This window comes from Stegostoma tigrinum, unplaced genomic scaffold (genome assembly GCF_030684315.1).
Source record: "Stegostoma tigrinum isolate sSteTig4 unplaced genomic scaffold, sSteTig4.hap1 scaffold_252, whole genome shotgun sequence".
NCBI classification, from domain to species: Eukaryota; Metazoa; Chordata; class Chondrichthyes; order Orectolobiformes; family Stegostomatidae; genus Stegostoma; species Stegostoma tigrinum.
Genome location: NW_026728185.1, coordinates 226976 through 299064, shown reverse-complemented (window position 1 = coordinate 299064; position 72089 = coordinate 226976).

The following is a 72089-nucleotide window of genomic DNA, read 5'->3' as shown; positions in this document are numbered from 1 at the left end:
CTTGCTCCTTCTCTGTTCCTCGCTCCCTCCCCGTCAAAAGCTTCTTCTTCACTTCTGCCTTGCTTCCTCCCTCGCTCCGTTCTCACTCTGTCCCTCACTCACTCCGTTTCCCTAGATCCATCCCCATGCCTCACTCCCTCCGTCGCTCCTCCTCTGTTCCTCACTCCCTCCTTTTCTCCCACCCCGTCACTCGCTCCTTCCCTCCCTGTCCATCCCTCCCTCCCTCCCCATCACTCCCTCACTCCCTTCCCCATTTCTTTTTCCCTACCTCGCCATCACCCACATCCCTTTCTCCCTCCCTCCCCATCTCTCATTCCCTCGCTCGCTCCCTCCCTGTCCCTCATTCCCTCCTTGTCCCATGCTCGGTCCATCAATCGGTCCATCGCTCCCTACTTGCCCCCTCCTTTCTCCCCTTTTGCTCCCTCCTTACTCCATCCCTGCCCATCCCTCTCTCCATCCTCGCTCCGTCCACATTCCCTCCCACCCCGTCCTTCAGTCCCTCCCTCCCTCCTACCCTCCCCGTCCCTTCCTCGCTCCTTCCCCTCTCCCTCACTCACTGCCCTTTCCCGTCCTTTCCTCTCAACCCCCTCCCTGTTCCTCCCTCACTCCCTCCACATCCTGTGCTCCCCCCTCCCGTCCCTCCCTCCCTCGCTCTGCCCCCTTCTCCCTTCCCGTCCTCACTTGATCCCTCCCAGTCACTTCCTCATCCCTTGCTCACTGCCACCCCGTCCTTCGCTCCCACCTTCCCTTCCCCATGTCGCCGTACCTCACCTCCCTCACTCCCTCCCTTGCTCCCTCCCTAACCAGGTCCTTGGTTCCCTTCATCCCCATCCCTCACTGCCTCGCTGCCCGTCTCTCCCTCACTCCCACCCCTACCACTATCCTCCCTCTCATCCCCTCTCCATCCCTCTCACCCTCTCCCCTCCCTCGCTCCCTCCAAATTCCTCCCTCGCTCCCTCCCCATTCCTTGCTCCCTACTCACATCCCTTGCTCCCTTCGTCTCCGTCCCTCACTCGATCACTCCCTGTCCCTCGCTCCCCGTCTCTCCCTCCCCATCCCTCACTCCCTCCCTTGATCCCTCTCCATCTCTCACTCCCAACATTACCACGTCCCTTGCTCCCTGCCTCCTCACTGTCCCTCATTCCCTCCCCTCCCCATCCCTCGCGCCCTCCCCGTCAATGCCTTGTCCCTCGCTTCCTAACTCCAAATCCTTTGCTCCCTCCCTACCCACATCCCTCACTGCCTGTCCCTCACTCCCCGTCCATCGATTCCTTGCGACCCGTCTCTCACTCCTCATCCCTCACTCCCTCCCTTGACCCCTCTCTGTCACTCACTCCCACCCTTACCATGCCCCTTGCTCTCTCCCTCCTCCCTGTCCCTCCCCATCACTCCCACATCCCTGTCCCTCCCTCCATCGCTCCCTCCCCATCGCTCCAATCCTCATCCCTCAAACTCTGCCACCCCGTTCCTTGCTCCCACACTCTCTCCCTCTTCCACGTTCCTCACTCCCTCCATCCCTGTCCCTCACATGCTCCCTCACTCGCTCCCTCCCCCGGTCCCTCGGTCTCTCGCACCCGTCCTTGGATCTTCGCCCTCAGTCCCTCAATCCTGGTCTCTCACTCACTCGATCCCGGTCCCCCACTCCCTCGATCCCCGTCACTCCCTCCCCCACTCCTCATCCCTCCCCTGCAACCCTCACTCCTTCCCTCCCCATCCTTTTGCTCCCTTTGCGTCCCTCGGCCCCAATTTCCACATCCCTTACTCCCTTGCTCCCTCCCTTCCTGCCCCTTGCTCACTCCCTGTCACATTCTCCCTCCACATCCCTCACTCCCTCCCTACCCCGTCTCTTGCAACCTTCCTCCACAGCCTCGCTCCCTGTCCACTGATCCCTGTCCTTTGCTCCCTCACTTGTTCCCTCCCTCCCAGTGGTGCCCCCTCACTCCTGCTCTCCCCCTCCCTCCCTCACTCCCTCACCACTCCCTCGCTCCCTCCCACTCACCTTCCTTCTCTTGCTCCCTCCTCTCCTGCCCCTGCCTTGCTCCCTGCCCATCCCTCCCTCACTCCCTGCCCATCCCTCCTCACTGATCTAAATATTATATTTGCTTATGAGTCATTGGCATTACTGTATGCCCAAGTTTATTGTCCATCGCTAACTGCCCTGGAGAGGATGGAGCTAGCTATGGTCCATGTATTGTTGCTAGATCCACAGTGCTATTGAGGGAGACTTCCAGGAATGTGACCAAGCGACACAGAAGGAACATGATATATTCCCAGGCCAAAGTCAGATGACACATAACACCAGGTTCAAGTCCAACAGGTTTATTTAAAATCATAACCTTTCGGGGTGTTCCACCTTTGACAGATGAAGCGCCACTTTATTACTTTATTACACATCCTGAGAAAGTGACAAAGTTGGGTGCAGCGTTCAGAAAGCTTGTGATTTCAAATAAACCTGTTGATCTATAAGCTGGTGTCATCTACTCCTGACTTTGTCCATCCCAATCCCACAACAGCATCTCCACGTTATATTTCAGATCAGCACAGTATGTGGCCTAGAGGGGATCCAGCAGGCGGTAGCTTTCCCATGTGGCTGCTGCCCCTGTCCTTCTGGATGGTAAAGACTGCAGATTCAGAAGGCGCTGTTGGAGGAGCCTTGCTGAGTCACTGTAGTGCATCTTTTAGATGGTACAGACTGCTGCCACTTTGCATCAGTGGTGATCTCCTTCTGAAGCGTCCTCCAACTGCCCTTACACTCCTCTCAGGATTCACCCGATCCCTGTGTAAATCTCGACCCCCGGTGGGGTCTCTCGGTTCCCTGATCAGTCAATGAACACTCACAGTCGGTCTGGCTGTTTAAGACTTTACGCTTTATTTCATCATACGGCCGGGTACAGATCATCCGTAAAACGCAGAAGTTGAAGACTTCCGTATTCCTCGGAGGAGCTGCAACCCACAGGCTAATACAAAGACATTTCTATACTTCTCTCAAAGCAGGGTACATGGAGTGATCGCACAGTGTATTCAAACAATAAATACATGATATTGCTTCATTGACAGTTACATAATCCTATAACATTAACTGGTCAACAACTTACATCACAACACATAGGTTACTTTTTATCTCACCACATAGCGCCACAACATTTGCAACTGAAGGGCAGCTAGAATGGTTAGTACTGCGTTATCTTATCATTCCTGCATTATTTATGTAGCTCTCGCAGAACTCACAGTTCCCAGGCGAAAAGAGCAGCTCCAGCAGAATTTACAGTTCCCAGGCTAGAAGCCATTTTGTTGCTAACTGACACCAGCAGCATCTTGTGCCTGTGTCCAAATCTCACGTTCTCAGGAGTACAGGGATGTCGTTTGGGTGTAAATCAAGAGGGCTGTTTTGTGTTTGATTGGATTCAACCTGATGGAAGGCTTTCGAAATAAAAAAAACATTGTCACAGGAAAATATCCACAAAGTGAAATATTGGTTTTTGACAGTTACTTCTGGATCAAACAAGTGGAAGGAAGGTAGTCAGGTTGGGAAATGATATCAAAGTGGGAATAAAAGGCATGTCCTGGAGACAACATAATGTGAGAAACAGTCCCTGCTCACAAATTCAGCCTGAGACAAAGCCTTGGAAACAAAACCTTTTTTTTCTGTACGATCTTGCAAGAAAGGGTGTCTGCTAGACAGGCACACGCTACAAAGCATGTTAAACATTCTTATACAGTTTACAAGTTGCGGAATCACGCCTCCCTGCTCCCATTGGTCTAATCCGATCATTCCCCGTCCTGTCGGACAGCCCTTGTTTATTGTTCCCTTTACTGCCAGCCGAAGGCCCCATTCCCGTTTTTTAACTGCAATCCTTAGCTGGCTATCCTAAAGAGCACGAGACATGCTGTATGTGCGAAACGTCAGGTTTGCAGAAATAAGCATCTGCTACAACACCCTTATCTCTACCATGTCCTTGTCTGCAGAAAGAATGTTTCTGGTCGTGCTAACTGCCATCTTTGCAGAACCTAATCTCTGGTTAATGATAAACTTCTGCTACAAAATCTTGTGACTATAATGTTCTCCTTTTGCAAGACCCCACCATTCATCCTTATGTGCAGAAACAACATTTCTAATCTCTCACACCTTCAAGTTACTCACCTTCCTGACTTGGAAATATATCACCGTATCTTCACTGTCGCTGGGTCAAAATCCTGGAATTCCCTCCCTAACAGCATCGCGGGTCACCACTCAGCAGGAGGACTGCAGCAGTTCAAGAAGGCAGGTCACCACCAGCATCTCAAGGTCAAATACTGATGGGCAAGAAATGCTGGCCCAGCCAGGGCCTCCCACATCCCACACATTAGTTAAAAAATACTGTGTGAACAGTCACAACAGGAGGATCCTGGAGTCTCATTCCCCTGGAACAAAAACAAAGTTGCTGGAATAGCTCAGCAGGTCTGGAAGCATCTGTGACCTTCCTCCTTCCCCTGGGATTTACCAAACCTGTTTATTATTTCCACTTCCTCTTTCATTCTGACTCTTTAATTTCTCAATTTCAGTCCACGTGCCATTTGAGCTCTTTAACAACTCCATTTGGGAAAATGAGAGAAAGCTGGAATTAACGCAGGGAACTGGGAAGTGGGCGGAAGAATGAGGAGAGGCCACATCAAAGAAAGCTCCCATTCCAACAACAGAGCTTCTCAAAACACAAAGGCAGCATGAAAGCTTGAGCTGAATGAACATGGTGATGTGTGGCCTGTCATGAGGAAAGTGTGACCATGATCACAAATGGTTAAGATCACTGGATCCCGACAGTGCAGAAAGAGGTCATCCAGTCTGGACTAGCTCCCTATCCCACCCTACTCCCATAAACCCCACATTTCCCGCACCTAACCCAACCACGTAAGCTGCACATTCGGGGATAATTTAGTGTGGCCAATCCACCTAACTTGCATTTTTGGACTGTGGGAGGATCACAGTTTAGCTCTGAAGAGGCGAGATTGTGGATTAAGGCTCAAAAAACCTCAACTCTGAAACAATTTCATGGTTTTTGTTTCCAAAATTAAAATCTGGGGAAAGCTGCAGCCACAGTGATTTCAGTTTCTCTCTGGAGGAAGCAAATTTAAAACTCTGACCCGGGGACACAGTGAGCTGACAGAGGCCTGGGACCAGAAATGTAACAAATTCTGAGCAAGGTGGGGGAGACAAGGGAAAAAGGCAGATGTCACAGGGGGAAGGCAGGAGAGATGAAATTGCAGAAATTTTATTAGTCCCTCAAGCCTGCAGGGAATGGAGTTAGGGCTGGAAAAGAAACAAATAAACAAAAGATGTGCCTGGAGCCAGGTGTGCAGTGGACCCAGACACAAATTGAAACAAGAAATGTAAACAAATTGAGGCAGAGTTCACAGTCTGAAATTGTTAATCTCAATGATGAGGCCAGAAAGCTGTAAAGCCTGGCTCGTTCTATTCCAGCCAACACACACATGATGGGCCAAGGGTGAATGCTGCTGGCCAGCCTACAATATGCACATCACACAAATGTATAAAAAAGGCCTTGCTCTGCTCTGTAATTTTCTGCTACTTTAGTTCTGACATTTGCAGTTTGTTTCCGATGACGGCTGTAACCCTAAAATTAAACTAGAGTTTAGTGCACTAGAGAAATGTAAAATAAATCAGCTTTGCTTCAAACACATCACTGTAGATTGTTATATTTGTCCTGAGGGTTGAACAGCACCTGGAGCTCAGAAAGGACAATCTCAGGGTCGGGGGTAGGGGCAATCGTGCACAGCAACAGAGCTTCAGTCGGGGCAAATCCTTCAGGGTCACACTGAGGGGGTCAGATGGCACTTTACACTTTCACGTCTCTCTTCATTGACAGCCAAGCCACAGTGTGGGTTAATCCTGCTGTGTGTAGGAAATGTGTCCCAGCTACTGTCTTCCATGGGTCACAGCTCCTTGACACGGAACAGAATCTCATTTCCAACTAGGTATAGAGTCAGAGGAAGTACAACGGTGAATGTTGGAAATGTGCTTCAAATCAGAGATTAGTGTAAATCAATGATCTGTTCCTGACTGGAAGTGAACCCTCAGGCTCAGGTTTAGGTTTCTTCTACATTGGTAAATATAAAACAGTATTTTGTAGCTGTACAACACTGAGGCCCAGAGCAGTGGGAGCAGGGGTATGAGCATCCTGTCCCTGCCTCTGCTGTAACCACACAGAATGCACCAGGGTGAAGTGAGAGAAGGGTCTGGGTTAGAAATTATATTTCACCAACAATGATGACATGGGGAGGGTTGATAAAATGTTAATTTTCATTTTCAATTACTGCACATAATATGCATATATTGGTCAGGAAAGGATGAAGAGGGGTTCGTGCTGGCAGTGGGAAGAAGTTTTTCTGAAGGAGTCTTGTGTGAGACTTTATCATTTTCTTACTGTGAGAGTTGAAACATGTTGTTTCTGCAGGTAAGGATGAATGGAGGGATCTTGCAAAAGCAGAAATTTACAAGATTTTGTCGCAGAAGTTTATCATTAACCAGAGATTAGGTTCTGCAAAGATGGCAGTTAGCACGACCAGAAACATTCTTTCTGCAAAGACGTGGTAGAGAAAAGGGTGTTGTAGCAGAGGCTTATTTCTGCAAACCTGACGATTCTCACGTACAGCATGTCTAGCGCTCTTTAGGATAGCCAGCTGAGGATTGCAGTTAAAAAACGGGAATGGGGCCTTCGGCTGGCAGTAAAGGGAACAATAAACAAGGGCTGTCCGACAGGACGGAGAATGATAGGATAAGACCAATGGGAGCAGGGAGGCGTGATTCCGCAACTTGTAAACTGTATAAGAATGTTTAACATGCTTTGTAGTGTGTGCCTGTCTAGCAGACACCCTTTCTTGCAAGATCGTACAGAATAAAATTGTTTTGTTTCCAAGGCTTTGTCTCAGGCTGAATTTGTGAGCAGGGACTGTTTCTCAAAATTGGGGCTTCATCCGGGATCCGACACTCCGACCGTTTGACACTCGTGGGACGACAGGGAAGGCGCGCCTCTCCGATTTTGGCGATCTCCAAGTCCCTTGTTTGTCGTTTGTGGTTTGGGCGAGTTCGATCCGGACTGGGAGAACCTGGAAACAAGACGGGCAGACGCGGCGGGTCCGGTCGGGTAACTCTTGTGCACAAGATCCGGGTCAGGAAAGGTCTTAAAGATCTGTCCGGGCGACCGGGGCAGCAGCGGTATTTGCTGCAGGTATTGCCACAGGGACGTACGGGAAGTACGGGGAAGAGTTGTAAAGACCAGGTAACTCCGTGCATGGACCAAGGTAAGAAAACTGACATTTAAGTATTGCCTTGGTGGTCGGGACGTACAGACAGTACGGGGAATTGGCGAAATATAAAAAGTATATAATTGGCCTGATTAATCAGACGAGTAAGGTGTCTGCCTGATTTAAGCACCCAGCCTTAGGCCAGTTGTTATGAGGGGAAATCCCCCACGCGAAGGTCAGGACCCTGAAGCGGGTGTGGAGGAAGGTGCCACTGGATCTCGATAAGATTAATTAAATTAGCAACAATGGGAGGCAAGGGGAGTTGCCTGAGTAGCGATCAATCTGCAAATAACGTCAAAGTGGAATATATTCCACCCGACAGCCCTTTGGGGAGAATGTTGGGCAGTTCAGAATACGCCTCCGGACACGGGAGAAAGACAGGACTACAATGATAAATTATTGTTGTTTTGTTTGTTTTAGAGAAAGCATTAAGTTACCTGATTGTTTTTGGCCCAAATATGGATCCGACAAAGATTGGCTGTGATATACATCAATCAGACAGAGCCATTCAGTCAGAAAGAGTCAGAATATGCGGCTTGTTGGATAGGCAATACGAAGGTAGGACTATATCCTATGAGTGCAGAAGGATCGGGGGAGGACAGGAAAAGGACGAACAAGAAAAACCACAATGGGATCCCCTAACATGTTTGCCGCCTCCATATCCCCCTCCTCCCCACTGACGGCCGTGAGTAGCCTCCACAACCAGCCCACGGCCCCAGAACTAACCCCAAACACCTGAAAAAGAGACGAACTCAGAGGTAAAAGACGCGGAACCTAGAGGGCCCAGAATTACATGATCTACCACACGTAAAGGAGGGGCAGAAACAAAGGAAAAGGGAAAATTATACCCTTTAAGGGAGGTCCCGATTGGGGATGGTGACATTGGGTATGTGAACGCTCCCTTAACCAGTAGTGAAGTTAGGATCTTTAAGAAAGAATTGAAAAGTTTAATGGAGGATCCGGTCGGACTGGCTGAACAGTTAGATCAATTCCTAGGACCCAATTTATATACCTGGGGAGAACTGATGGCAATTCTAGGAACCCTATTTTCGGGGGAAGAACAAGGTATGATTAGGAGGGCGGCCTTATAGGAATGGGAAAAAAGGCACCCAGCGGGACGAAATGTAGCCGCGGCAGATCAGAAATTCCCGAATGCCGATCCTCATTGGGACAATAATGATAGATACGAAAGAGCATCAATGCGGGATTTGAGGGAAATGGTCATATTGGGAATTAAAGACGCAGCACCCAGATCGCAGAATTTTGCAAAAGCCTTCGAAGTACGACAGGAGATGGATGAAACTCCTTCTACATTTCTTCAAAGGCGCAAGGAGGCCACAAGAAAGTATTTGGGGATGGATCCCAATGATCCGGTAGCTGATGGACTCTTAAAGGTCCAGTTTGTAACTACATCGTGGCCGGACATACAAAAGAAATTACAGAAAATAGATGGATGGAGTGAGAGACAGATATAGGAATTACTACGAGAGGCGCAGAAGGTGTATGTAAAAAGGGAGAATGAGAAGCAGAAGCAAAAAGCAAAAATGATGGTCGCCGCCATTAAAGTAGTGACAAAGAAAGAGAGAGAGGCAAAGAGAAAAGGCAGATACTAGACACGGGAGACAACAGGCAGGATGTTACCATTATGGAACAGTGGGACATTTTAAGCGGGAATGCCCAGAGTTAACACGGGAAAGGGAAACGGTCTCCCTAATGGCCCTCGATTAGGATTAGGGGAGTCAGGGGTTCCTTCCTCCTAAGGCCCACCGGGAACCCTTGATAAACTTAAAGGTGGGGCCTGAAGGGGAGGAGGCAGTATTCTTGGTTGACACCAGAGTGGCACGGTCATCCCTAAGTTTTATACCTCCTAGTGTTAAATTGACGAACGAGTATCTCAGGGTTTCCGGAGTAAAAGGCGAAGGATTCCCAGTGCCTATTTTTGAGCCAACCCTAATTAGAAACAATGATAAGGAAGTAACAGGGCAGTTACTATACATTCCCGACATTGGGAGTAATTTACTGGGTAAGGATTTGATTATATTGCTGGGCTTAAAAATTGGGGTAGAGAATAGTGCGGTAGCTGTAACAATGGCTATGTTAACGCCGCGGGAAGAACAACAAATCAGTCCTGATGTGTGGGCGAGAGCTGATAACGCAGGGCACCTAACTATTACCCCGTTGGTAATCACACTGACTCGAAAAGATGAGATGGTTCGTGTTTGACAATACCCTCTATCCTCTCTCCTTATGAAATGATGTTTGGATTACCTTTCTTGGGTGGAAAAGGGGAATTACCAACTGTAGAGTTCAATGTTAAGTTTTTCAATGAACTGTATTGTGGTGCTCGGTTCTTCTTTGTCTGTCCTTAGGAAGAAGGGTCTGTTGACCCAGACACCTCCACTATAGTTCGCAGTACATGGGATACGACCGGGTGATTGGGTCCTGATCAAAACCTGGGAAGATACCAAACTGCACCCAAGCTGGGAGGGACCGTTCCTAACCCTCCTGACTACTGAAACAGACGTCCATACTGCTGAAAAAGGGTGGAGTCATCACACTCGTGTTAAGGGTCCGGTCGACGCTCCTTCCCCTCTGGCAGAGTGGCAATTTCATCCTACAGACACCCCTCTGAAAGTCAAACTGAGCAGAAAGAATGAACTGAACTGATATGAAAGACTATCAAGTAATGGTTAGAAATTTTGTATTGTCAGTGTTGCACGAACCCACCCCTTCGGGTATTTAAAGGGTTAGAGAATAGACAGATAGGGGTTGGGAAGCTGAAATGGGCAGTCAGCTTTATGTTGTTACGATAATATTGGCACGAGTTTCCCAGGGGGTTGGGAAGAATCATTTCACCGCGCTATGTCACAATTATGCTAGAGTAACGGGGCGTACCGACTGTTGGGTATGCGCTGCGATCCCACACCATGGACAATCTGGAATCCCTCTCACGGTAGTACCATTTACCAATAGAGAGGTGTACAAGGCACAACAATTTGACTTGGGCTCAAATTTACAAAATGGAGATCTGAAAGGGGTGATTACAAATTCGCGGGATGGTTCTCACAACCGGCTCCGAAAACCCTGGGTGCTATCGACGGCCTTAGGGTTTTCCCACCGAAAGGAGTAGTCAATACCACCTGTTTCTGCAATCAGAATGACAGCACGCCCTTCCATTTAGGAAACTCATCTTGTGTCGCCACCAGCCAAGCTGCTGGCACAAATGTACCCCACATATTGAACGGAACATATTGTATATGTGACCTAGAGGCCTATCCCTTTATCCCGGGGGAAGGGTACATTCGGGTGACCAAATGCATAGGAAGCGTAGAAATGCATGAATGTTATGATCTTGATCTAACACTGCCTCAAAGTCAGAAAGGCTGGAGTGGCTGCTGCTACCTCGCCTATGTAATTCCCCATCTGAGGCTGTTAGATAAAACCCCAGAAATAACTCAGAATGGGCAGGGAGGGAAGCGGAGACCCCGAGAAGTAATCGAAGGGGAGCGCTTCCTCTGGGCTTTGATACCTATGTATCAGACTGCCCGAGCAGGAAGAGAAATACAAAAGTTGACGCCTTCCCTGGAGGAGTTGGCCAACAATACTGCCGATGCGTTGGCCAAGACCCAATCCAAAGAGGCGGCCATAACGACCGAAATGATTGCCACCAGGCTAACGACTCTTCAGAATAGGATGGCTCTCGATTGTATTCTGGCAGAGAAAGGTGGTACCTGTGCACTAGTTGGGGAAGAATGTTGTACATACATACCTGAGGTTTCCCATAACATTCTGGGAATGGGGGAGTTGGGAATACCTATTTGGGGAGAGTGGTTGGTTAATTTGGCCATCTATGGATTATTGATATTAGTGGGTCTGGTGGTGGGGTTTAATGTCCTCAAATGGATCCTGAACCGATTAATGACGTCCCTAGGGGAACGAACCCTAATACATCACCAGATGCTTTTACAATCAGCAGATGGTATGCAACAAAGAGAAAGTCAAAGAATGCTTCTCGAGTTCGAAAAACGAACATCACAAGGAGTGATTTAAGGGTTAATCGTGTACAAGATTGTGAACCTCAATCCCAGCAAGAGAATGGGAAAATGAATTTTTAAAAAAGGGGCTTAATTAGTGCAGAAACAACAGTTTGAGAAAAAGCAAAAGGGGGAATTGTGAGAGATTAAACGTGCTGTTTCTGCAGGTAGGGATGAATAGTGGGATCTTGCAGAAGCAGAAATTCACAAAGTTTTGTAGCAGAAGTATATCATTAACCAGAGATTAGGTTCTGCAAAGATGGCAGTTAGCACGACCAGAAACATCCTTTCTGCAGACAAGGACATGGTAGAAATAAGGGTGTTGTAGCAGAGGCTTATTTCTGCAACCCTGACGATTCGCACGTGCAGCATGTCTGGTGCTCTTTAGGATAGCAAATAAGGATTGCAGTAAACAAGGGAATGGGGCCTTCGGCCGGCAGAAAAGGGAACAATAAACAAGGACTGTCCGACTGGACAGGGAATGATAGGATAAGACCAATGGGAGCATGGAGGCGTGATTCTGCAACTTTTAAATTGTATAAGAATGTTTAACTTTATTTGTGCGTGTGTGTGTGTGTGTGTGTGTGTGTGTGTGTGTGTGTGTGTGTGTGTGTGTGTGTGTGTGTGTGTGTGTGTGTGTGTGTGTGTGTGCCTGTCTATCAGAAACCCTTTCTTGCAAGATCGTACAGAATAAAATTGTTTTGTTTCCAAGGTTTTATCTCAGGCTGAATTTGTGAGCAGGGGCTGTTTCTCACAAGGGCATCATCAACCCTCACTGTGCACCAGCAAATACACACTGGGGAGAGGTCATTCACCTACTCTGTGTGTGGGAGAATATTCACTCAGTCATACAGCTTGATGAAACACCAGTGGGTTCACAAGTAACTGCAGTAATTGGATTTTTCTTTTATTTATTCGTGGGATCATGGCATCAGAAGCTCAGCAAGCTTTTATCATCCGTTCTAACTGCCCAGAGGATGGTTCAGAATCAAACTAATGATGATAGCATGGAGTCACATGGAGGTCAGAATAACAATGGTTCCCAGACCCAATGGCACTGAGTTGATTTTCTGGTCTCTTGTCCTGTTTCTGAAGCAATAGTGAATAAATTGTTGCAGTTGATTAAAAAGTGAAAGACTAAAATGGGTTTTATTCTGATTCAGCATGCCCTGCTGTTTTCTCAGTTGTTATTGACAACCTCATGGCCCCCACACCATCACCTGTTCCAGAGACTGTTGCAGGAAAGGGGGAATGGTTAACCGCATCTGGTCACTCAAAGTGTCTATTGTCCCAAAAGGGTAACTCTGATTTCTTTCAGAGATGCCGCCAGGCCTGCTTAGTTTTACAGCAATTTCTGTTTAGTTTCTGATTTCCCTGCATTTGCAGTTTTCTTGAAATTTTTTTTCAATATTCACCTTGTCTGTTTCAGAGGAGCCTCATTGATAGGTTTGGTGGGTTTTGGAAATTGAAAGTTAGGCCACAGATCAGGCAATGGTCTCATTGAATGACAGATCAGGCTTGAGGGGCTGAATGGTCTCCTCCTGTTCCTATAAAAAGTATTCCAGCTGCAGCTTGTGGCATTATTATCCCTCAGTACTCACTTCACATCCGTGACGCTTACACTATATGCTATCACTGGCTGAACAAATCTCCTGTGTTTGAACTAATTCTGTTATTATTCAGCGTTCCATCTTCGCCTGCCGGGTGTGACTCTCGTCAGAGAATGTTGTCTCTCCTGCAGAAATTCACCAAATATCCTCAGGCAGCACCTTCCAAACCCATGACCACTTCCATCTGGAAGAACGAGGGCAGCAGATATATGGGAAGATCATCACCTCCACATTCCCCTCCAAGTGACTCAACATCCTGGCTTGGAAATATATCACTGTTCCTTCACTGTCCCTGGGTCAAAGCCCTGGATTTCCCTCCCGAATAGCATTGTGGGTCACCACACATCAGGAGGACTGCTGCAGTTCAAGAAGGCAGCTCACCACCACCTTCCCAAGAGCAACTTAGGATGGGAAAGAAATGCTGGCCCAGCCAGGGATGCCCACATTCCACACATTAATAACAAAAATATTGTGTGAACAGTCACAACAGGAGGATTCTGGAGTTTCATTCCCCTGGAACAAAAACAAAGTTGCTGGAAAAGCTCAGCAGGTCTGGAAACATCTCTGACCCTTCCTCACTCCCCTGGGATTTACCAAACCTGTTTATTATTTCCACTTCCTCTTTCATTCTGACTCTTTAATTTCTCAATTTCTGTCCACTCGCCTTTTGAGCTCTTCAACAACCCCATTTGGGAAAATGAGAGAAAGCTGGAATTAACACAGGGAACTGGGAAGTGGGCGGAAGTATGAGGAGAGGCCACATCAAAGAAAGCTCCCCTTCCAACAACAGAGCTTCTCAAAACACAAAGGCAGCATGAAAGATTGAGCTGAATGAACATGGTGATGTGTGGGCTGTAATGAGGAAAATGTGACCATGATCACAAACGGTTAAGATCACAGGATCCCGACAGTGCAGAAAGAGGTCATTCAATGCAACCAGTCTGCACTAGCTCTTTATCCCACCCTACTCCCCACAACCCCACATTTACCGCAGCTAACCCAACCAGGTAAGCTGCACACTCGGGGACAATTTAGTGCGGCCAATCCACCTAACTTGCATTTTTGGACTGTGGGATGATCACAGTTTAGCTCTAAAGAAGCGAAATTGTGGACTAAAGCTCAAAAACAACTCAACTCTGAAACAATTTCATGGTTCTTGTTTCCAAAATTAAAATATGGGGAAGGCTGCACCCACAACGATTTCAGTTACTCTCTGGAGGAAGCGAATTTCAAAGCTCTGACCCGGGGGTGCTGTGTGTTGTCCGAGGCCTAGGACCAGAAATGTAACAGATTCTGAGCAAGGTGGGGGTGAGACAAGGGCAAAAGGCACATGTCATGGGGGAGGCAGGAGAGATGAAATTGCAGAAATGTTATTCGCCCCTCAAGGCTGCAGGGAATGGAGTTAGGGCTGGAAAATAAACAAATAAACAAAAGATGTGCCTGGAGCCAGGTGTGCAGTGGACCCAGACACAAATTGAAACAAGAAATGTAAACAAATTGAGGCAGAGTTCACAGTCTGAAATTGTTGATCTCAATGATGAGGCCAGAAAGCTGTAAAGCCTGTCTTGTTCTATTCCAGCCAACACACACATGATGGGCCAAGGGTGAATACTGCTGGCCAGCCAAAAATACGCACATCACACAAATGAATTAAAAAAGGCCTTGCTCTGCGCTGTAATTTTCTGCTACTTTTGTTCTGACATTTGCAGTTTGTTTCTGATCATGGATATAAACCTAAAATTGAACTGGAGTTTAGTATTCGAGAGAAATGGAAAATAAGTCAGCTTTGCTTCAAACACATCACTGTAGATTGTTGGATGAGAGATAATGGGAACTGCAGATGCTGGAGTATCCAAGACAACAAAATGTGAGGCTGGATGAACACAGCAGGCCAAGCAGCATCTCAGGATCACAAAAGCTGACGTTTCGGGCCGAGACCCTTCATCAGAGAGGGGGATGGGGTGAGGGTTCTGGAATAAATAGGGAGAGAGGGGGAAGCGGACCGAAGATGGAGAGAAAAGAAGATAGGTGGAGAGAGTATAGGTGGGGAGGCAGGGAGGGGGATACGTCAGTCCAGGGAAGACAGACAGGTCAAGGAGGTGGGATGAGGTTAGTAAGTACACGGGGGTGCGGCTTGGGGTGGGAGGAAGGGATGGGTGAGAGGAAGAACTGGTTAGGGAGGCAGAGACAAGTTGGACTGGTTTTGGGATGCAGTGGGTGGGGGGGAAGAGCTGGGCTGGTTGTGTGGTGCAGTGGGGGGAGGGGACGAACTGGGCTCGGTTAGAGATGCAGTTGGGGAAGGGAAGATTTTGAAACTGGTGAAGTCCACATTGATACCATTAGGCTGCAGGGTTCCCAGGCGGAATATGAGTTGCTGTTCCTGCAACCTTCGGGTGACATCATTGTGGCAGTGCAGGAGGCCCATGATGGACATGTCATCTAGAGAATGGGAGGGGGAGTGGAATTGGTTAGCGACTGGGAGGTGCAGTAGTTTGTTGCGAACTGAGCGGATGTGTTCTGCACAGCGGTCTCCAAGCCTCCGCTTGGTTTCCCCATTGTAGACGAAGCCACACCGGGTACAGTGGATGCAGTATACCACATTGGCAGATGTGCAGGTGAACCTCTGCTTAATGTGGAAAGTCATCTTGGGGCCTGGGATAGGGGTGAGGGAGGAGGTGTGGGGGCAAGTGTAGCATTTCCTGCGGTTGCAGGGGAAGGTGCCGGGTGTGGTGGGGTTGGAGGGCAGTGTGGAGAGAACAAGGGAGTCACGGAGAGAGTGGTCTCTCCGGAAAGTAGACAGGGGTGGGGATGGAAAAATGTCTTGGGTGGTGGGGTCGGATTGTAGATGGCGGAAGTGTCGGAGGATGATGCGTTGTATCCGGAGGTTTGTGGGGTGGTGTGTGAGGACGAGGGGGATCCTCTTTGGGCGGTTGTGGCGGGGGTGGGGTGTGAGGGACGTGTTGCGGGAAATGCGGGATATGCCGTTGAGGGCGTTCTCGATCACTGTGGGGGGCAAGTTGCAGTCCTTGAAGAACTTGGACATCTGGGATGTACGGGAGTGGAATGTCTTGTCGTGGGAGGAGATGCGGCGGAGGCGGAGGAATTGGGAATAGGGGATGGAATTTTTGCAGGAGGGTGTGTGGGAGGAGGTGTATTCTAGGTAGCTGTGGGAGTTGGTGGGCTTGAAATGGACATCAGTTACAAGCTGATAAAATGTGAGGCTGGACGAACACAGCAGGCCAAGCAGCATCTCAGGAGCACAAAAGCTAATAATAAAATGTGAGGCTGGACGAACACAGCAGGCCAAGCAGCATCTCAGGAGCACAAAAGCTGGTTGCCCGAGATGGAGACTGAGAGGTCCAGGAAGGTGAGGGATGTGATGGAGATGGACCAGGTGAACTGAAGGTTGGGGTGGAAGGTGTTGGTGAAGTGGATGAACTGTTCGAGCTCCTCTGGGGAACAAGAGGCGGCGCCGATACAGTCATCAATGTACTGGAGGAAGAGGTGGGGTTTGGGGCCTGTGTAGGTGCGGAAGAGGGACTGTTCCACGTCACCTACAAAGAGGCAGGCATAGCTGGGGCCCATGCAGGTGCCCATGGCCACCCCCTTAGTCTGTAGGAAGTGGGAGGAGTCAAAAGAAAGTTGTGAAGGGTGAGGACAAGTTTGGCAAGGCGGATGAGGGTGTCGGTGGAGGGGGACTGGTCGGGCCTGCGGGACAGGAAGAAGCGGAGGGCCTTGAGTCCATCTGCATGCGGAATGCAGGTGTATCGGGTCTGGACGTCCATGGTGAAGATGAGGTGTTGGGGGCCAGGGAATTGGAAGTACTGGAGGAGGTGGAGGGTGTGGGTGGTGTCACGGACGTAGGTGGGGAGTTCCTGGACCAAAGGGGAGAAAATGGAATCCAGATAAGTGGAGATGAGTTCAGTGGGGCAGGAGCAGGCTGAGACGATTGGTCAACTAGGGCAGGCAGGTTTGTGGATTTTGGGAAGGAGATAGAAACGGGCCGTGCAGGGTTGGGGAACAAACAGGTTGGAGGCTGTGGGTGGGAGGTCCCCTGAGGTGATGAGGTCATGAATGGTGTTGGAGATGATGGTTTGGTGCTCAGGTGTGGGGTTATGATCGAGGGGGCGGTAGGAGGATCGCTGTGGATTGTTGTATTTGTCCTGAGGTTTGAATGGCACCTGGAGCTCAGAAAGGACAATCTCAGGGTGGGGGGTAGGGGGAGCCGTGCACAGCAGCAGAGCTTCAGTCAGGGCAAATCCTTCAGGCTCACACTGTGGGGGTCAGATGGCACTTTATTCTTTCATGTCTCTCTTCATTGACAGCCAAGCCACAGTGTGGGTTAATCCTGCTGTGTGTAAGAAATGTGTCCCAGCTACTGTCTTCCAAGGCTCACAGTTCCTAGACACGGAACAGAATCTCGTTTCCAACTGGGTTTAGTGTCAGAGGAAGAACAAAGGTGAATGCTGGAAATGTGCTTCAAATCAGATATTCGTGTAAATCAATGATCTGTTCCTGACTGGACGTGAACCCTCAGGTTCAGATTTAGGTTTCCTCTACATTAGTGAAGATAAAACAGCATTTCGTAGCCATACAACACTGAGACCCAGAGCAGAGGGAGCAGGGGTATGAAGATCCTGTCCTTGCCTCTGCTGTAACCACACAGAATGCGCCAGGGTGAAGTGAGAGAAGGGTCTGGGTTAGAAATTATATTTCACCAATAGCGATGACACAGGGAGTGTTGACAAAATGTTAATTTTCATTTTCAATATCAGCACGTAACATGGACATATTGATCAGTAAAGGATGAAGAGGGGTTATTGCTGGCAATTGGAAGATGTTTTTCTGAAGGATTCTCGTCTGAGACTTTGTCACTTTCTGATGCTGTCTCCAGGACATGTCTTTTATTCCCACTTAGATATCATTTCCCAAATTGACTACCTTCCGTTCACTTGTCTGATCCAGAGGTAACTGTCAAAAACCAATGTTTCACTTTGTAGAAAGCTTCATATGACAACATTTCTTTTTAATTTCAAAAGCCTTCCATCAGGTTTAATACAATCGAACACAAAACAGCCCTCTTGATTTGCACCTCAATGACATCCCCGTACTCCCTACACCACTGATGCACAGTGGCAGCAGTCACTGCACTAGGATGGACTGCAGTGGCTCAGCAGTTTTCCTCCAACAGAACCTTCTGAATATGCAGTCTTTACCATCCGGAGCAGGTCGATATTGAATTAGACCTTTAGTCCTCCGAAAGCTTTTCCAGTCAGAGTATTTAAAAGGTCTCTTCCCAGAGTGAACCCTCTGGAGTGACATAACAACATAAGAACAGAAGAACTAGGAACAGGAGTAGGCCATCCGGCCCCTTGAGCCTGCCCCACCATTCAATAATATCATGGGTGATCTTTTGAGACTCAGATTCACTTACCCGCCAACTCACCATAACGCTTCAATCCTTTCTTGTTCAAACATTTATCTGGCCATGCCTTAAAAACACGCAGTTAGCTAGCTTCAACTGCTTCATTGGGCAGGGAATTCCACAGAGTCACAACCCTTTGGATGAAGAAGTTCCTCCTGACCTCAGTCCTACATCTGCTTCCCTTTATTTTGAGGCGATGCCCTCTAGTCCTCGTCTCACCTGCTAGTGGAAACAACCTCCTTGCTTCCACTTTATCTATTCCCATCATAATCTTATATATTTCTATAAGATCTCTCCTCATTCTTCTGAATTCCAATGAGTATAATCCCAGCCTACTTAGTGTCTCCTCATAATCCAACCCTCTCAACTCTGGAATCAACCGAGGTTATCTCCTCGCCACCCCCTCCTGTGCTAGTATATCTCTTCTCAAGTAAGGAGACCAAAACTGCACACAGTACTCCACGTGTGGCCTCACCAGGACCCTGTACAGCTGCAGTATAGCCTCCCTGTTTTTAAACTCCATCCCTCTAGCAATGGCAGACAAAATTCCCTTTGCCTTTTTAATTACCTGCTGCACCTGCAATCCCACCTTCAGCGATTCATGCGCAAGGACACCCAAGAGCCCCTGTGCAGCGGCATGCTGCATATTTTACCAATTAAAACACAGTCCACTTAGCTGTTATTCCTAACAAAATGGATGACCTCACATTTATCAACATTGTACTCCATCTGCCACACCTTTGCCCGCTCACTTAGACTATCTGTATTCGTCTGCAGACATTTTGTGACTTCTGCACACTTTGTTCTACCACTCACCTGAGTGTCTCTACAAATTTTGACTCACCACACTTAGTCCCCAATTCCAAATCATCTTTGTAAATCGTAAACAATTGCTGTCCCAGCACTGATCCCTGAGGCACACCACTCGCCACTGACCGCCAACCAGAAAAAAACACCCATTTACCCCTACTCTTTGCTTTCTACTGGTCAACCAATCTTCTATCCTTGCCGATACATTACCTGTAATACCATGCAACTTTATCTTACACAGTAGCCTTTGGTGTAGCACCTTGCCAAATACCTTCTGGAAATCCAGATACACCTCATCCACAGGTTCCCGAATGTCCACCGAAACCCAGAAATCCCAATCAGTGAGAGCTAGTCACACTCATTCAGGCTGCTTTAAAACAGAAATGAAGTCCTGCCAAGCTGTTTCCTCAAGTGTTCTCAGCTGGACAGCTTTGGCTTCGTTCAATCTCTGTCTTAAAAGAAGCCATGCCAAAACAACCTGAAGTTACGCCATTGTCATACTAGTTAGCACAGCAAACTGTTAAACAGCAACCAGGGTCAACCCAATCAGGTCCTTGGCCCCGTCCAGTTGGATGAGGAAGAAGCCATTCATCCCCTTGAGTGACTTAGATAGGAAAAGAATGAAGCCGTTCAGCCCCATGAGGTACTTGCACATAAATGGCGTGAGATAATTGATGTTCCGACTGCACAAACCAGCAGCTCCACATTGTTCCCCGTGCCTGTATTGCTAGTGGAACACACGGGGTACTTTTACATGGTTTACTAACAGTGAAGAGGGAAGGCAAATGTTTTGTGGAAAGTCTAAAGGAGGCATCTTCTATCCCTGAGACAATGGATTGTTGTCCCCTATGGAGGTCAGAAGCTGATGGGAATGACTAGTTTCAGAAGGAAGTTTTCCTCGGGTGGAGGTAGCTATTACGAGAGGGCATAATTTTAAGGTGAGTGGAGGTGGATGTTGGGGAGGCATCAGGGGTAGGTTCTTTACTCAGAGAGTGATCGATGTGTAGAGTGCTTTTCCCGAGAGGGTAGTGGTGTCGGCCTCATTAGGGGTATTTATGTGGCTATTAGATAGGCATATGGATGATAGTATAAGGTAGAAGTGGAGGTTAGACAGACCTTAGGCTAAAAGTTCGGCCTAACATCGTGGGCCGAAAGCCCTGTACTGGGCTGTACAGTTCTATGTTCCCTGACGGTACTGGGGCTGTTGTGGGGTCTGTGAATAACATGATGTTCACCGCAGGGTCACACATTAATGTGGGGAGAGTTCATTCACAGCCTGTGCCTTTCTATCACTCACCGCGGGGCTCTGCAGAGGCAGAAAAACTATCAGGAATGTCATATCCTGAGTAATGTGTGGAATTTCTCACCATATCAATGTCTTTATTGGACATAAGTGAGTGTCGCCAACTCTAAAGTTTTAATGCAATCATCTCGTACTCTCTGATAGATCTACAGATTAAATTCTCATTTTCTTCACTCTCATCTCATGGTACCATCATCTCAGAGATTAGACAGGTGACACACATTTGTTGTGTGTCCATGGTAAAGAGATTATTCTTTACAAAGGAAATTAAGTTGTACAGAGTCCCCCAAATGCTCTCCCATCAAGGCACTACAACTGTAGGAAGTTTGCTTTACTTATGTACTTAAATCAGCTTACAATGAAGTACAGCATACCATTTACTGGTCTCATTACTGATACTGTGTATGTATTATTATTGCTGGCTCATGGTCAAGGACATGCAGGTCCTTTTGGACAACAACATCTCCCATCTTTGCATTGTTTAATCCACACAAAATGAGCTGTAAGCTATTGCTGGACACATCCAAATCGTATGTATGCCTTGCTGTGAATCACATGGCACATGCAATACTTCATGAGTAATGGCCTTCAGACTGGAAGAAACGTGCTACTCTCTGCATTGTCACAACTAAACATTACTTAATCCATGTAGCATATTCTTCATTAATGCTGGATTCAAACTTTTTTCATTCGCCTGTGTGAAACCATGTCAAAGGTATTCTGTAAATTCAAATTCATCACTCCCATTGGTTCTCATTGTCGATGCCTCAACTGTTGTATACATATTACTCAGTCATGCATATGCTGTAGAAAGGACCACAACACACAGGAATTGCAAAAAACAAGTGGGGAAGTACATCTAATTCTGTCGATAATGTAATTTTCTCTATTTTTGTATCTCCTCATCCATATTGTCTCTCATTTTCTCTCTCTCTCTCTACTATATATTGATTACATATATCTAGTTTATAAATTCTTCAATTGTTCTCCATGTCTGATCTCCAAAACCTACCCCTTTCAGTTCATAACTATTGGTTACTTTTGTGTGTGACATGATTTTCATTGAGTAATGTACGTACAAAGACATGAGGGAGGAACTGGCCAGAGTTAGTTGGAAAGGTAGCTTAGCAGGGAAGACGGTGATGCAGCAGTGGCAGGAGTTTCTAGGGAAAATTTGGATGCACATCTTAGTTTTATGGATGCTTCATTTGACACAAACTCCACAGCTTCATCAAAGATGATTCCCTTTCCTGAATCGAAGTTTACTCCAAAAAGTCATATCATGATTTCCCAACTGTTTAGTTTTCACTTAACTTATAAAAAATTACAACATTTTCCTTATAACTGACATCAAATTGTTCAATATTTATCTTTTTTTTTGTTTTCCCTCCCACTCCTGTTTTCAGGTTTACAACAGCTACTTTTCAGTCTGCAGGAATAAGAATTTCCAGAATCGTAAGCACTTGCAAGGGTAATCAATAATTCTACCTTTTAATTACAAATTCAAAAGACTTTTGGAGAAGACTTTTGAACAGGAAACATTTGGAGGGATATGTGCCAAACCCAGGCAGGTGGGGCTAGGTTAGTTTGGGGTTATGTCTGACATGGACTGGTTGTGCTGAAGGGCTGTATGACCCTGTAACTTTTTCACTAGCTCTATTGCCACCTCCTGGCAGAGGTGCAGAAATGTACCAAACTTCAATTCAATGAGTTTTTTTTGAGTAATTCCTCTTTATTACTTCTTATCTCCCACAATTTTACGTCTTTCATCAGTCAAACTACCCCGTGGTATTTCTGGAAGATTTTCTGTATCTTCCTCTGTGGAGACAGAAGTAATGCATTCCACACAGCAGCGGGTTGGTGGGGTTTAGGAGAAGAGAGACGGTCTCTGTTAGCGAGTGAATGCATTGGAGCACTGCACTTAGGAGATGATAGACGTTGCACCCATTTCTACTCCATAGTCCTATGTCTCTACGTTCCATTCTGCCCCTCAAATCTGTTGCTCAGGAGCATTTGGAGACCATTTTCTCGTGTTATCTAGCGAATCAAAACAGAAGAGGTGATTTAGCCTCAGAAGACTCTCGTTCATTGTTTGGTGTGAGACGGAAAATATTCCTGGTAAAAAAAAAGAGTTATCGCTGGCCTGACATGGGCCCCATCATCTCTCTTTACACAAATTGCTCCTGTCTCCATTTGTTGGTTATGTTGTAGATCCAGATTGACTGTGAATACAGCAGCGCCCCCACCCTGCCCCCCAACCATACTTCACCCAGAGATTGCTCACAAATTCCTCTGGTGCCCCGACTGCAACATTCCTGAACAGAACTTGAAGGAAATTGCAGCCGCTAACTTTCCAATAACAACATGCAAAACATCAGAAATTGTAGTTGGTTATCCAGCCCCTCAAAACTGCCATTTCCTTCAATAAGATCAGGGCTGATCTGCTCTCTGCCTCATCTCCTCTTTCATACCCAATTGCTTGTAGCCCTCAACTCTCTGATGTGTCATAATCCATCAACAACCCTTCCCCTCAGCCTCCAAACAGTTCAGTGATCTAGCTCCCCCGACGCTTTGGAGCAGAGAGGCCCCAAATCTCACTACCCTCTGTGAGATAGAAACATTCCCTACACGTACACTGTGACATTTGGTATGCACAGAAGTTACAAACACAACGTAACAGTGACTGGCACTGATGGTGACAGAGCATTTGACTGAGAATGGCGTCACAGAACCCAAGGAAAAAAAAAAGAACGTCATGGGAATGTGTTTTAAACTCCCCCCTGGTTGGCGTCAGCCGTAGCACAAAGGACGATGTTTATGACCGGTGGACATCAATCCTCTGAGTCCTGAGATGTCTCTGTAGGAGATCCTCAGTGTAGCTTCCACAGCATAAACATGTTCAGCTGTTTCATCAAAGTCTGTCCCTGATCAGAAGATCAGAATTGAGGATGATCACACAATATTCAGAACAAATGGTCATCCCTCAGTTCCTGAAGCAGTCTGTGTACTTGTGGAGCAAGACTAGATAACATTTATGCTTATGCTGTTGAAGTGTCGGGAATATTCGTGTAACAGTATTGCTGTGCACTGCTCATTTCATAGTAATAATAACAAAAAAAAATTCATCCAGCGCCCCAAATTGGTTTCACAGGAATAAGAGGAAACTACTCAGTCCAGGAAAACTACTGGATAATAAGAGGCACAGACCATTCACTCCCTCCTGCGGATTACACAGGAAGAGAAGGAATCCAGTCAGCACATTGAGCTGTTGAACAAGAAGCAGGGTAACACCATCAGGTCCATGGACCTCTTCTCTGGGACCAGGAGTAGGCCATTCAGGACCTCGAACCACATAAACAGGAATAGGAGGATGTCATTGATACTCCAACATGACAAACTAATGAAGCAGAGAATGCGCAGATAGGCTGTTCCATGTTGTTCCTCTCGGTCCATTGTTCATGGTGCATACATGTTACTTTAACATGCTTTGCTGACAGAGAGGGGGAGGGGCAGTAGATGGCTTTGCCATGCCTCACGGAGGCATCTTCTGTTTCCCAGAAGTCAGGCTGGTGCCCACACTGGAGGTCAGAAGCTGGTCGGAATGGCTAACACTTTCAGACACAAGGCATTATGGTTGCTGAGATAATGGGAACTGCAGATGCTGGAGAATTCCAAGATAATAAAATGTGAGGCTGGATGAACACAGCAGGCCAAGCAGCATCTCAGGAGCACAAAAGCTGACGTTTCGGGCCTAGACCCTTCATCAGAGAGGGGGATGGGGAGAGGGAACTGGAATAAATAGGGAGAGAGGGGGAGGCGGACCGAAGATGGAGAGTAAAGAGGATAGGTGGAGAGAGTATAGGTGGGGAGGCAGGGAGGGGGATACGTCAGTCCAGGGAAGACGGACAGGTCAAGGAGGTGGGATGAGGTTAGTAGGTAGATGGGGGTGCGGCTTGGGGTGGGAGGAAGGGATGGGTGAGAGGAAGACGCGGTTAGGGAGGCAGAGACAGATTGGACTGGTTTTGGGATGCAGTGGGTGGGGGGAAGAGCTGGGCTGGTTGTGTGGTGCAGTGGGGGGAGGGGACGAACTGGGCTGGTTTAGGGATGCAGTAGGGGAAGGGGAGATTTTGAAACTGGTGAAGTCCACATTGATACCATATGGCTGCAGGGTTCCGAGGGGGAATATGAGTTGCTGTTCCTGCAACCTTCGGGTGGCATCATTGTGGCAGTGCAGGAGGCCCATGATGGACATGTCATCTAGAGAATGGGAGGGGGAGTGGAAATGGTTTGCGACTGGGAGGTGCAGTTGTTTGTTGCGAACTGAGCGGAGGTGTTCCGCAAAGCGGTCCCCAAGCCTCCGCTTGGTTTCCCCAATGTAGAGGAAGCCACACCGGGTGCAGTGGATGCAGTATACCACATTGGCAGATGTGCAGGTGAACCTCTACTTAATGTGGAATGTCATCTTGGGGCCTGGGATAGGGGTGAGGGAGGAGGTGTGGAGGCAAGTGTAGCATTTCCTGCAGTTGCAGGTGAAGGTGCTGGGTGTGGTGGGGTTGGAGGGCAGTGTGGAGCGAACAAAGCAGTCACGGAGAGAGTGGTCTCTCCAGAAAGCAGACAGGGGTGGGGATGGAAAAATGTCTTGGGTGGTGGGGTCGGATTGTAAATGGCGAAAGTGTCGGAGGATGATGCATTGTATCCGGAGGTTGGTAGGGTGGTGTGCAAGAACGAGGGGGATCCTCTTTGGGCGTTTGTGGCGGGGGCGGTGTGTGAGGGATGTGTTGCGGGAAATATGGGCGACGTGGTCAAGGGCGTTCTCGATCACTGTGGGGGGAAAGTTGTGGTCCTTGAAGAACTTGGACATCTGGGATGTGCGGGAGTGGAATGTCTTATCGTGGGAGCAGATGCGGCGGAGGCGGAGGAATTGGGAATAGGGAATGGAATATTTTGCAGGAGGGTGGGTGGGAGGAGGTGTATTCTAGGTCGCTGTGGGAGTCGGTGGGTTTGAAATGGACATCAGTTACAAGCTGGTTGCCTGAGATGGAGACTGAGAGGTCCAGGAAGGTGAGGGATGTGCTGGAGATGGCCCAGGTGAACTGAAGGTTGGGGTGGAAGGTGTTGGGACCTGTCCGTCTTCCCTGGACTGACCTATCCCCTCCCTACCTCCCTACCTATACTCTCTCCACCTATCTTCTTTACTCTCCATCTTCGGTCCGCCTCCCCCTCTCTCCCTATTTCTTCCAGTTCCCTCTCCCCATCCCCCTCGCTGATGAAGGGTCTAGGCCCGAAATGTCAGCTTTTGTGCTCCTGAGATGCTGCTTGGCCTGCTGTGTTCATCCAGCCTCACATTTTATTATCTTGGCATTATGGTTGCTGACAGATTTGTGAACAACATGACATACAGTGCAGAGTCACACACCAACTGCAATGTAACGTGGCGAGAGCTCATTTAGAGCCTGGAACACTCTCTCAGCTAATTACTCTCTGAATTCTCTCCAACTTTAGGGCATTTAATATTTCCACCACCGCCCCCCACCCCCCCCCAACGTACCCATGGGCTGTATTTTTTTTCAGCCAACTCTGTGCAATGATGATGAAGTTGTTCTGAAAAATTCACTATTCCCTTTGGTTCTCATTTGTTTATGTCACAAACATCACCCTCCACAAACCCCAGCAGGTTTATCAAACATAATTTATCTTTCTTGAATCTAGGCTGACTCTGTGAAATCATATCATTATTCTCCAACAATCTAATTATCAAATTATTTTTTTAAAAATCAAATACTTCCCTCACAACTCACATCGAGTTATCTCCAATTTAATTTTTCTGTTTGTTTCCACCACGATTCTGTGTAATCCAAGATGATGGGTGCAATAAAATTGTGGCTGTTCAAGCTGCTCCTTTTATTGAGGTATTTTCACTGGTGAAGATGATTTCCTCAATTTCTTAGAGCAGTAGTTACTGTATTATATAATGTTGCATTGTCTCAGAGCTTTGAAATAAAATGATCAAAACAAAGGTACCTCTAAAATGGGAGCAACTGAGTGACCAGGTACCATGTGGGAGGTCATAAAAATATCAGTGAACCTGCACACCTGACTGACCAGGAAGTAAACTTTCCCAGCTGGTTCCCTGTATTCTTTCGTTTAAAGTAGTTCTGGTCATCAGAGTCGGGTCGAAGTAAAATGAACAAAGTGAAATTCACAGCTGACCTTGGAGAAACCTTGGTATTGGAAGCTCACAGCAGGGGAAGAGCTAAATATCGTTTTTGTCCAGACATATCCTGCTGTAAATCTACAATAGTGAGTATTGTGTTTTTTGTGTTGTTTTTAATTGAGGTCTACCTCAAGATTAAACTTTTCCAAAAATAGATAACTTAGGTTAGCCTAGTGTACTGATTTTAGAGCAGAAAGACTGTGCTATTTTATTGGTCTGTAGATAGTTAAGGTGCTATGATGGCCTTGAGTAATGTGATGTGCTCTTCCTGTCAGATGTGGCAGATTGGGGAGAATTTCAATGTACTTAAAGAATATGCCTGGTGGAAGAGCGTTTGGTTACAAATCCTATCGGATCACATGGATTGGTTAGAACAGCAGCAAGAAGAATGAGGAATTTACAGGAGCTGGGGAATGTGATGGATGGCTCTTTCAGGTGGTAGAAAAACTGCAGATACAGTCAGGTCGATAGGTTATTTCTAGGAAATGTGAGAAGAGTAGACAGGTAGTGCAGGAGTCTCCTGTATCCCTTTCCATCTCAAAGAAGTGTGCAGATGTGGATAATGTAGGGCATCATCTATTCTTGGGACAATGTAGAACTCACAGCAAAGTTTCTGGTAGCAAGACTGGCTCGACTGTAATGAGGTTCCAAGTGATCGATTGTGGCGGGGAACTCTCAAATCAGAGACACAGACAGACGCTCCTGCAGCTGACCGCAATGCAACAGCATAGTGTGTTGCTGATAGGCTGCTCGGCCAAGGTAGTCTTGGTAGGGGATAGAATATTCTCAGTGGTTAGAGAGATCAACGGGACGTTGTTGTTCACATTCAAACTAACAACACAGGATGAGAAACAGAGAGGAATGTAGTTCTGTGAGCATACTAATATCTGAATTACTCTCCATGCATTGGGCTAATCAGAATAGGAATAGTAGAATCGAGCAGATGACCACCAGCCTGAGTAGCTGGTGCAGCAGGGAAGGATACACATTTCTGGATCTTTGGAATCTCTTCTCATGCAGAAGTGACCTTTACATAGAGGACAGATTGCACCTGAATTGCAAGAGGAGTAATATTCTAGCAGGGTGAATTATTAGAGCCATCCAGCAGGATTTAAATTGGTAAGATTGTGAGGGGTTGGTGTAGGGTGGCGGGACCCAGAGACATAGTGAAAAAAGGGCATCAGTCTGGTGCTGGTGCAGTGAGGAAAAAAAAAATGAACAAGTCAAATAAGCAAGGCATGCAGGAGCAAAGCAGAGATTGAGGTAGGACAGTTAGGTTAAACTACAGTTATTTCAATGCACGAGGCCCGACAGTGTCACAGGTGAACTCGGGGCATAAGTTGGTGACATGGGATTGTGTTACCATAGCTATTAGAAATGTGGTTCTGGGATGGACAGGATTAGCCGCTTAACATTCCAAGGCATAAATGCAATCAGACTGATAGAAAAGGGACCGAGAGTGGAGGGGAGGTGGGCTATTGGCGTTTTTGATGAAGGATAAAATTCCGGTTGTACTTAGGGAGAATATTCCAAGGAGTAGGTCCACTGAAAGTATTCAGATAAAACTGAAAAATAAGAAAGGGATAATCACTTTAATAGGATTGTCTTGTGGAGACTCCCACCCTCACCCCACCAATCCAAATATTCAGTGAGAAATTGAGAATTAAGTCTGTAAGGATATCACAATTATCTGTAAGGATAACAGGGTGGTCTTGGAACGGGATTTTATCTTTTCATATATTGGCTGAGGCTTCCATCAAGTTAAGGTATTGAATAGAGAGGAAGTTTTTGTGTGTGTGCAAGAAAATGTGCCTATTCAGTGTATGGATTTGCCTCCAAAAGAAGGTACAAAACTAGACCTACTCTTGGGAAATAAGGCAGGGAAAGGGGCTGAGTGGTCACTGGGGGAGCACTTTGAGTCCAAACTCAGGATTCTACTAATTTTATAACAGCTACGGAAAAGGATATACCTAACTGAAAAGCTCAAATTCTAACTTACGGCAAAGTTCACTTGAATGCTATCAGCCATGCAGTTTCAAAAGTTGATGGGGAGTAAATGTTTACAGGTAATGGGAGAGCTTACAATAGGGAGTCTTCAAGAAATATATAACAAGAGTGCAGAAACAATATGTTTTGTTCAGGTGGAAGACAGTGCTGGTAGGTGTGGGGAATGCTGGATGACGATAGAAATTGAGATTCTGATCAAGATAAACAAAGAACACATATGTTAGGTACAGGCAACAGAGATCGAGTGAATCCTGAGAGGAGTGGAAGGGCATTTGGAGTATGCTTCAGAAGGAGATCAGGAGGGCAAAAAGAGGACAATGAGATGTCTTTAATAAATAAGGTTAAGGAGAGGCCAAAGGTTTTCTGCAAATACACTAAGGTCGAAAGAGGAAATAAGTAGAGAATAGGGTCCCTTAAAAATCAGCAAGATCACCTTTTGTGTAGAACCACAGCAAGTGAGTGAGTTACTAAATGAACAGTTTGCATCAGAGTTTTCTGTTGAAAAGCAAATGTACCCGAGGGAACTCGGGGAACTAAATAACAAAATCTTGAAGATTGTCCATGCTACTGAGAAGGAGGTGCTGGCCCATTAAAATGCATAAAGGTGGATAAATTATTGATATCTGATCAGGTATATATTACACATTTATGGGAAAATAGGCAAGTTATTGACGGACCTCTTACTGAACTATTTGTATCATGGATAGCCACCGGTGAGGTGCTGGAAGACTGGATTTTGATAACATAGTGCCACTATTAAAGAAAGTTGGTAAGGAAATGCTAGCGAACGAAAGACTGGTGATCATGAGATCAGTGATTGGCAAGTTGTTGGTGGGGATTCTCAAGGACAGTATTTACGTGTATTCAGAAAGGAAATGGCTGATTGGGGGCAGTCAACATGGCTTTGTGCATGGGAAATCATGTCTCAATAACTCAGTTAAGTGTTTTGTGAAGAAGGATGAAAATGATTGATGGAGGCAGGGTGTTAGACATTGTCTATATAGACAAGAGTAAGGCATTCAACAAGGTTCCACATGGTAGACTGGTTAACAATATCAGGTCACATGGAATACAGGGAGAACTAAGGATTTGAATACAAAATTGGCTCAAAGGTAGAAGACAAAGCACAGTGATGGAGGATTATATTTTGAAATGCAAACCTGTGACCATTGGTGTGCTACAAGACTCAAATTTGGGTCCATTGTTTTTTGTCATTCTATAATGCTTTCTATTTTAATACAAGAGTTATGGTCAATAAGTTTTCAGATGACACTAAAATTGGTGATGCAATGAAAAATGAAAAACGTTATCTCAGATTAAAATGGGATCTTGAAGAGATGGGCTGGTAGGCCGAGGTATGGCAGTTTAATTTAAATAAATGTGAGGTGCTACATTTTGATCCGGCAAATCAGAGAAACACTTGGTAAGGGGACGGGTAGTGTTGCTGAACAAAGAGACCTTGGAGTGCAGGTTCATAGTGCCCTGAAAGTGGAATCACAGATCGACAGGATAGTGAAGGAGAAGACTGCTATTTTTTCCTTTCTTGGTCAAAAATTTGAGTATCGGAGTTGGGAGCTATGACAGTCATATTACAGCTGTGCAGGACATTGGTTCAGCCACTTTTGGAATATTGTGTTCAGTTCTGCTCTACCTGCTACAGGATGCGTGTTGTTAAACTTGCAACGATTCAGAAAAGAAATTGCAAGAATATTGTCAGGGCTGGAGTGTTTGAGCTATAGGTAGAGGCTGAATAGGTTGGAACTATTTCCCCTGGAGAATTGGAGGCTAAGGCGTAATCTTGTCGAAGTTTGCAAAATCATGAGTAGCATAGATAGCGTGAATAGTCAATGTCTTTTTTTCCCAGGGTAAGGGAGTCCGAAACAAGAGGGTGTAAGTTTTAGGAAAGAGGGAAAAGATTTAAAAAAGAGCCTAAGGGGTAATATTTTAAGGCAGGAGGTGGTGCTTGTAAGGAATAGGCTACCAGAGGGAGTGGTGGAGGCTGGTACCTTATCAGCATTTAAAAATGCATTTGGATGGGTAGACGAAAAGAAATGATTCACCGGGATATGGGCCAAATGCTGGCAAATAGGACAAGATTAACTTAGGATAGCTGGACATCATGGATGAGTTGTGCAGAAGAATTTTTTTTTATGGCCGGCATTTTTATCTCTCTATCACTTTGCTCCGTCCCGTTTTAAATGCTTTTGGTCACAATAGCTACTTTCCACTCTGCAACATACTCTGCAGAGCCTAAGGTGCTTTGAAGATCTTGGACCTTCCTCAATATTCAGGGATACGGCTCATTGAATCATGCAATTTATAGTACAGAGCGATGTCATTGTTTGTGTGTGCGCCAGCATCTGAAACAAACACAATTCAGCAAACACAATTCTCCAGCCTTATCTACATTGCCCTCCAAATTCATCATGCATCTATTGCAAAAACTTACCAACCTTCAACAAAATGACTGTTCTGAGTGCTTCCTCTCTATGCTAATTTCCCACAGTTCCTCATCTTCACCTGTCATCCTATTCCCCACTATTTCTAAACGGTTTTCTGTTTTTCCCTTCACCGAGATAGAATGTTGCATTTAGCATGCCGGACTGAGCTAGCCTGTGTCACTTCATGAATATATTTGAGAATGGCACGCTGGCACATGATGGCGATCTCACCCAATCCTGCATGGAAAGTTCTAGAATGAAACCAGTTCACTTGATGCCCTTTGTCAGTACTACCCTCTCCTTGGTGCATACATGGCACACTCTCTCATTGTTGAAAATACCTTCCTCTCCTTAGTTTATTTTCCTGTCTGATATACCTGTATATCTCTGTGCAGTCGCGGTGCCCTCAAATATTAATGGGCCTGCTCTTAATAGAAGCTGTTGACAATGTAACTGAGATAGTAAGGACTGCCAATGCTGGAGAATCTGCGATAACATAGTGTGAAGCTAGATGAACACAGCAGGCCAAGCAACATCAGAGGAGCAGGAAAGCTTGACATTTCGGGTCGGGGCCCTTCTTCAGAAATCGGGGATGGGAATGGGATTCTGCAATAACAGGGAGGCAGGAGGCGGCGGATAGAGGATGGGGAACAGAGAAGAGGGGTTGAGAGGAGACAGGCAGATCAGATAGGTGGGGCTAGAACTAGTGAAGGTGAATGTAGGTGGGGAGGTGGGTGGGATAAGTCAGTCCAGGGAGGATGGACAAGTCAGGAGGGCGGGATGAGGTTTGTGGGTGGGGGATGGGCGTGGGACTTGAGGTGGGAGGAATGGTTAGGGAGGCGGGGACCGGCTGGGCTGGTTTTGCCATTGGTCGGGGAAGGGGAGATTTTGAAGCTTGTGAAATCCACATTGAAACCTTTGGCCTGCAGGGTTCCCAAGTGAAATATGAAATGCTGTTCCTGCATCTTTCGGGTGGCATCATTGTGGCAATGCAGGAGGCCCAAGATGGACATGTCATCCGAGGACTGGGGTGGTTTGGCGGTCGGTGGAACTGAAATGATTTGTTACTGAGAGGTGTCGTTGATTGTTGCAAACAGAGCTTAGGTGTTCCACAAAGCAATCCCCAAGCCTCCGTTTGGTTTCCCCGATGTAGTGGAGGCCACAATGGGCACAGCAGATACAATATATAACATTGACAAATGTGCTGGTGACCACCTGTTTGGTGTGAAAAGTCTTCCTAGGGCCTGGGCGGAAATGTCGAAGGATGATGCATTGGATTTGCAGTTGGTGGAGTGGTCTGTGATGATGAGGGGTGTACTATTTTGGTTTTTATTGCGAATAGGGGGTGTGAGAGATGAGCTCTGAGAAATGCGGCAGAAATGGTTGAGGGTATTTTTCATCGCTGTGGAGGGGAAGTTGCAGTTTTTGAAAAAAAAAAGGACATTTGGGATGTCTGGAGTGGAATGCCTCATCTCGGGAGCAGATGTGGTAGGGGCGAAGGAATTGGGATTACGGGATGGCGTTTTAAGTAGTTGTGGGAGTCAGTATGTTTAAAATGGATATCAGTTTCCAGGTCGATGCCAGAGATGGAGACAGAGAGGTCCAAGAAGGAGAGAGAGGTGTCAGAGATGGTCCAGGTGAACTTAAGTTTGGGATGGAAGGTGTTAGTAAAATGGATGAACTGTTCGAGCTCCTCATGGGAACAGGACAATGTAAGTGAACAATTTTCTGTACCAGTCACGATCACAGCAACACCACTGTTGCTGGTGAAATTGACTGGGGGCGTTGGGGATGAGATGGCCTAACGGTGTTACTTGTAGACTATTTATCGAAGGATCCAGGCAATGACCCACACGCTGATTCAATAAAATTGCTGATTCGGTGAAACTATTAAGCCATCGTTGACCGTCAGAAAAACCCTCTTGGCTCACTAACATCCTTTAGGGGAGGAAATGTGCCATCCTCACCTGGTCTGGCCTACATGTGACTCCAGACCATCAGCAATGTGGTTGACTCTCAACTGCCTTTTCGAATGATCAAACCACCCACTCAGTTACTGCAATCACTACAAAGTCACAAAGAAATGGAACAGAACAGACATATGTACCAGCCCATGGAGTGCAGTGGTTCAAGAAAGCAGCTCACAAACACCTTCTCAAGGGCAACCAGGAAAGGGAAATAAATGCTGGCCCAGTCAGTCATACCCACAAATCATTTATGAGTAAATGAAGATGATCACTTTCGGGGAGACAGACTGAGGGGCCATTCCTTATTTTAAACAGGGACTTGGATGTATATCTTCGTGGGCACGATATTCAGGGAGATAAAAACAGATGAAAAACTGTAATTAATTTCACATTGTATTTCCATTACACCTGATCATCAACAATCCCTTTCTTCGCTTATTGTGCTCTCGCTCTCTTTTTCTCCATTTATTCAGCTCATTACTTCTCCCCATCAAAACAAGCATCTCAGTCACCAGCATAAATCACATTATTTGCCAGATGACTTCTGTTCTGATGTCAGTTTATTGGACTCAAAATGCTAACTCTGTTTTATTTTATTGGAGCCAGCCCAACCTGCTCAGTTTTCTCAGTACATTGTTTCTTTTTATTTCAGATTTCTGACATCTTTCTTTCTTTGAGTATAGCTTTTGTTTAATTTCATGGAAGGTTGACATCATTGGCAAGGGAAGCATTTGTTAACCATCATTAATTGCCTTTGACTGTGACCATTCCAGAAGACATTATGGAACCAAAAACATTGTTCTGTGCCTCAATTCAAACTTAATCCAGACCAGGTAATAACGTTAGATTTCTTTACTGAAGAGTATCAGTGTAATGAGATTTTTTTTGACAAAATGCTGGTGGTTTTATGATTGAATTTAGTGACATTCACTTTTGTTCCAATTCTTATCATTAGAATCTAAATTCTGCCAACAACTCTTAAAGAATTTGAAACAGTATCGTTATTATAATAATCTGTGCCTCTGGATTACCTTCCCAGTGACTTTACTACTCTAACACGGTTACATAGTTACTTATGTATCATTACTATCGTTGCTTACATTCCAGACAAGAACAAGGGTGTGATCAAATTATTTATAACTTGGAAGACTGGCCAGAAGACAGCTGGAACCATAAAGTCTGAATTTTACCAAGGCATAGATCATGGTTCATTCAGCAACAGCACAGAGACAGAGGTGGATAGTGGGAATATTATGCAGCTAATATTGGATTTTGTGATGGGGCCAATCGAGAGACATAAATCTAAAAAGGCCCTCAATGTTGTGGACAAGTCTTGTTCTCAGTTGCTTGTGGAGGATGAGCCTGAGATTCATGGATAATGAAGCGATGCTTTAATTGAAACTGAGGACAATTGTTTTCATCTTTTCCAAATGTTGATAACAGAAACAGCAATAAAGTTGAATATTCTTTATGAAAGTAATCACTAGCAGAGATAGAGAAACTTACCAGGAACACCAACAATAGCGAGAATGGGATAGTAACCAGCCTGAATAATCATCAGTACACCTACTATCCGATATGGTGATGTCAGCCAAGATGCGGTCAGTCAGATTAGACCATCGGATAAACCCCTGCCCATTGTTGTAACATTCCAGTCTATTGCTCTCAGATTCTGATCCATTGTTGTAACATTCCAGTCTATTGTTCTCAGATTTTGATCTCTCCTCTGCCTCTTTCTGCAGCTACTGATCCTTGTTCGTGCTGTAGCTGATGCTTCTGCTCGTACTAAGGGAAAAAAACATTGAAATGAGCCACTTAATAATAGGGGAGGGAAAACCTCCTGTGACACAGTTAGAATCCACAGAGATTTACATCAATCACAGTCATTGAACAAACAGTTCCAGTTAACCCCTTTCAATATGGCACGTTCAGTTCACAATAACAACTGGGCTGGATTGGATGTTAACATCGTTGGCTATTGGTCTTATATCACATCACCAATTGCTCTGACAAAGTCTGTGGTGATGGAGAATGATAGATATTTTCATTTTGCCGTCTAAATGATGCTGCCTTGTCCATGCGCAATGCTGTAACCATTTGCACCAACAACCTCTCAAAAAAAAACACGACCAAAATGTTATAGCTATGCAGACTACTTCGACACAACCAAAAAAAATATGTTGCTGGGCACATTTGGCCCTGACCTCGCAGAGGGAGTGTGGATGTCTCACTGCTGTAATAAAGCAACATTGTATCTTCAGCATGCAGAGTTTCTCATTGCAGTTTTTGAGCTTTAAAGTAACAATATTTACATTTCCTGATTCAGTTTTCCAAAACCAAAGCCAAGTGTGCTGTGCACAATGATGTTGCTCATTAATGCCCATGGACTAAAGAGTCAGGGGCAGAATGAATATGACATTGGTTCGGAGTCAGAGAGGAATGGGGCAGTGGCTGTAGAGACTGGAGAGGAGGACAGTGATACCCCAATGTCACCAGTATTTAACTAGTACTTATTCTGACAGACAGAATGAAATGCAAAGCAGAGGAAGACAACAGGTTATACTTGGGAGATGGAATGCCAAACAACAATATGAACAGAGCATGATAACTTTCAATGTGATGTAGGGAATCATATCATCCATGTACACTGTTTAATCATGGGGAATGCAGATTGATAAGATTGTTCATATTTGTACAGGATATTCAGAATTAAAAGCAGGCAAGTATTTCAAAATGTTTGGAGGGAAAAAGAGATTGGTGTATAATGGTAGGGATCCAGCTCATGCCCAACTGGTGCAGAGATGATGGCCTGAGTGACCACCACCTTTGCAGTAATTATTCTGAGATTTGCATGAAAACGTTTCAGAGCCTGGGAGGACAAGCTGTGTCAGTGAAGGGCACAGACTGTGCCGCCATGAATCTATTTCTGTTGTCTCAGGAAGTGTGGCTGCCTCAAAATGTATTTTCAATTTCCTGAAATTCATGCATTTAGGAAGGTGATAGCAAGTAATTCTTCTTTGAAACTTAAAGAAGAAACACAGTCTGGAGTAATACAAGTGTAACTGACACAACAGCTCTAATGGAAACAGGAATGGAGCGTATTGTCCAAATATAGCCAGGTTCAACATCTGGACCTGTCAAGCAAAGCAAAATGTTAGAGATTATGGAAATCTGAATTACAAACAAAAAATGGTGGAGAAATGTAAAAAACGAGGCAACATCTGGAGACAGATTTAGAGTTAACAAAGCAGGTCTGGTCAGTGAGGGATGGACGTAATGGGCAGTAGGTACAGGTAGAATACTGAAAAAAAAGGGACCTTGGTACACGAGTCCTTAGATTCCTCAAAGTGTCAGCACAGATAGACAGGTTGTGAACACACCTGAACTGGGGCCATGTCCTTGTAAGGTGAATTGGAAGAGGTACATGAAAGGATTTATCCAGCCTAGCAGCGGGTGTTGGACCCTAAACAGCAGATGCTGGAACAAAAGTTCAAGACAGCAATTTAAATAGACAAGGCAGGCAAGAGCATGGCTGCAAATGAGGTAAAACTGATGAATTAAACTGTATTTATTTCCATGCAGTGGGCCTGACAAGTCAGGCAGATAAACTCAGGGCATAGATGGGGACATGGGATTGGGACAGCAAACATATTACAGAGAAAAAAGCTTCGGAGAAGAAAGGGCGAGCAGCTCAATTCTCAAGAGGACAGACGCTACGGGTAGGTTAGACGGGGAGGCAAGATAGAAAGGGAGAGTTATTTTTGAATTGGTAAAACATGACGGCAGTGTTTATGGAGAATATTCCTGGGATTTGCCCAGAAAAAAAAACTATTTTAACAGAGCTAAGACATAAGAGTGGGTGATCACTTTGAAATAATTGGACCCAGCACGCCCAACAGTAAGTGAGAAATTGAGGAGCAAATATGTTGAGAGGTCTTAGATATCTATCAGAATAATAGGGGTTTAATGGTAGGGGATTGCAATTCTCCAAACTGAGACTGATATTGAATAGTGTTAAGCACTTTAATGGAAGGAATTTGTTAAGTTTGTTAAAAAAGAAAACACTCCCTCAAAAAATATGTAGATAGCCCAACTGAAGAAGGGGCAAAACCTGATCTCCACATGTGAAACAAGGCCAGCAAGGGACTGATGTGGTATTGGGGCAGCACTTTGGCAAAGTGAACATAATTTTATTCGTTGGAAAACAGCTGTGGTAAAAGATTGGCCTGCTCCACAGCTAACGTTATAAACTGGGGTAAGAAAAATTTTGTTGATATTTGATGGAAACCTTCAAAAGTTGGCTGGGGAGGCTATTTGCAGATGAGAGCGGCATCTGGCAAGTTGAAAGCTTTCAAAAGCAAGAGTTCAAAGCTGACATGTTCTTGTTAGTGTAATGGACAATGCTGCAGAAGTAGGAAACACTGAATGACTCGTGATATAGATGCTCTGTTTAAGAAAACGGGGACACTGCTGGATCAAATGAATCCCTTGAGGCCTTTAGGAGTGTATGAATAAATTTTATGAAGGAAATCTGGATACCAAAATTGGACATGAGATAACTTTGGCCAATAAGGGTTAGGAGAATCCAAAGAGCTTTGACAAGGATATTAAGGGCAAAAGAGTGATTAGGAAGAAAATAGGGATTCGTACAGATCAATGGGGTCACCGACATGGACAACCACAGGAGGCGGGTGAGATGCTGAACAGTATTTCACATCAATACTTACTTTGGAGAAAGAGCAGTAAATCCAGGGAAATAAAGAGTGATGCCTTGAAAAGAGTACACACTACAGAAGAGTGATGTTGGGGAAGGTCTTAAAAAGCTGAATCAACTGTATCTGAGGACTTTGCTGGATCGAGGGATGAATTTGTTGGACCCTGAGCTCAAGCACAGGAGGATGTGGGGTGACCATTTATAAGGTTATGAACGCCTGAGCAGTATAACTAAGGTGAAAAGACAACATCGCACCCCCCGACCCCCCAGGGTAGGGGAGTCCAAAACTGGAGGGCATAAGTTAGAGGTGAGAGGGCAAAGATTTAAAGGAGACCTGAGAGGTAACATTTGCCATGCAGAAAATGGTGCACATAATGAACAAGCTGCCATAGGAAGCTGCAAAATTGAAAGGATAATGGGGCAGATACATAGACAGGAAAGTTTTGAAAGGATATGGGCCAAACTCAGGCAAATGTGATTAGTTCAGTTCAGGAAACCTGGGCCTTGTGGATGAGTTGGGCCACATGGTCTGTTTTCATACTGCAAAACTCCATGACTCCAACTGCTGGAGAAAGAGATGACTAAGATAAGACGTGTTGCAGAGATTGAAGCAAGTTACAGAAATGTGGATTGTAGTCAGGATTGGAGTATATTTCAAACATATGGAAGGATTGTAGAGAAGGGAGGTGGTGACAGGAATAGGAGCAGTTAGAGGAGTTGGAACGGTTGAAGACTCTGGCCCACAATGGTCCAAAGACATACAGTCATGCAGGGGGAACACAGAACAGAAAGATCAGAGGCAGCATTACCACCATATTGTGGGGGGTTTGCTCTCACTTCTGTTATGTTAATCCTCACAAAGGCAGCACAGGCCTGGAATGATAACTGCCAGCTTCCAATGCTGTCTTTGGAAGGCATAGTGCAAAGAAGCTTAAAGTAGGCCTCCCATGACAGAGTAGTGAATGAGTTTGGCTCAGTAATTAGGGAAAGAAATCTGCCATTCTCACTTAGCCAGGCCTACATGTGATGTCAGACTCACAGGAATGTGGTTGGCTCTCAGCTACCCTCTGAAATGGCACAGCAAGCCATTCAGTTCAAAGCAGTTAAGGCTGGATAATACATGCTGGCCAGGCAGAGACATTCACATCTCAGGAGTGAATAAATTATAACTGGAACCAATGTCCTGGATAATCATGTCAGTAGGTTTATGGACAGGCCTGTAAACTGACAGGCAGGATGCTGGGACTGGGTTCAGATGAAAGGTGATTTCCAGCCAAAACAAAAGCTGAAGCATTAGAGCAGCACGGTGATGTCGCTGAGGACAAGCAGAACGGGACAGGAAGCAACAGAGTTTCACTAAAACTGTACATTTGATAACCGGAATGTGTCAGGGAATTTTGATAAAATTTACCTGATACTGTTCCTTTTTGGCATAGAGGATGTATGTGCAATAAGATCATGTCATTCGTAGAGGAGCTCAGACATTGATTCTGTCAGTGTTTCTTTGAATAACATATTATGCAACAGGCTGGGGACATAACTGTCCCAGATCGGCCGTTGTCTAAAGAGGCTGAGTGAATGAGTAATGTCACACCGAGAGATCCTGAGGGAAATTAAGCAAAAGTGGAATTCAAAGGGATTATGATGTTTTGAAGTGATCACATAAATTATAAACAACAATCAGAAGCAGAAGAAAGCCTATTAGAGCACTTGAGAGGCGAACTGACCAACTTAAAACAGGATAAAGAGACTGAAATGTATGTCTGCAAATGAACAATGAAAAACGTTTGAAGGAACAGCATAAAATATTCTAAAAAAGGACATTCCATTGAAACTGACAAAACCTCAGCAAGAAAATCCTATGTGGATGTCACTCAGGGCATAAAGTATCAAATTTGATTAAGAAAGGCTTAGAAGATAACCAGAAAATACCGAACAATTCTGAAGAGAAAACATGTGTTTCAGAAAATGAAAATGGGCTCTCAAAATATAGTTGTAGGTGTTAAAGGGATCGCAAGGGGTCTCCTCACAGGAGATGCATAGTAGGAAGAAGAATCATTTCTGGGGTTCTATGAGATGATAGGAACAGGGGGAGTTGAAAGTGCTGGAGGTGTTGACAGTGTTACAGAGAGCGGTAAGGGCCTGTTGCAAAGCCAGTATGAATTGCTGAAGTATTTGCAGAGGGTGAGAAAGAAGATATACCATTTTATTTCTTGGGATAAGGGCGTCACTGAATGGATTAGAGTTCAGTGCTTATTGCTGATTGCATTGGGCAAATGCTAACGCGTATATAAGAGTCAGCCATTTTGTTCAGGGTCTGGAGTCACATGTAGACCAGGCCTGGTCAGGTGTCCTTCCCTAAACGGCATACATGAATGAGTTGATTTTTTTGTTTAAGCGATGATCAACAACGGACACATCACGACAGATTGTTTTGTTCAGTTCTCGCACGACGGGATTTAAACCTGGGACCACAGAACATTATCTGTGTCTCTGGATTAGCAGCCCAGCGGTATTATCATGAGACTGTGGCCGGCTCCATAATGGAGTTGGTTGTAGAGATATGGAGTGTTACAGAACATGAAAACCATTACAACTGAAGAGTATGTTGTGTGATCCAAACTGGCTTCCGAGATGGAAAATGTCAAAGGGGAATGAGATGCAATAGAGATCCACAGGGCAGGAGGTGATTAAACAGGTTCGATATTGTGAGGAGTTGTCACAATACGAGGATGTTAGGGCTTCTGGTCAGTTTCAGAGATTAGGAATGCTGTAGGGATTGGACAAAGACACAGTAATGAGGGAGGGTTTTGTTGTTTGAGGAAGAGAAGCCAAGACATATGCAGAACTGAACCTTCACAAAGCTCACAAAGACCACACACACAAATAACCACAATAAAGATCCTCTCCACATTCATGTCAATTGTGTGAGATGTTACTGCTCAAACCTCCACAGGACAAAAACCTGCTCTCCACACAACATTGACTATTTACAATCCATTTGACGAAAATCAACTTATCACAAACGACTGAACATTCGAAGTCCACAGGATAAATAAAATTTCCCTACAGGTCATTCACGATTTGTAATTCACAGCATATGAACCAGCAGTGCACACAGAATTATCCATTTATATTATGAGAAGGATGTGGTGGCTTCAAAGAGGGGGATAAAAGAGGTTAACGAGGAGGTTGCCTGGATGGGAGTGTCTTAGCTCAAAGAACAGGTTGGGCCAACTTAGGTCTGTTTCTGTTCGAGCGTCAGAGATTGAGGGGACATGTTGGAATATATAAAATTGAGAGGCGGGATAGAATGAATAATCAGAGTCTCTTCCCTCAGGTGGAAATGTCAAGTACAAGAGGGCATAAGTTAAAGGTGAGATGGGGTAAGTTTAAAGCACATGTAAGAGTTTTTGCACAGAGGATGGTAAGTGCCTGGAACATACTGCCAGGGGAGGTGGTTGAAGCAGAGACAATAGTAATGTTTTAGATGCATTTAGATAGATGCATCAACAGGCAGGGAACAGAGCGATATGGATCATGTGCAGCCAGGTGGCATTGGTTAGGAATAGCATCATGGTCATCACAGATATGGTGGGCTGAAGGCCCTCTTCCTGTTCTGTATTATCCTATGTCCTATCCACCAACTGGCTCAAGGTTTAAAGTTAAACAAAGAACTGAAAAATCTGAAGATCTGAAACAGAACAGAAATTGGTCGAGAAGGTAAGTCGTTTGCAGCATTTGTGCAGAAAATTGAATTCTTCAGAAACTAAAGAGACACACAGAAGCACACACACACAGAGACACGCCTAACCATTTAAAATCCGGACTAAATTCAGTTCCCCAGAGAAATAAAACCAGCTCTGCACACACAACTGATCAGAGTCCACAAGGTCAATTGCAGCTTTCAGACAGAAATGACCACAGCCCACAGAATAAAAACAAGCTCTCCACACAGAACTGACCATTTACAATCTGTAGGATTAAACAACTCCACACACCAAACTACCTGCTCACAGTCCTTAAGACAAATAGAATCTCCCCACACAGTATTGGCCATTCTCTGGCCACAGGTTGGGAACCAGCCCAACTGATCCACATGGCCATTCGAAATCCAGGAGTTATACCCAAACCACAGGCATAATTAGCCAAATACAATTTTCAGGAGTAAAACCACTCCCCACTGGTGCAGGGTTAGGGAAGAAAGAAAAGATAAATAAAGAATAAGTAAGATGAAGAGAAGAAAGGAAAAAGAGAACAGTGCGTTTAGAATCTCCTCAGTTCAGGGGAATGACTGAGAGCTGGCTGGACATAGGCAGTGTACTGTGAAGGAGTAAGTAAAGGATGACTTGGTAGGGGATTCCGGCCCCGGCGCAGTTCATTCACATGGAGTTCTTTCACACACAAAAGCAGTTTGCCACACAGGACTGGCCAAATGCAGCTCACTGGTTGGAAACAACTCCCGACACAGGCCGGACTATATGCAGTCAGCACAGAATAGTGGACATGCACTGTCCACAGAATGATACATAATAAATACTCATTCCACTCAGGAAACTGAATGTTTGCTTCCCAAATTCTTTTTAAAAAATACCATTCCACATTTGAACAACTGCTGGCAGTCCACAGATAAAAACAATCACAACTGAACATGTAGAGAGCTGACCACTCAAAATCCACAAGAAAATAAAGTACAATTCTGTATACAGAATTCTTTGAGGAAGTAATGAGCAGGGCACACCAAGGAGAGCCAATGGATGTTATATACCTGAGCTGCAAGAAGGTTTTTGATAAGGTGTCACACAGGAGGCTGTTGAGTGAGATAAAGGCCCATGGTGTTAGAGCAATGTGCTGGCATGTATAGAAGATTGGCTGTCTGGCAGAAAGCTAGAGTAGGGATAAAGGGAACTTTCCCAGGATGGTAGCCAGTGATGAGTGGTGTTCTGTAAGGGACAGTCTGGGTCCACAAATTTTCACTTTGTATTTTAATGATTTTGATGAAGGAACTGTAGGAATTCTGGCTTAGTTTACAGATGATACAAAGATAGGTGGAGGGACAGACAGTATTGAGGAGGTGGGGAGGCTGCATGAGGATTTGGACAAGTTAGGAGAGTGGATAAAGAAGTGGCAGATGGAGTACAATGTGGGAAAGTGTGAGGTCATGCACTTTGGTAAAAAGAATAAAAGCATGGACTATTTTCGAAATGGGGAGAAAATTAAGAAGTCTGAAGTGCAAAGAGACTTGGGAGTCATAGTCTAGGATTCTCTCAAGGTAAACTTGCAGATTTTCTGAAGAAGGCCGAGGCCCGAAACATCAGCCTTACTGCTCCTCTGATGCTGCTAGTCCTGCTATGTTCATCCAGCTCTATACCTTGTTATCTCAAACATGCAGGTCGAGTCTGCTGTAAGGAAGGCAAATACAATATCGGTAATTATTTTGAGAGAGTTGAATTTCTCAGCAGGGATGTACTACTGAGGCTTTATAAGGCACTGGTTAGGTCACATTTGGAGTATTGTGTGCAGTTTTGGGACCCATATCTTAGGAAGGATGCATTGGCCTGGAGCGGGTTCAGAGAAAGTTCACCAGAATGGTTCCAGGAATGGAAAGCTTAACATATGAGGAACATTTGAGGAACATTTGAGGACTCTGGGACTGTACTCATTGGAGTTTAGAAGGATGAGGGGGGATCTAATTGAATCTTTCAAAATACTGAATGTCCTGGACAAAGTGGATATTGGGAAGATGCTTCCATTGGTAGGAGGGTCGAGGGCGTGAGGGCACAGCCTTACAGTAAAGGGAAGACCTTTTAGAACGGAGATACGAAAAACTCCTTCAGCCAGAGAGTGGTGAATGTATGGAATTCAGTGTCACAGAAGCCTGTGGAGTCCAGGTCTTTGAGTACATTTAAGACTTAGATATGTTCTTGATTATGAAGGGGATCAAGGGTTGCGGGGGAAAGCAGGGAAATGGGGTTGAGGAACTTACCAGCCATGACTGAATGGCAGAGCAGCCTCAATGGGCTGAATGGCCTGTTTTCTGCTCCTATGTCTCGTGGTCTTATGGTCTTTTCTTCAGAGAATCATATCAGGACAGGACAGATGTATGGAGAGAAACTGTTTTGCTTTGGGCTATATTCACCAAAGTTTTGAAGAATGAAAGGGTATCTCAGCAAAATGGAAATAATTCTGACAATCTAAACAGGTATCGCAGAAATGTATTGCAGATGAATAGCCTGTCCAGAATCAGGGTTGCAGTCTAAAGGTCTAAGGTAAGCCATTAAAGACTGGGAGCTGGAGAAATTTATTCAGCCAGAGATTGGTGATCCTGTGAAATCTCCTCTCTCAGTATGCGGTTGAAGCAAATGCATTGAATGCTTTCAAGAAGAGTTATGTGCAGTTGTCAATGGTGAAGCGTCAACAGGAATGGGTAAAAGAGGATATTCGATATCAAGCATATTAATATCGAACAGTAGGGCAGGCTTGAAAAGCCGAATTACCTACTCCTGTTTCTGGTTTCTATGTTTCTTGTCAACCCCAGTGTATAAACATGCTACCCTGAATTTGGAAAGCAGGAATAAAGATAGAAGACAACGGAAAAAATGAGACAGAAGCAGAGTTAAATGTTCCACTCAACATCTTTTCATCAGAACTGGTAAAAGTTGGAAATACAACACATTTTTTGGCAAGTAAACAAGAAAGCTGATGGAGAATGTAACAAAAATTCTGTGAACCACCCCACTGAGACAAATATTCATCGCTGTAGAATAACAGGTCATTCTGCTCTTACACATTGTTTAGGACAGCATCTTTTATTTTGTGCTGTCCAATCCACATGAAGGCCCGTAATAATTCCCCCATTCTGTTTCACACAGCAGCATCCTCTGCGTGATGTGAAAATTTGTGAATGACAAGATCATCATTTATAATTTCCTGCACAAACGTGATTCTGCATTTTCTCCTCTTTTCCTTATCCAGTGTTTGTGAGGGAGCGGCAGAGAATTCACTGAGCTGCAACATCACCTGCCTGTGCAGGTAAATAAAATAAAATAGGATGTCCCAGATTTTATTGTCGAGTGACACTGGCAAGGGACGCAGCTACAGCTAGGACGCTATTACTGAGGGAGCTCCAGGATTTAGACCCACCAACACTGAAGGAACAGCGATATATTTCCAACTCTGAATGGTGAATGATTAGAGGGGGATTTGTGGCAGTAATTTTCTTATGTATCTGTTGTCATTGTTCTTCCAGATGGAAGCAAACCGTCACTGGAATGACTCTGGCAGATTCAGGGTGTGTGTTCTGGTTGTAATCAGGAATCCATTTTAATTTGGATACTCCACAAGAAGAGCAATAAATCTTAATTTCCTGACTGCGAATTGTGTCCCAGCCTGATTGATGCAAGATCTGAATCCCAACCACAAGAACACCAGTGATGCTGAGAGTAACCCCTTGTGGCCTGATTTGAAAACACCCTTGTGTGACTTCTTCACATCAGAACCACCTTCACCAGAAATGTTTCTCTCTCCAAACTTCGAAAGATTTCATATTGTCGTTTTGGTTTCTATGTGAAGAAAGTAGAGCTGTGATTATCTGATGGTGATCAGCAGATTTACTGCGGGAAGATTGTGAACAGGCTCATGATAATTGGGGCCTGTTCTGAGACACTGAGCTGCAGTGAAGAGACGGCACTTATAAAGATGTGGTTCAACTCGTCTGATTCCCGAGGCCGGGCTAGACATGAACAGGAGCTTCTTGCTGATTTTTTTGTTTTTATTTTTTTCAGGGCTTTGACTCAACGAGACAATAACACGAATCATGAGTGCGTTCTTCAATTGGAGTTGGTCATAGGATAGCAGAGTGACTGTGAGTAAAATGATGGAAAGTTCCAGCAGACAAAAGAGGTGACACAAAAGCAGCCTCCTAAGGGAAAATGTGTTTCCTTTACCTGAAAAATTCGCTGCTTCACAAAATGGGGCAATTGAATTGAAAAAGTGATGGTGGTTATCTTTCACTGGCTGTTCGTCTTGTGAATGCTACCTGGCCATATTATCGCCACAACCACAATGGATAATGTGTGTAACTGCCACTCGGAAAATTGCAGGTTCGGTTCCCTATCTGAGTTGAGCGCAATTCACACACTTCTTCAGACTTTCAAACTCATCTTTCTACTTGTCCTGAAGCCGTGTTGAGCTTCGAATTCCTGATCTGCAGGAACGGGGATCCTTTCAATGTCTTTCATCAGTAAATTTCACTTAAAACTTCAGAGTCAATGTCCCAGGGTCGCGAGAGGAGGGGAAGCCGAAATAATCCCATAAACTGCTCAGATGCACCTTTCAATTTCCCAAAACCACTGACCCAACCACTCCGATGTCTGGGAATGAAAAGGAAATGAAACAGAAAAGCCAGTTTCGGCTTTGTGAATCTATAGGAACTTTTGGGGAAGCAGAATCAGGTGAGATTGAAAGGCAAATTGTCCAACTGAGCAGAGTCAAGGCACCTTCCCCTTTTTAACAAGGCTGGGACATTGGCTCTGATGTTCTCAGCGATATTACCTGATCTGAGACATCGAACAGCTTCCCATCAGGTCTGCTCAGCGTTTGCTGTTGTCACTGTCAGAGACAATAAATTCTGATTTCCTCACCGGGAATCAAACCCAGGCCAATGTGCTTAAAAAAAGGAGCACCGAATCCTAACCACTGGACCACCAGGCATGACGGCAGAAATATTTGTGATAATGGGGACTGCAGATGCTGGAGAATCCAAGATAATAAAGTGTGAAGCTGGATGAACACAGCAGGCCAAGCAGTTGCTGCTTGGCTTGGCAGAAATATTTGTCTTGTTTTTAATGGCACAGACTTTGACTTTGTTTTTCAGTGCAGATTCTCCTCCAAAATGATCGACTCATCGGGTTTTGCAACACAAACGAGGCCCATCATCCCAGTTTCCAACGTTTGGTCTGTAACCTTGATGTTTCAGGTGTTCGTCTCAATGATACTTTCACTGTAATATTTTAATTTCAAATGATACAATGAATGGGATTGAAGTTTGAGATGGTCAAACTGTCTTCATACCCCCTCAGGAGCTGAACCACTTTTTCACCAACAGAGTGCAACACACGGATACATTTCCCTGAGAGTGATTGAGGCCTCAGCGAGAGGCCAACCCCCAGAAAACAAGGTTTCACCCACTTGGCTTATATTGTCCCATTTCAGACTTCAAACCCAGAGTCTATAGAGAGAAAAGGAAGGAAGCATAAGTCCGCTCCCCTGTTCCTCTCCCATTGTTTCATGGTCACTCTACAGTTTATACAGTGTCACCTCATTCTTCCTGTGAAACTAGACCATTGCTCACGTCAGCTGATTCCTGCCTTTCCAAACGGTCTTCCTCAAGTTCCTGGAAGAATAAACATGAATGTGGCATTCAAACACGCAGTGACATTTAGAGATAATATTTAAAATGTTCCTTAGGTTGGTAGATGCAACAGGTGTACAAGCACTCCAAAAGGCTTCAGTGAGAATCAAGCTCATGACCATGATGTCAAAATGCCAGCGCTCTAACCACTGGGCTATGGGCCCAGGATGGCTCGCTGTCACTGAGAAGTGACATGCATTCAAAACTGGGAGTAATCGATGATTTAGCACACTGTGTATTAATAAACCAAGACATTAAAAAAACCGAGACAGACTCGAGGGGATCATGCACAGAAGGATTGGAGAATGCACTGCTGAATCAGACAGTGTTCAGTGTGATATAAACTGAGATCCTCCCTGGTAGTCTAATGTTTAGGATTCAGTGCCCTCACTGCAAATGGCCTGTCAATGGTTCTCATTCATAGTGATAAAAATGAAATACTGACTAGCCTTCAGAAGCAGAATGGTGCTGTGTACCAGTCAGAATCACTTCAATGTCTGTGACAGTTCCACAACAACGTCAGCTACAATTGCCCGACTTGGACTGGGTTTAAATCAATAACTGAGGAGACATTCGGGAAAAGTGAGGGGCAATGGTGATTTGAGAGAGTTGACTGTAAGCCCAGTGGGGCCAGTTTTCACTATTTACCCTGATACACTGATCACTTTGGTCACCCACCTATGAAGGCTCCTTTGTGTGTTGCCCTTTACACATTTCATCTCGCTACAGCGCCCCAAGAAGACCCACACATTTTTCATTTGACAAATTTTACTCAGGTCAGGAAAGACCATACATTTTTGGAGCAGAAGAGACCGTTCTGCCCATCAAGTCTGCTCTGTTGTTCAACAGGGTCAATTCAGATCGAGTAATCTTTTGCTGCACAGTTTTGAGTTTCCATAATCCTTAATACCTTGATCAAAAATCTGTCGATCTCAGCCTTGAAACTACACAATGACACAACAGCCCTCTTCTGTAAAGGATTTCACGAAATAACACAGTCTGAGAGAATAATTTGTTCCTCATCTCTCTCTTAAATGGGTGACACACATTACGATAGTAGGCACTCTGGTCCTATACTATCCATACAGGGAACCAACATTTCTGCATCTAACCCATTAATATTCAATAAACAACGCTGTATGTTTCACTGAGGAGCAAGGTTTTTTTTTGTAGGAATAACGTGACAGAGCAGGTGAAAGCAATGGATTTCAGCATTTCTTCCTATTTGCTTTCATCTCTAATTTGAAACTCTCACTGATTCTGACAGAGGCAATTACGTTGTTTTTTTTAATGTCAGGAATTCATGTTCATTTTAACAGTTTGTTTAGGAGCAATGGATCCTCATTTCTTGACTGGAAATCAAACCCAGGAAACAACAGTGAGAGTGTTGAAGCCTACCTATTACAGCACCAAAGAAAGTGCACATGATGTTTGCAACTTTCCATCTTACTGTTTTTGACTTTATTATCAGTAGCAAAATGAGAGAGAGTCGTTGATTTTTTAACAGTACGGACAGAGGCCTGTTGGACCATGATATGAAAGCCAGTCATCAAGCATATACATTCTAAACCAATTTACAAGCAATATCGTTGTTTGCCAGAACATGAAATTTCCATGTTCCTCCTTGAAGGCAGTTATGAAAGACAAGTTTTTTTTTCTCACAGCCGTTTGCTAGTTTCCACCACAAAGCCAACAGTGTGGTTTTCAATCCAATGCCATCTGACGTTACTGCTAATGACTCTCAATTTCAACCTGTCTGCTCAACTGAGGTGTGGTGTCCCTCTGGTTAAACCACCACCAGTTCCGTCTGTCTAGTAAGAAAGCAGCCCTTTGGTCAAGGTCAAGTGTGGTGTCTTCACCATTTCATGAACAGCTCAGTGTCAGACTTTATGATATTACATTCCTGAAAGCGCAAGGGAATTCTATTCTCTATTATATATTGTACATACTAGTTACCCTTGTAGGTGATAAACTGAAAAATTGCAGGTATAGATAAAACAAATAAATTTAAGTTCCACAATAGCAACCAGTTAACTCAGAATAGCCTGCACTTGTCAAAATGCTCTTTGCACAGCCCACTTGATTGGCACTAGATCTACAAACATTCACTCCCTCGACCACAGATTGCTCAGGAGCAGCAGTGTGCACTATCTACAAGATGCACTGCAGAAATTCACCAAAGACCCTCAGATAGCACTTTCCAACCCCGTGGTCACGTCCATCTAGAAGGACAGGGGCAGCAGATTTTTTGGAACACCATCACCTCCAAATTCCTCTCCAAGTTACTCACTATCTTGACTTGGAAATATATCGCCATTCCTTCACTGTTGCTGGGTCAAAACCTTGGAATTCCCTCCCTAATCGCATTGTGGATCAACCCGCAGCATGAGGAATGTGACGGTTCAAGAAGGCAGCAAACCACCACTTTCTCAAGGGCGCCTAGGGATGGGCAAGAAATGTTGGCCAGCCAGGGACGCCCACATCCCACAAATGAATTTTACAAATTGCTTATCACCATGAATGCAGCGTGTCTTTCCCACTGACCCACAATCTAAAGCATGTGCAGTCGGAGTGATCCTGAGGAATGGCTGTTCTTTCTTTAGGCTCCAATAAAGGTAACGGTGAGGCAGAGCGGAGAGGGCGATGAACTGGGTGGTTAGACGAGACCACTTCGTAAACACTTTGTAGATGTGATAGATCCCTTATGAAGACAGCTCCAGTCCCTGTTTCACAAAACAGGACTGACCAAGGCTCCCTCTCAGTGGCAGATGCCAATACTTGGCTGCTATCTTTGCAGAGAGCAAATGGCAGTCACACACTTGTGCGATCACCTTAACCAGGGAGATATGTTATGAACATGTCTCCTGGAAGTTTATAACTCCTTGTGAAGGAAGTGAAACAACAATAACAGAAATATGTGTCTCTTCTGAAATTTTGTCTCGGACTGACTGAAATGGCTTTTGTAAACTTATTTTACAGTATGTTAGAAGCGGATTTGTAAATTGGAAAATCAGCCTGAGTAACATAAAAAAGATCAGAGTGCCCCGCCCTACTCATTATCATTCAGGACTGGATATTATTGGTTTTTGAATGTAACAATTGATTAAAATAAACTAACGTTAAATTCTTTTCTTACACTTCCCAGTAACTCTTGCCCAATATATTACATCTGCGTCCCTAATGCTTTTACTATCAGCTAACAGGAATAGCTGCTGTTTATCTACCTTTCTAAATCTATCATGAATTGAGAAACCTTTATCAAATCTCATCTCAATCTGCTTTGCTCTGTGCAGAACATCTCCACCTTCACCAAATTGACCAAACAACTGACTTCTCCCATTTCTTGAACCATTCTGATCAATCCTCATTTAATTTTCTCCAGGATCTCAGATCCTTTGTGGTGATCACTTTTTTGTACAGATTCAAACACTCCACATTCATGTGGGTGACGTGACCACATCTGGGAAATTGCTTGGAAATGTCATTCTGAATCCAGGGTATTGCTCCCCTGTGAGAGTTTCCTCTGACCCCACTGATATCTTTCAAGCTGCAAACTCCAGGGTTTGACTTATAGGTGAAAACAATGATTTTTTTTAGTAATCATTACCAGTAACTGGCATGATTCAGCTGCAGGAACTGTTCTCAGTTATCTGTGAAAGCTTGATGTAGTTCTGCATCTGGTTTGATCCGTTTGCAATGTTTCAAAATCAATGTTCATCCATTGCTTGGTTTCATCTCTGCTCCCCCTGATCAACACTCTGCCGTTGCCTAACTTCCTCTCTCTCCAATAATTGGTGTAATTGTCTCAGGTATTTCATTGTTAATCCCATTGACTCTCTAAATGAGATTTTTACTGTTGAACATCCACTGACAATTTGCTGCTGGTAGTTATCCTCCCTCAGTAGCTCCCACAATGTTGTTTGTTTTTGCCAAGTGATCATGAAGGAACTTTGATTTTGAGTCATAGAACTGTACAAGATGGAAACAGACCCTTTGGCCCAACTTGTCCATCCCCACCAATTACCCTAAATAAATCTAATCCCATTTGCCAGCATTTGGTCCATATATCTTTAAATCTTTTCTATTCACATTGCATCCAGATGCATTTTTAAATGTTTAATAGTAACAACCTCCTACATTTCCTCCGGCCTTTCATTCCAGACAAGCACCACCCTCTGTGTAAAAAGTAGTTGCTTCTTAGGTCCCTTTAAAATCTTTCCCCTCTCGCATTAGGTCTATGCCCTCTAGTTTTCGACTCTCCCATATGAGGGAAAATACCTTGTCTATTGATTTGCCTTGCCTACCCATACCATCATGATTTTAGAAAATTCCATAGTGTTACCCCTCAGCCTCTGATAGCCCAGGAAAATCAGCCCCAGCCTTTGCATCCTCTATTTCTCAAAACCTGCAACCCTGGCAACATCCTCATAAATCTTTTTTGCACTCATTCAGATTTGACAACATCCTTCCAACAACAGGGAGATGCAGAATTGCACACGATATTCCAAATGTGGCTTGACCAATGTCCTGTGCAGCCCAATATGATCACCCAACTCCTTTACTCAATGCACTGACCAATAAAAGCCAGCATACCAGGCACCTTCTTCGGTATCCTGTCTACCATGACTCCACTTTGAAGGAAGTATGAACCGGCATTCCAAGGTCTCACTTTTTTTCAGCAATGCACCTCAGGACCATACCATTACATGTATAAGCCCTACCTTGATTTGCTTTTCCATAATGTAGTACCTCGCATTTATCTAAAATAAACTCCATCTGACGCTACTCAGCCCATGTGATCAAAATTTCATTGTACTCTGGCATAACCTTCTTTACTATCCACTACACCTCTGATTTTAGTGTCAGCTGCAAACTTATTAACCATATCTCCTACTTACAAATTAATTCCAATTATATAAATGATAAAAATCAGTGGGCTAGACACCAATTCTTGTGGAACACTGCTGGTCAGAAGCCCCCAGTCTGAAAATCAACCATCCAACACCACACTTAGTCGTCTATCTCCGAGTCAGTTCTGCATACAAATGGCTAGGTCTCTTGATATTCCATGTGATCTAATCTTGCTCATCAGTGTACATTCCAAAACCTCAATCAATGTTCAAATTAATGACAATTAATTTACAGCAATTAAGTGCCTGTCACATAATATAGGAGGTTAGTTGACTGAGTGAATCTATTCCCACACACTAAGCGGGTGAATTGCCTGTAACTGGTGCCACTGCATCGATGAGTTTTCATCTTTGATGGAGAAATGAATTCATCCCCACAATTCCCACATATTTCCTCACTGTTACTGCACTCGTGGTTTATGAGGTCTGATGATTGGCGAAACTGTTCCTCAGGAGTCTTTTCAAGCAAGTTTCAATCAGTGTCACACAATAAGATATTAGAGAGGTGACAGCGTTTTATGGTCACATATGTGGCTTCCAAAGAATACTACAAAGTACAAAACTGAAGTCAGGAGAAGAAGAAGTTCAGTGAGAAGATTTCATACTTTGTAGCCATGGAGGGTGTAGGTTAATTAACCAAAATGTGGAACAATTAAAATCGAGTTTGAAATTAGAGGGCGCACAGATGTCTCGGAGGGCATTCGCGAATTCATTCCCATGATGCTGGCTTTGCTGGATGGGTTAGAATTTTGATCCATCCCTAGTTGTCCTTGAGATGACTGGAGGACATAACAGAGATAGTCTCCTCTCTATCTCTCAAGAGATTTGATCTGAAAGATGAAAAGTTTATTTTTTTTTTCTGTATGAGCATGGTGTGGTTGCTGAACATCACTTGGTGTGAATCCTCACGCAGGCAGCAAAGTTTTGGATGATTTGAGGATAATATCACTTGATGAATGACCTGTAACTCCTTCCCTCACAGCAATGTCAGAGATTGTGTAGGAAGATAAAGCTTGGCTAGGAGAATGGGCAGTGCTTAACAATATTATTCAGATAGAGGCAATGGAAGGAACAGTAAAGCACTGAACAGCTCTCAAGTACACCCATTATTACAGGAAGAGGAAGTTAGACAATTGCAGAGAGGGGAATGTGAGAGGAGAGTGGGGCATGCATTATGATAGTTCAGGTCAGAGGTAATTTAAGAAGGGACGCGAGTTTCAGCAGCAGCTGAGCAGAGACAAGGAGCCATCAGATGATGTTACTGAGTTGGAAGTTGGCAGACTTGGTGATAATAAGGATATCTGTTAAAACACATATCATGTGGTGAAGTATTTCACCAGGGTTATGACATATTTGGTTTATATTCAGACAGTTGCCAGAGAGAGGGAATGGACGCAGTGGCAAGGCAATGGAATTTGTTATGGGCAATGAAGACAAAAGTGCTGGCATTGCCATTATTTAATTGGAGGAAATGTCTTTCTATTAAGACTGGATTGTCAGACAAATCAGGATAGTGTGTGACCTTGGAAATGATGGCGGTCACATCCATCTGCTGTCCTGCTCCTTCTAGCTCTTGGAGATTGAGTGTTTGGGCTGCTCATGTCAAAGCTCCAGGCAAGTTGTAGGTGTCTAAAATCCACTCCCCGCCCCCTTCAGTCGCTATTTTCACATAGAAGCCAGAATCTCGTGAGAGATTCTCTCTCACTCTCTTGCTTGTCGTTTGACATCAATTTCACAGAATGTTAGAAGGGGAAGTTTTACAAATCAACCATCACAATATGGTCCAATTGAGTCGTCTGATTTACCACAAATGGAATATGATCAGATTTTACGTGAGGAAGGAGAAAGCGCTGCTTGCAGTGGAAATAAACTATATGCATGTTGCATGTGTGGGCAAGGCTTCAGCCAAACATTAGACCTCACAAACTACAAATGCAATCACACTGGGGAGAAACCGTGGAAATGTGGGTACAACGGGACAGAATTTATTTCCCGGTCTGAGTTGGAAACCTATTGAGTCAACGGCTAACAGGCCAATCACCTGTTCAGTGAGTGCGAAGGGATTCACTCAGTCACCGAACTTGCTGTAACACTAGCTCATCACACTGAGGAGAGACTATTTCATTGCACAGACTCTGAAAAATGCTTTAAAACTTCCAGTGACTTGATATCCCATCGACAAGCTCACATTAAAGAGAGACAGACTAAATGTCCAGACTGTGGAAAATGTTATAAAACCTCTGGGAGCGTGATGTCCCTTCAATATGCTCATACTAATGATAGACCTTGTAAATGCCCACACCATGGGATGTGCTCTAAACTTCCCAGGCGCCTGATGTCCCATCAACGTGTTCACTCTGAGGAAAGTTCGATCAGATGTTTGTGGGACTGGGTCGAGGTGATCGTCTGATCTCATGGAGCACCAGCAGGTTCTCAGCTGCTCCGAGTGTGGGAGGGGACTCACTTGGGCAGACAACCTGCTGTAACACCATCACATTCACACTGCGGAGAGATCTTTTAAAAGTCCAGCCCTCATCTCCCCTGATTGTCATCAACACATGGCGGTATTGGTCAGAGTGAGTACCAACAATGATACATGGATGGAGAGGTGATGTTGAGAAAGTGGGAGGCTGCAGAAAGACTTGTACAGGCTCAAACAGTGAGTAAACAAATGGAAGATGGAGTACAATGTGGGAACGTGCGAAATTATGCACTTTAGTAGACTGAAGAGAGACATACACTCTATTCGAAAAGACTTCACGAAATCTGAAGCACAAAAGAACTTTAGAGTCTTTGCCCTCTCTTATGGTTAATGTGCAGGTTCAGTTGGCAGTTAAGAAAGCAAATGCAATGTTAATATTCATTTCAAGAGGGTGAAAACACATGAGAGAAATGTATTACTGAGACTGTACAAAGGTACTAGTCAGACCAATTTGGAATATTGTGAGTAGTTTTTGGCACTGCATCTGGGGAAGAATGCAGTAGTGTTGGAAGATGTCCGGAATGATCCTGCGGAAGACAGCTTATTACTTGAGGAGCAGTAGAGGACTCTGTGTCTGTGCTCGATGGAGTTTCGAGGGTTGGGGGTGGGGCTTCTGACTGAACAGGACAGTATATTGAGAGGCTTGGATATAGTGAATGTTTAGAATATATTTCCACTAGTCTGAGAGACTATGATGCAAGGACACAGCCTCCGAGTGAAGGGATAACCTTTTAGAACTGACGTGAGGCGAAATTTCATCAGCCTGAGTGTGGTGAATCTGTGCAACTTTTTTTTGCCACAAAACGTTTGGGAGACCATATTATTTAATCTGAAAATAGATAGTGCCTTGATTAGCGAAGGGATCATGTGTTACAGGGAGAAAGTAGGAAAATGGAAATTTAAAACATATCAGCAATGATCAAATGGTGGAGGAGACATGATCGGCGAAATAGCTAAATATTTTCCTTGTATCTCATTTCATTATTGTCATATGGTCTATTATTCACTGCAGAATTTCTCGCCTCTGACCTACTGTTGTAGCCCTTGTATTTTTATGTATTTTTGACTTTGCATTCTGGTCAATGGTAAGCCGTATGATATAGATGAGGGAGGATTTAGAGTCCGACAGTAGTCCAGTAATGTGATGAATATAAGCAGCTGTCAGTGAGTTTCATCTGCTGGAAGCATATTGTGTCTATGATGTTTGTCATTTTCAGTCTGGTATTTTCGAAGAATCAGTCTTATGGTGACAGTGACATTGAATTCAATCCTGTAAACCAAATTTATCACAGCACTCAGCAAGAATAATCATGGAACTTTGAAGACCTTTCTAATGCATAATGATCCGAATCAGAAACACTGCGTTCTCGTTCATGTTCAAATGAGACAACTTGCCCCATCGAGACGTTGAAGTTGGAACTATTCGGTTCCAGTTCTACACTGCTCAAATGTCTTGTGTTGTTGTGTTTTTCTTTTGTGCCTTGTATTATTCAGCAATCTCATTCCTCATTACACCCTGACTGAAATATTTTCTGGTGAACCTCCCTCTGACTGCTTGAATTTCATTCAATCTATTTTGTTTGAAAAGACGTTTTGAGGCTGCTGCATATCAGAGGATAACAGGAAGAGATAATTAATTGTTGTGCATTGTGCCTTTACTGGGTCAGCTTGTGTCTCCAGCCACCTAAAGTTTTAGTCGGGAATTATAGAGCCTCACAATTACTACAGTACAGGTGGAGGTCATTCTGCCCATAATGTGTCCATGCGCTATCCATTTGCGATATTTGGAGACAGAGACAGTGAATGGAGATAAACTGAGAGAGGGAGAGAGAGAGAAACAGAGAGAACAAAGTGAAGGGAGATAAACTGAGAGAGGAGTCAAGGTCAGAGAGGAAGGAGTGTTAGCCGAGGGCTAAGCTAAATAGATCAGAGGACAGTATAATGGGGAATGGACAAGAACAGACAGAAGGCGGTAATTTGATTTAGAAATTCCCATGCACTGCAAGAACTTTGCCTGAAGCCATAATTGTGAGCACTATGCTGATACTGGCCGTCACCCCAGACCATTTATCTCCAACAATAGCTCAGAGCTGAGTTGCTGACAGTTGAACAGAATCCAATAGGCCAATAGGCCAATAGATTTGTTCAAGGAAGAAATTGGATTCACTTAAATAGGCTGGGCCAACAACAGCAGGAACCGAAAAAATACACACTGAGTATGAGATTGGGGCTGAGAATCTCAGAGAGGAGGTTCACTGACAGAAGGGAAATCAGCGTCTCAGTGGGAGATCAAATAATGATTGATAAAATTTTTACACCACTCCCAAGGCTTTGTGATCAGCACATCAATTTATATATCCCAGCATCATGAGTGCATTATTACAATCTCATCTCTTCGTACTTTCTGTCTATTATTATGAATAGAAAATCATTTTATCCCCGTATTTGGTGTTGCATAAACCCACTACATTCATATTGTCTCACCTCATTCCTCATTGTAGATGTATCCTTGAATCTGCTGTTCACATAGGTTACAAAGAATAACGTTCCATAATTGATGACTGCGGAATATTATTGTCCCTCCCCCCAGCCTGAATAGCCATGTCCCACAATTCTCTTCATTTTCTCTTTCTTCTCCAACGTCATAATCACACTTCGATGGAAGTCCAATTATTATTAAATCATCACAGTTCATTGACGTTGATAACATCAACAACATGACCCAAGTCTGCCCTCTCTGACCCTGGTGTAACAATCTGAATTGCGTTTGTCAGGTAAAATTCTCTGTTAACATATCCATGCTGTTTGTCTGTCTAAGATTATGTCATCTTAGGCAGATTTTCCATGGTAAATATGGATGATAAAAGTTCTCAGAATGATTTACTGATAGTGCAATGACTGATCATAGGTTACAGGATTTATGCCCCCTTTTAATGCATAGAGAAACATGTTTATGTTCTGCCAATCCTTTAGAATTATTCCCTATTCAAGGCAGATTGAATGACTACACACAATCGATCTACCATCTCCAACATTCCTGCCGTCAATCACGCTCACATATCCAATCCAGAATGTGTAAATTTTATTTTTTTTAGTTTTAATTTTGATTAAACAGTATTGAACTGAAAGGAGTTAACTGGAGCTATTTGTTCAGCAACTGTGAATAATGTCAATCTCTGTGGATCCTAAATGTGTCACTGCAGGGTTTGCCTCTTCTATGAATAAGGGACTGCTTTCAACGTGTTATCCCATAGTATGAGTGGCAGCATCACCTACTGCACTGATGGGGTTCAGCAGCTGCAGAGAGAGGAAGCAGAGAGACCAGAATCTGAAAGCAATAGACTGGAATGTTACAACAATGGACAGGAGTTTATCCTTGGGTCTTAGGTGGCTTTCTCAGCCTCGGGAATCGTTAACATCGCGGATTTATTATGCACTGGTGGTTATTCAAGGCAGTTACTATCCCATCCTCGCTATAGTTGGCGTTCCTGGTAAGTCTCTCTGTCTATTAAACTGGGTTGAACTGAATTGCTGCTCATGATATTTAAAATTTGGGGCGGTGGACGTCAAGGTTTTCAGTTCCAATCAAAAATTTCATTCCTTACAAATTATAACTAGTAAATTACTATGCACGGATTACTCAACAATGTGCGAGGAGGATCCAAACTGTTCTCAAACTCCATGATCATCTTTCTCCTGCACAGATCTACGGCTCCATATCCTCCCCACTCACCAATCTTGGACAGTACCACCATCATGATACCAAGTCTCCTCCTCTGCCTTAATGGAACTTCTGAATAAACAATCATTTGTGCCTTTGTTAAACCTGGATACAACTGTTTCAATTCCCTTATAACTACACTTCTGTTACAAAATAATTGCACTTGAGAAGTTTAACTTGTTCTCTCCACAGAATCTGTCAGATGGGAAGACAGTGCATGGTGCTCAAATCATTCACTCATAATCTCAAGGCGCAAAATAATATTCTGTTCATGTCTCATGAAGGAAATTTATGAAATGCAAATGAAAGCATCATCTTTTTTTTTAAAAAAAACAATGCCCATCTGCTTGCCTCCTGTCCTTTAGAGACAGTGATGTGCCATCCTTCCCTGGTCAGGTCTGTGTGTGACTGCAAACGCACAACAATGTGTTTTCCTCTTTCTTGTTTCACAGAACAGATGAACAATCCACTCAGTTCAATATAGCCATAACATGCTGGCCTGGCCAGGGCTGCACATATCCCATGAAAGAAGAACAAAAGTAAAGATAGTCCCCTTGCTCTGCCTGTTTCTCATATTCCTGCAACTCATTTCCATTCAGGTGTATGGCAATTCCCTATTTCAAGTGCATTCTCTCTCATTAAGTCTCTTCCTGAGAGTGTTGTTCATCTCCATAGGCACTCGAGCTGTCTTTATTGATGATGACATACAGATACAAGGAAATTTAAAATTCCACGTCAGTCGCAGTGCATTTTGAATGTGTGGCTTTTTTACACCACAAGAAAGAAACAGGGGATGCTAAGTGAGGAAGAACAATTGTTGTGCTCAACACTGAGAATGTTGTTGAGGCAGTATCGAGGAAATGAGTACAGATTTTCTTTCCTTATTAAGGAATGATATCCTTACCACAGAGACAGTTTTACCAGACAGATCACTGGGACAATTGTACCAGGAGGATTGAGTGAAGATTAATCTGTAGCACTGTGAGAGGATAAGAGGTGATTGCATTGAAACTTGAGGGTAATGGACAATCAATCATTATGTTCAAAACACACAGTGTTAAGTTGATAAATTCCTTGCATTTTTTAAACTAAGTATACATGATTCTGGATAGTTCAATTGCCACTCAGGGCATTCCCGGTACGCCACCCCCACTCCTCAAGTCAATTGAGAGAGAGATCAAGGCTTTGAATAAAGTCTCATCAAATAAATGTGCAGTTGGTGTATGAACCTGCACTGAATGTCGCATTATCCACAATCCCAGCTACAGCCACAGTGTATTTACACTAAAACAGTTAAGTATTACCACCAGCTTCTGACTTCCATGGAGAATATGGGTGTGTCTTTTTGGAAACTTAAGATGCCTCCTTAAGACTTGGCAAAAAAATAAATAAATTTGGCTTCCCTCCTCACTGCCAGCAACACACATTAAAGTGATACATGTTCCATAGGCAATGCGGCCACGAGGAACAAAATGAAGCAGCCTACCTGTGCAATCTCTACTTCACTGGTTTGTGATGTTGGAGCATCAATGACATCCTTATGTTCCTGTATAAGTGTCTTGGGGGACAAATGGGCTCCTCCTGGCGTCATCTGAGAAAATTTGATGAAATTTTGAGATGCATCTTGAAGATAGTATACACTGCTCTTACTGAGCATGAGTGGTGGAGAGTGAATGCTTGTGGATGCAGGGCGAGGCAAGTGGGCTGCTTTACCTTGAACAGAGTCAAGATTCAATCATGTTGTCAGGACTGCAGTTACTCAGTCAAGTGTGGAGTATTCCATCACACAGCTGACTTGTGCCTTGTAGATAGTGGACAGGCTTTGAGGAGTCAGGACGTGAGTTACTCGCTGCAGGATTCTTAGCTTCCGACCTGCTCTTGTAGCCACTGCATTTATGTGATGAGTTCAGTTGAGTTTCTGGTCAAAGATAACCCCCAAGTTGTTGACAGTGAGGAATCCCGTGATGGGCTATACCTTAGAGGGGCAGAATGGTTTCCTCCAGGCGGTTTGTAATGATCCTGGCCAGCTGAACGAAGTGGTCCTGTACATTGTAACAGCCATAAGGGGTGATTTGAGAGAACAATGCATGTGTTAGGGGCAGCAGTTGATCACCCATGGCTGATCCAATTGTGTCTGACCATCTGAAAGTGTCTGATCATCCCGTTCCTATTGCCTTCAGTAGTGGGAGTGTTAAGAGTTTTAGCCTTATTTGGTGATATAATGTGAACTTTGTTCGCAGTTAGGTGCTATAACAGGTATGGAATGAGTGTGAAAGAGCAGAAAGAATACAGAGGCACTTAGCTTTGCAGAAATGGAAAGCTGACTGATACTCATCCTGTATTTCTGGATGTTTCTTCAGATCATCTCATCATCAAGGTAAGCCTCACCGAATGTCTTGTCCAAGTCCATTACTCATAACGCCACAGGCCACGTCCCTCTGATTCCACTGAATCAGTTTGGGTGGAGCTTACAAATAGCACGAAGAAGCAAACATTATTATGTTATGTATCTAAACCAAAACTGTAACACTAATTTTGTGAATATTATACATTGAAATTAGATATGTAAGTATTTTGGAATCTGCCGTAGTAATGAAAGACCTCAAATTGCATCTAAACTGTTAACGAAGTGACTGCTAATGCTGTGAAAAATAAAATCCATTCATGTATATGAGATAGCTTGAAGAGTATGTTGTGAACCAAACCAGAGGCCAGGTAATGTCGACTTTGGTGTTATGTGATCAGAAGATCTAATTAATATCTTTGCTCTGAATCAGCTTTTGAGAAATAGTGAGAAAAAATATATTGCATATTACATGCCGTCTGCATAAACGCCATATGTTTAAACATAACTGCCAAACATCATGGAATCTATGAGGTGAGATTGTCAAGTTAGGTGTAATGAATTGGAAATGTTCAATATAAAATTTAGTGGCAGACAAGCAATGGTTGTTATTTAAAGAAATACTGCAAAGTCTGAAAAATAGATACATTTCTTTAAGGTACAATTGGCAAAGAAAGGGAAGGTGACTCAACAATGATTCACATACATAATTGAAGATTGTATTAAATCAAAGGAAGTGGTTTCAGAGGAATTCCAAATATTATGGAAACCTGAGAACTCTGAGAAATTTATCACACAGAAAAGGAGGGCCATGAAACTGATGAGGAAATCAAAAAGAGAACTTGAATACAAAAGAACAGGAAACACAAAGTCTGCCTAAATTTATAATCTATTCATTAAGGAAAACAATATAAAAGCAAGGTTAAATATGGAAGATTAGTACTGGGGGCTGGAGACTTCATTGTGGAGAACATGGAAATAGCAGCGAAGCTGTCTTCATGAAGGAAGATCCAGAAATTCTCCCAGAAACACTAAATGATATTATGGTATTTTTGGAACTAATGACGTAAAGTTAATTCATGTCAATGACAAGGTAATATTTGGAAATGCAGTTGGATTGAGCATTGCAAAATCTAATGAACCAGATGTACTTCATGCCAAAATGTCAGGAAAAGGAAGCAGCAATAGAATTATTAATCGGACTGTTGATAACTGTGTTGTATTTTCCTGTACATTCTGCAAAGAATGGATGCCATTTAGATAACTGGAAGGTAGTAAACATTATCTAACAATTTACAAAGGGGAGAAGGGATAGTGCCGAGAACTGCAGACCAATTATTTTGATATTGGTAAGGAAACTGTTGGAATCTATGATGCAAGATGTGACACGGGATATTTAGAAATTAGAAGCAACATTGGAGAAAATCAGTATATATTTCTGAAAGAGAAATCATGCTTGACAAACATCAGATTTTTTGAAGTTTTTTTTTCTTGTGGCTGAGATAACAGAGAACCAGCAGAAGTGATACATTTGGATTTTCAGAAGGCTTTCTGCAAGAACTCACATCGTGAGTTCAGAAATATAATTAGTATTAGTTCAAAGTGTACTTGGTGGAATGCGTGTCAAAAGTTCGGCTGGCCATCACTTATGGGAATTGGAATATAGAAGTAAAGACATCCTGCAGCAGTTGCATTGATTGTCGTGAAACTGTACCTTGAGTATAGTGTACAGTTTTGGTGTTCCAATCTAACATACGATCTCCTTAGCCCACAGGAAGTGCAATAAATATTCTCCAAATTGATCCCTCAGATGGCGAGATGGTCTGATCAGGAATCTCGGCCTGTGTTCTCTACAGTTTCAAAGAATAAGAGGTGATCACAGTGAAATGCAGAATATTCACAAAGCATATGACAAGTTGGAAATAAACAAAACATTCCCCTGAGTGTCTACTCCACATTGAAGGTAAATAATGACTGGATAAGGGGCAGGCCATTTAAGACTGCAACAAGGAGCAAATCCTTCACTTAGGGGAGAGAGATGCGCACAGGGGCATGGGAAGCTGCTGGCAGGCAAATTGAAGGAGAATTCCCAGATATTCTACGAGCAGGTCAAGCAGAACAGAATAATTAGGGAGCCCCTTACTGACTTGCGAAGTTTGATCCATAATCGACTTAGTGTCAGGAGACAGAGGATGGTAGTAGATTGTTGACTGTGTGACTGGTAACCAGTGCCCAATAGTGTACCATAGGGATCAGTGTTGTGTCCCTTATTATTTGTGGAATTCATAAATGATGTAGACCTGAATGTGGAGCAGGTATAGGGGGATATGTGTTACATAAATTGGGTTTGGCTAGATGTTTTGTAGGTAAGGGGAAGGTCTTACATTGCAGGAAGTTAGTGACAGAAAGGTCAGACAGGCGGATCGCTGGCAGGTGGAATGTAACACTAATAAATATGAAGTGTTACACTTCGGAAAAATGAACCAGACAAGGGGAGTCCTCAATGAATGGCAGCACTCTTGGAAGCTCAAAGGGCACTTCCCTGATATGACTGGACAAGTTATTAGGCTAGTTGACAAGGCTGAGGGGGCTGCAGGGATAGCCTTTATTCATCAAGGCACAGATTATCAGAGTATACAAGAAATTGGTTAGGCCAAGATAGAGTACTGTGTGCAGTCCTTGTTGTCACGTTACAGGAAGGATGAGGTTGCACTGAAAGGAACACAAAGGAAATTCACCAGGATGTTCTCTGGGATGGAGCACATCAGCTCTGAAGAGAGGCTGTTTAATCTCGGGTTGTTTGACTTTGAGCAGTGAAAGTTGAGCGAGTAAGTAATTCAGGTATACAAGATTGAGAGGTATGAACAGGGTCAATAGAAAGCAGCTGCTCCTTTTAGTAAACGGGCCAAGAAAAAGGACGACACTTTTCAAGTGAGGGGTTTGAGAGTTAAAGAAAATATAAGGATTGTTTTCACCCAGAGAGTGCTAGGGTCGAGAATGCGCTTTCTGAGCGAGTTGTCATGGGTGACCTCACAACCCATTGAACAGTATTTGGATGAGGGCTTGAAGTCTCATAATATTAAAGTCTACACGCCTCATGTAGGAAAGTGGGATTTAATGGATGTTGCACTGTATTTCTGACGTGACACAGACTATACTTCTGTGATTGCTTGGTTGTGGATGTTCAATCATTGAGCAGAATAGGGCAGGAATTGTTGGGTTTCTGGAGACTATAATAACAAGAGCAATAAGAATGAATTGTAATTGCTTCTGAACAGATCTCAGGAGGGAACGTATGAAAAAAAAAGCCTGAATCTAGAGAAAGGAGAATGAATGACAAGGAAATGGTAGAAGTCTGACATAACTCCTTCATTTCTGTATTCACGGAAGAAAACACAAAATAAAAACTGAGCAATAATAGGAAACCTAAGTATGGTGGGGAATGGAAATAGAATGAAATTAGTGAATAAACTAATTTAGAGAAATTATTGTGACGGGATTTAATGGGCATAGACAAAGTCAACGTCGGTTTAAAATCTGGGAATCGTATTTGAGAAACCAAACTGAAGATAAACTATGGAAAAGGAATGGATTTACTGCATTTGGATATTTGGAAAGATTTTTGATTCAGTCCCAAGCCTACTGTGTAAACTAAAAACACATGGGATTGGGCCAAATATATGGACATGGTGCCATAATGGGAGAACTGACAGGAAACAGTGAGCAGGAATAAATGGATGGTTTTTTTGGATTGAAAGTTTCATGGTGTAAATCAGGGACTCAAGATCACATCAAAAGTTTGGTTGAGGGAATCAAATGCAATGTGTCCAAGTCTGCTGACAGTACGAAACTGGGATTGAGAGTGGTGAGGAGAATGTAAAGATGCTCCAAGGCAATTGAGACAAGTGGAATGACTGGGAAAATATATTGCAGATGAAGCGCAATGAGGATGCATGTTACGTTGTGCACTTTGGTGGGAAGTAATAGAAGAGCAGCATAATATTTGAAAAGGGATTGTTTGAAAAATATTAAACTATAAAGGGACTGGTGCCCCGTGTATTTTGTGTTCTTCTGTGCAGACCTCTGAGAACGATGCAGGGCAGTAAATTCTGAAGCCAGAAGCCAAATACTGTGAATGGCATTGGTACGCTGGTCAGTGCATACAGACCCACCAAGTGGGCACTCACATTGCTGAAAAGGATCTGGATGTGTATGTACATCAGTCATGGAAAGGAACAATGCAGGATAAATGGTGGATTGATATTCATTTCAAAAATCATCACGTAGAGGAGTAAGGCTGTAATAATGTGGCTGTACAGGTGAGGTCTCTATTGTAAATATTCTGGAGTAACGTGTGCAACTTTGGCCTCCTAACCTACTAAAGGACACACTTGCTCCAGAGGAATATAACAAAGGATGACCAGGCTGATCCTTGTGATGACAATTTGTTGTGTGAATGGAGTTTGAATTGACTGGGCCTGTATTCGATGAGGATTCCAAAAATGAGTGGGGATCTCAGCAAAACATATAAAACTCTGTCAGAGCAAACCAGAATGGAAACAGGGATGGTGATTTCCTGGCTGGATTGTCTGAACGAAGGGGTTATAGTCTGAGATACACGCAGATCAATCTGCATTGGAATGAGAATAAATGTGTTCACTCAGAGGCTGGTGAACATAGGAAATGTAGTTCCACAGAAAGCTGTGGAAGTCAAGGCACTGAATGTCAATTCGAATCAAGTGGATGGATTTAACGAAACAAAAGGGATGCAGATAGAGCAGGAGTATAGTGTGGGTATAAAGGATCCGCTATCATTATATTGACTGGGGGAGCCAGTTTGATGGATCAAGAAGGGACATTGTTTGAAATATTTCAGCATTCTCTGTATTCCACAAATGTTCCAACAAAACTGAAAAAAACCTCTATCGTGATGTTGGTTGTGTAATGAGTACAGGAATTGGGACTTGATGTCACGGCTGGACAGGACAATGGTGAGGCCACTTTTGGAATATTGCGTATAATTCTGGACACCCTGCGACATGAAAGATGTTGTTGAATTTGGAAAGTATTCAAAAATTATTTACAAGGATGATGGGAAGATTGGTGTTATATTGGATATTATAGAAAGACAGTGAATAGGCTGGGCTTCTTTTTATCCCCCTGGAGAATCAAACGCTGAGGGTAACCACACAGAGATTTATAAGAAAAATACATTTGGGGCATGGATATGATGAATAGCCTCGGAAGTTTGCCCAGGGTAGCAGAATCGAAAACTAGATACCATAGGTTTAAAATGAAACATGCAAGATATAAAAAGGGCGCGAGAGGTTAGTTTTTCACACAGAGTGTGGTGCATGTATGGAATGAGCTGCCGGTAGAAGACATTGAGGCTGGTTAAATTACATTTTACATCTGGATGGTTATGTGAATAGCAAGGGTTTAGAGTGATCTGCACCAAATGCTTGTAAATGGGACAAGATCAGATTGAGATATCTGGTCAGAGGAGTTGCACTGAAGGGTCTGTTTCTGTATTGTCGGACTCTATGCACAATAATGCATGGCTTCAAGAAGAGAGGGAGGCAGAAAGCAAGAGCTGATAGCCTGGTTAACTGAACGTTCATCATTGGGAATCTGCTTGACTCCATTATTAAGGAAAGGACTGCAGGCCATTTGAGAACACCTTCCTGCAATTGGAGTCAACATGGTTTTGTGAAAGGGAACGGATGTTCTGCCATGTAAAATCATGCAAAATTTTACTGTAGTTCCCTGATAAAAAAAACAATGTCAAATACAAGGGGCAATAGAAATTTTGCTGACAATGAAGAAGCTGCAGTCAGATATCAGTCAAGATAATGGCTGACGACAAAATAAATGTCTGCATGAAGTTACACTTTGTAATGAGATTTGTTGAAATGGTGTCATTGGCCGAGCACAACAAGGTGACCAAGCAAGATAATTAGAATTACTGTCTGTGATTGGATATTGATAACCATAAAATAAGTGTATATTTTTTCCGTGGTCTGTATAAAGTGGGCTGATGATTATGTGCAAGTATAAAGCTGATGTAATATATTGTTTGGAGAGTCCATCCTCATGAGAAATGGCTCTCGAACACGTGCTTACGAAAACCTGTTGTAAGAAGAGTCTATGAGTCATCTGCTCAGGACAGAAAGTTGGGGAGTTGAATGACTGAAAGTTCCTGTAAGATGAAGCTCAGGACACAATCTGGTCTGCAACGTGCTCCATGCTGAACAGATATTTCATCTGGGCTAACAGTGGTGGCCAAGTGTATTATTGCGAGTTTCTAAATCTGAAAACACACGTAATGCGTTGAGGCCATGAGTTCAAATCTGCCAAGTGACATTTTGGAATTTGAATTCAATAACAATCTGGAATTTAAAGTTGAATGATGAAGATGAAACCATTGGCAATTGCCAGGAAAACCCATCTGATTCAGTCACATCTTGTAGGGAAAGAAATTGCCATCTACCCTCCCCACCCCTGCTGTGGCCTACATGTGACGCCAAACACCCAATAATGTCACAGGCTGTAACTGCTCTCTGGGCAATGAGGGATGGGAGTGAATGTTGGCCCAGCCAGTGAAACCCACACCCTGTGAGTGAGTAAAAAGAGGTGTCCAGGCTGGTTCTGGGAGGTGAACAGATAATGAGATATAACTAACCATTTCAGCTCATCTGAAAATACCTTCATTTAATATTTTCATTATTGTGATTGAGCCCTCCAAACTCTCACTCTATTAATGTTGCAGTGTGACCATACACAGTACATCATGTTTCTGAAGGCCCACTATCCTGGCAACATCCACAGCCTCATCATTCAGAAGCAGGCAGCAATTCCAGTATTCTGCATGCCTCCATGTAAAAAGAAAGGATGGTATGGTAGATGAAGGCCGCTCCCTTTATTCACTGTCCTAAACACCCTCCCCCTCACCACTCCCCAGTGCCAACCAACCACATCAAAATATCCGGTGTGTACTGAGAATAATGAGACAACTTGGAACATCGGGGAGTAGTCCGTCAGGATGGTAGAGCAACGCTTCCAATATCTGAAAATTTCAGAGCGAACCCTCTAGTACACACTGTATCACTAAGCCCCATAATCTCCCTCCATTTATGTAATTTATAGTCTTTTGTTCTTCCTGAAAATATCACAGGTTCACAGTTAGAAATGTTATATTTCATCTGCCAAATTGCTTATCCATTTACATCCCCTCTATCTCCTCCTGATTACGTAATTTCCTGCTAATCTTAGCATCACTGGCAAATTTAGTTCAAATACATTTTGTTGCATTTATCTAAACCATTGATACAGACCATGCCCAGATGCAATAGTTCACTTCCTGCCTTGCGCTCTCACCACTCCTTCTGCTCAAATCAAGTAGTCCACCAATTCACAAGGTAAATTTTTAAAAGCAGAAGCTTGCCTTCCCGGCTGCCCCCTTGCGCTGTCACCACTCCCTCCAAAGTCTTAACCATACAACCATGCAGCTCGTTGTCGAGTTTTCATGTGCTCTGCAATTCCCTGTTAGGGACATTTGTTGTCAGATAATCAGGTAGAGGTTATACTGTCAATGATACTGATTCTTGAGCGATTAACAGTCAAGCACAGAATATAGATGGACACTTGAGTAGGACACTGCACAGTCAAAAATGCTGTCTTTCAGATGCAGCAATAAATCGTGTCTGCCCTCTCAATACAGCCCTCAATTTTCCCCGGACATGTATTCAGCAGGAGGAGAAATTTCCTGTTAGCCTGGTTTAATTTTGTCCATTTAATAGCACACCAACACAGATAATCTTCATAATTATTTTCATTTTTGGCTGTGGCTTCTGTGTTGAAAAATTGCTGCAGTCTCCACACAACAAAATAAACAATTGTCATTGAGGGGTGACCTTCTCAAGGTTTACAAAATCGTGGTAAATCGGGGAAAGAGTGAAGGTCTTTTCCCCGGGCTGGGGAGTCCGAAACGAGAGGGCATAGGTTAAGATGAGAGGGGAATGATTTAAAAGCGATTGAAAGGGCAACATTTTCATGCAGAAAGTGGTGCTTGTATGGAATGAGCCGCCGGATGAAGTGTTGGAGGCCGATAGAGTTACCACATTTAAAAGGCATCTGGATGGCTAGATGACTAGGGAGGGTTGAGAGAGATATGGACCTAAATGCTGGCAAATGGATCGAGATTTACTCAGGATATCTGAGTAGCATGGATGAGTTGGACCAAATAGTCTGTTTCCATGCTGCATACCTCCATGAATCTATGATTGAATATTTCATCCTATTCCTACGTAACTCAGTCGAAGGGCAGAATGGCCTCCTCCTATCTGTCGTAATCCTGGCTGGCTGAATGGGTCTTCCTTTACTGGTATAACAGCTTCGAGAGATGGGGTGAGATAAAAACACATCGGATAGGGCCTGCAGTTGGCCATTTGGACACTCAAGCCTGCTGCTCAATTTAGAAAGATCATAGCTGATCTGTTTATGGCTGAACACCCCTTTCCTGTTTATTCCTAATAAATATTGACTCTGCTGATCATCAAAGGTCAGTTGAGGTCAGCATTAAATATCTTTAGTAACCGAGTCTTCAACGTTCCCTGGGGATGATAACACCACAGACAGCACAATATTGTCGAGAAAACAAAATCCTTATTTCAATCAGGATTAGGAGACACCTTAAAGAGTCTTAACCTCATAGCACGTCACCTCCTCTTTGAAGAGCACAACAAATGGGAGCAGATGTGACATTTCAGCCCCTTAAACCTATCCCACATTCCCACTGGCTCTGTTCCATAAAGTATTTATCAATCTCAGCCTCTACTGCTTTCATAGGAAAATATTCCTGATTCCCTAAGACCAGAGAGCAGAAGAAATTGGGGCAGTCTGCTCTGCTGTTCGATCATGCCTGACATGTTTCTCAACACAATTCTACTGTCTTCTGAATGTAACCCTTGATCCCCTTAAGAATCAAAACCTATCTACCCCGTCTCGAAGACACAACTGTGCTTGTATCCCGATATGCCTGCATGTGTATATTTCTGTGTATTTCTGCTTAATAGGAGGAGACAGTGTGGCCATGAAGGGTTGTTTCTGAGACTGGAAGCTGATTACCAGCGATGATCCACAGGTATCGCTGCTGGCTCTACATTTGTTTGTCATTTATGAAAATGATTTAGGTGTGAATTATTCAAGGCACAACAAGCAAGTTTGTGGATGGTACCAAGATAACAAAGTGTGATGCTGGATGAACACAGCAGGCCAAGCAGCATCTCAGGAGCACAAAAGCTGACGTTAGGGCCTCAGCCCTTCATCAGAAAGGGGGATGGGGAGATGGTTCTGAAATAAATAGGGAGAGAGGGGGAGGCGGACCGAAGATGGATAGAGGAGAAGATAGGTGGAGACGAGACTATTGGTGTGGATGTGGGGAGGGGGTAGGTCAGTCCGGGAAGGACGGACAGGTCAAGGAGGCGGGATGAGGTTGGTAGGTGGGAAAGGGAGGTGTGGCTTGAGGTGGGAGGAGGGGATAGGTGAGAGGAAGAAGAGATTAGGGAGGCGGAGACGAGCTGGGCTGGTTTTGTGATGCAGTGGGGGGAGGGGGCGAAATGGGTTGGTTTTGGGATGCAGTGGGGGAAGGAGAGATTTTGAAGCCTGTGAAGCCCACATTGATACGATTGGGCTGCAGGGCTCCAAAGCGGAATATGAGTTGCTGTTCCTGCAACCTTCGGGTGGCATCATTGTGGCACTGCAGGAGGCCCATGATGTCCATGAGGAATGGGAGTGGGAGTTAAAATGGTTCGCGACTGGGAGGTGCAGTTGGTTATTGAGAAGCGAGCGGATGTGTTCTGCAAAGCGGTCCCCAAGCCTCCGCTTGGTTTCCCCAACCAGGCACAGTGGATACAGTGTACAACATTGGCAGATGTGCAGGTGAACATCTGTTTAATATGGAAAGTCCTTTTGGGGCCTGGGATGGGGGTGAGGGAGGAGGTGTGGGGGCAAGTGTTGCACTTCCTGCAGTTGCAGGGGAAGGTGCCAGGTGTGGTGGAGTTGGAGGGGAGTGTGGGGCCAACAAGGGAATCACGGAGAGAGTGGTCTCTCTGGAAGTCAGACAAGGGTCGGGATGGAAAAATGTCTTGGATGGTGGGGTCGGATTGTAGATGGCGGAAGTGTCGGAGGATGATGCGTTGTATTCGGAGGTTTGTGGGGTGTTAGGTGAGGACGAGGGGGATACTCTTAGGGCGGCTATTGCAGGGGCGGTGTGTGAGGGATGTGTTGTGGGAAATACGGGAGACATGGTCAAGGGCGTTCTCGACCACTGCGGGGTGGGGGGGAAGTTGTGATCCTTGAAGAACATGGACATCTGGGATGTGCGGGAGTGGAAGACCTCATCTTCAGAGCAGATGCGGCGGAGGCGAAGGAATTGGGAATAGGGGATGGAGTTTTTGAGGGGGTTGGGTGGGAGGAAGTGTATTCTAGGTAGCTGTGGGAGTCGGTGGGCTTGAAGTGGACATCAGTTTCCAGCTGGTTGCCTGAGATGGAGACAGAAAGGTCCGGGGAGGTGAGGGATGTGCTGGACATGGCCCAGGTGAAATGAGTTTGGGATGGAGGGTGTTGGTAAGGTGGATGAACTGTTCGAGCTCCTCTTGGGAGCAAGAGGCAGCGCCGACACAGTCATCAATGTAGCGGAGGAAGAGGTGGGGTTTGGGGCCTGTGTAGGGGCGGAAGAGCGACTGTTCCACTTAACCTACAAAGAGGCAGGCATAGCTTGGGCCCATGCGGGTGCCCATGGCCACCCCCTTTTTTCTGTAGGAAGTGGGATCCCCACCTCCCCACCTAGACTCTCCTCTCCACCTATCTTCGGTCCGTCTCCCCCTCTCTCAAAATTTGTTCCAGAACCCTGTCTCCATTCCCCTCTCTGAGGAAGGGCCAAGGCCCAAAACGTCAGCTTTTGTGCTCCTGAGATGCTCCTTGGCCTGCTGTGTTCATCCAGCTCCACACTTTGTTATCTTTGATTCTCCAGCATCTGCAGTTCCCATTATCTCTGTGGATGACACCAAGATTGATTTTACAGTGGATAGGGAAGAATGTTATCTAAGATTACACAGAGATCTGGATAAATTGGATGAGTGAATCAAAAAGATGCACAGCATGGGAACAAACCATTTAGTCCAACTTGTCCATGCTGACCAGATATCCGAAATTAATCTAGTCCCTTTTGCGAGCTTTTGACCCGTATCCCTCGAAACCCTTCCTGTTTATATATCCTGCCCGATGCCTTTTAAATGTTGCTTTTACCAGCCTCCACAACTCCCTCTGGCACTTCGTTCCATACACAAATCATCCTCTACTTGAAAAAGTTGCCACTTGTGTCCTTTTTAAGATGT